Raw genomic sequence first — 69,588 nt, forward strand, 5'->3', positions numbered from 1 at the left:
TTTCACAACATAAACCTAGGATTGTGGTACTGTGTATTGATTTTCTTTGACTTAACAATTAACGTTTATTTAATTCTTACTGGAAGCCATATGGTCTATGGAAGTGTTCTGCAAAGCATGTCTCATTGACTAGGAGGAGGTTTTCATATTTCATACTATAATTTCTCAGAGATTCACAAAGGCCCTGAGAAGTCCTGCAAAGAAACCTCTCTACCTCAGTTAAATCCTGCATTCCAAATTTATTTCATCACAGAACTCCTTTTCAGGCAATACCTTTCAGCCTTCTGAGGAACTGTTTCTTACAAAGCGCTCCCTTTGGGAAATGATGGTTTCAGGGAGTAGTTACTGTGAAAACTGGTTAACTCCAGGACTGTCTTAAAGACTCTATTGTCTCTGTTACTACATTCTGTGGAAGCTAAGCTGGGTAGAACAAGGCTCTATTTGGCATTTTCTGATCCTACTCTTGGTGTTTAACAATAACACCCTAGGGGTTAAAGCTAGCATGATAAAAAGAAAGAAAAATATGCATATTGGTCTTCATGAGCCTACTTATTATCTCTGTTCCCTGGGAAAGGACCGCAGCTGGTCACAGTGGGAGAACGTCCTTGCAATTCTATTGCTATCTTTTGCCTGTTATGGAGATGACATTTTTTTCTGCTGCTATTACTCTTCCTGTTCAACCCCAGACCATCAGCTCTTCTGTAATGTTTTTTCCTTACATTGTGCAGAACCGCATATGTTTACTGAAAGCAGTCCTTTCTGTGTTCTGGATTATGTACAAAGGCTACAGTTCATCAGAGTATAACTAAATAACTGGCAATGGAAAAGGCCCACAAGGAGGAACAAATTTTATCAGGGAAAAAGGGTTCTAGTTATTAATATATAAGTTTTCCTTGTATTGCTATTTCTTATCAGTGTTTATTAGAGCATTTGAAAGGATAATGATGAAGTTCATCCTCATGTACATCAAAATCATTTGTTAGCTCTGAAAAAATAGATATAAGAAACTGGTCCCTATCTGGGACTTTCTGAATTGGAATCTCCAGGGAGCAGCTTAAGCATTTACACCCTGGCTTTTGTGATGTGGCCTTTCTGTTTTCATAAACCACTTTCCCATACGGCTCTGCCTATGTTCTTCTTCTGATTTTGATGTAAAATAATAAAGAATATTTTTAAAGAAAATAAATCAATTTCAAAATCACTTCCAAAACCCTAACACATTTTTTTTTTCCTTGTCTGGCTCTAGTTGCTGTTTATGTAGAGAAATTTGTGAATTCTGAATTTGTCACTTAGCATTTTGTTTAAAAATGTTTCCAGGCTTTCATGTAGTGATAATAATTGTCACTTTAGGAATCATAACATTCCAACAAGTACTTATTTGTGTTGTAATTTAGCTAACCATTTCCTCACTACTGGACATTTAAGCTGTTTATTTTTGGCTGCTCTAGAGAAAATGGCAATGAAGAACTTGGTGTGTATGCACTTTGCTTTTCTTTTGAATCAGTTCCCTTGGGATAATTTTCTTGAAATCTGGTTATTGGGTCAAAGGATATGAACGTTTTTTTATGACTTTTGTTAATGATTACTAAATTGCTTTCCAAAAGGTTGAAGAAATTCACAAAGTCATGCCCCAACTCCACAGCTTAATTGCTGAGGTTTTCAGGGAGTGGCAAGCAGTACTAGAAGTCTGTTGGGTGTTCCCATAACAGGTAGAAGAAATTGTTCTGTTACCAGCCCTGTTACCTCACTTCTCCCTTCTCCAGCAGATCTTCTCAACCCCGGAATCAAACTGGGGTCTCCTGCACTGCAGGTGGATTCTTTACCAACTGAGCTATCAAGGAGTGGGTAAACGTATCTATAGTTCTCTGCCTCTTCTCCCACCCAGAGGTGGAGCCGACTGACGCTTCCCTTGGACCCTGGAACCTGGACTATCGTGTTAACTTCTGTTGACCAGTAGAATATAGCACAGTGATGCTGCCTAGGTCTGGATGTTGGTCTTAAGATGCCTGGCAGGCTCAGCTTTCATCCTCTCGGAACCCCAAGCCACTACACAGCTTCGTTGCTGGAGAGTACATGGAGGGAGAGGGAAATCCCTGGCCAGTCCGGCTGTCCCAGCCATAGCAGTTGAGGCACCAGACAAAGGTGACGCCATCGTGAATTCTCCAACCTCAGTCAAGTCACCCAGCCAACATCTGGAGCTGATAATCAAGGGTTGTTTTAAGCCATTTGTTTGGGGGGTGAACTGAAGTAACACATTTTATTTTGGTGAATGTCAAATGCAGAGGCATGCCAGTGATACATTCGAGCTTCCTTAACCCTGTTCCAAGCAGAATGAAACTCACTGACATTCACCGCCTCTCATCCCACCTCTGTACTGACCTCTGTCACAGAACTGACGCCGCTGTGCCCTCTTTATGTCCATTTGCATCTGCTTTCCCCACCACATTGTGGGTATTCACCTTGGTAACCACAACACTTTTCAGTAGGCCTGGCACAAAATAGTTGTCAATAGGGACTTCCCTGGTGGTCTAGTGGTTGAGAATTGCAAGATAGGGGGCCCAGGTTCAATCCCCAGTCGGGGAACTAAAATCCCATATGTCATGGGGCAGCTAAGCCTGGGCTCTGCAACCACTGAACCCTGGCACTCTGGACCCTGTGCACCACAACGAAAGCCCCCACATGACACAATGAAGCTCCTGAGTGCCACAACTAAGACATGATGTAGCCAGGTAAACACATACTAAAAAGTAGTTGTTAGTACTTATTTGCTTTGTGAATCTTGACTTGCTCTTGATTGAGTGATAAAAGCACTTGAAATGCAATGAGCTTTTGTTCCTGGGCTCAGCACTGTGCAAAGTATTTTATGTTGAATATCTCATTTAGCGGTCACAACAATCCCATAAAGTAGGTCTTATTATGATCTTCATTTTGCAGGCGAGGAAACAGAGGCTAGGCAAAGTTACTTGAGGCAACAAGTGTACTTGTGCTGATCAAGGCAATGCTTTAGGCTTTGGCAGCAAGAAGATGAACAAAGTCACTTCCGTAGGGTGGCCAAAACCTACTGACATCTGGTTGGATGACTGTGTCATAGTGGACAGCACTCTCTCTGAGAGGGCTGCCTTCCAACTGCAGGAATGTCATGGAGGCTTGTGCAGGGCAAGTTCTGCACAAGGGGATCCAGCCCAAGGTCCAGGCTGTGCTCACCATGGTGCCTGGCATAGAGCTGTCTATCTGGGGGAAGGGACACTTGTTGCTTAATCTGTACAGTGTCACTGGGTGGGTTAGTGGCAGTCCTGGGTAAAATGTGCTAGTCTACAGGAAACTGGAATGCCTGATCAAACAGAAGATAGAGATGACTAAGAAACATGCCAGGTTTTAGAATGGATAGAGCGAGGAGACGGTTCCAGAGAAACAGCCGAGTATGTGGAGCCTGGGGGCAATGGAAAATCTGGGTGTGGTATCTGAGCTGCCATATTGCTATGTGCGGTTCACCATCACTTTGGCTAAATGTCTCATCCCCAGGAAGTTCCTATCTCTCTGCCATTGTTTGAGACTTCCAGACCTTGCTGTTTCAGTCCATCCCAGCTGCAATGGTGCACAGTAAGTTATGCAAACTAGCAAAAATATTTCATAAAGATTACAAACCTTGCCAGAGAGGGCTTACCACAATTTTTCTTAGAGGGTCCAAGCAATTCAATGTCCATACAGCACCCAGCATGTAGGGCCTCATGGATCCCGACAGTTGACCCAAAAGAGATGCCTCTCATGGAATAAAATGAGACAGGTAACAGTCTCTGATTGCTCCTCTATACGCACGAGTGGAGCTAGAGCTGAAGGACAGAAACTGGTTTGGAGTAGAACTTCACCCTGTCTGAAATAGCTTGCAGAGTTCCTCACGCTCCACTTCAAAACTGGAAAAAACTGGGAAGAGTGGAGAGGGCTCTGGGAAATGGCTAACAATACCCCTGTCAGACACCTACTGCATAGAACCAGAATTAAGATCTTCAAAATGTAGCTGGAAAATTCCCCAGAACGATGTAGCGGTGATGGTGTCTGAGGCTGGCTAGTACTAATTTGAGGCCCTTTCATCATAGCCACTTGGATAAGGCCTCTGCCTTGTGAAGACGTGGCACATGGGTCCAGACAGGCTGAAGGGGACAGCCCCCTTTTATCACCTGCTGAATGACATCACATTCTCTTGTACCACCTGGCATCTATGGGTTCAAGAAAGAAGGGCACTATATCAGTTTCCTAAGGCTGCTGTAACAAAGTACCACCAACTGGGCAGCTTAAAAGAATGGAAATGTATTGTCTCACAGTCCAGGGGGGATTAAGTCCCAAACCAAGATGGTAGCAGGGCTCTGTTCTCTCTGAAGCCTGCAGGGGAATCCTTCCTTGGCTATTACCTGCTCCTGGTGGTTTGTGGGCCATCTTTGGCATTTGTTGGCTTACAGATGCATAAATCCAATCCACCGTCATCACAGGATATTCTCCGTTTCCCTGTCTTCACAAGGCCGTCTTATAAAGACACCAATCATTTTGCATTAGGGGTCCAATCTACTCCAATACCACCTCAGCTCAACTGATTATATCTGCAGCGGCTCTATTTCCAAATAAAGTCACATTCCGAGGTACTGGGGGTTAGGACTTCATCACTGGGGAGGACTTCATCATAGCAGACACGTTCCTGCATAAAACTGCTTTCTGGACTCCTAAATCTGCTTCTAGTATCGTGAACTGGTTAATCCATGGGTTCCGAGTCAGATTTCTCAGGTTAAAAATTTTGTGTCTCATACAGATGGCCAATAAACGCATGAAAAAATGCTCAACGTCACTCATTATTAGAGAAATGCAAATCAAAACTACAATGAGGTATCATGTCACTCTGGTCAGAATGGCCGTCATCAAAATGTCTACAAACAATAAATGCTGGAGAGGATGTGGAGGAAAGGGGACACTCTTGCACCGTTGGTGGGAATGTAGATTGATACAGCCACTATAGAAGACAGTTTGGAGATTCCTTAAAAAACTAGGAATAAAACTACCATATAACCCAACAATCCCACTACTACCCTGAGAAAACCGTAGTTCAAAAAGACACAGGTACCCCGAAGTTCACTGAAGCACTATTTACAATATCCAGGTCATGGAAGCAAGCTAGATGTCCATCAACGGAGGAATGGATAAAGAAGGTGTGGTGCATGGTGCATATACACAATGAAATATCATTCAGCCATAAAAAAGAATGAGTTTGAGGCAGTTCCAGTAAGGTAGATGAACCTAGAGGCTGTTATGTAGAATGAAGTAAGTCAGAGAGAGAAACACACATATCATATATAAACACACATATACACAGAACCTAGAAAAATGGTACTGATGAGCCTGTTTGCGGGGCAGGGGTACAGATGCAGACCTAGAGGACAGACTTGGGTACTTAGCAGGGGACGGAGTGGGCGGGATGAATTGAGTGAGTTGCACTGAAACAAATATATCACCATATGTAAAACAAGTAGCTAGTGGAAAGCTGCTGTGTGACACAGGAAGCTCAACCTGGTGCTCTGCGTCAACCTAGAGGGGTGAGAAGGGGTGGGGGATGGCAGGAAGTTTCCAGAGAGAGGGGACACAGGTATATACTTCTGACTGATTCACTGTTGTATGGCAGAAACCAATACAACATTGTAAAGAAATGACCCTCCAGTTAAAAAACAAACAAACAAAAAAACACTGTCTCTACTTCTGTGCGAATGAGGATGGGGGAGGTTAGAATAAGGTGCTGTGCACAGTGCTGGGCATTAGGTGCTCATTGAAGTATCAGCCATCAGTGTTTTTACCCGCCACATCTTTCCACTGACTTCTCTGGAAGGAAATAATTTATTCTTTCCTGCAGACACACACGGTCCAGGGCAGAATCAAATGCTCTGTAGTTATGGGAACAGGGAGCAGAATGGAGAGTCAGAGAGGTTAGTTTCATTCGTTCATTCAGTTAGGCTGAAGGAGGAAAGCCACTCCTTCACTGTATTACTCGGAAAGGAGACAGTTCATGTTTGTTAACACTGAAAAAGTTCTCTCTGTAGACGCTTCCAGTAGGAAAGGCAAGCATTTCTTTTATTCCCCTGGAGAAGGAAATGGTAACCCACTCCAGTATTCTTGCCATGGACGAAGAAGCCTGCAGTTCACGGGGTCACAAAGAGTCAGGCACAACTGAGCGACTTCACTTTCACTTTCATATTTGTTAGCACTGAATAAGTTCTCTCTGTAGACGCTTCCAGTAGGAAAGGCAGGCATTTCTCAAATAAATGCCCTTGACGTTGGAGAGGTTGCCGGGAAAAGACAATTGACTAATGTTTAACAAGAGTCTCACAAGATGCTGGTTTCGGTTTTTGGTTGTTTGCTTGGCAGAGCTGAGCTGCATGTGGGACTTAAGTTCCTAACCAGAGCCTGAACCCATGCCCCTGCATTGGAAGTGCGGAGTCTTAGACAAGTCTCAGCCACTGGACTGCTTTTGATGAAAGCATGTCTGAGGATGCTTTGATGAAATTCCCCATGGTTAGGTATCAAGCCCTCACTCAGTTTTAGGACAGGCTTAGAAACTTCACAACAAAGACCCAGAACTGAAAGCTGAGTCAAACAAAAAACATTCATGAAAGTGTACGAGATGTAGAAAATCAGAGGGCCACTTTTATAATTTACAGTGACAAAAATCTGTCTGTTGGACCAGAACTTTCCATCGGTCCAACCACAGCTTCTCTCCTTAGACTTAATGGGCCCAAAAGGAAATGAATGATTCTCTGCTGCCATCTGGGTCAGTTGCACCCACTTCACACCCATAATCCAGGCGAGAGGAAGCCTGGCTCCCTCTTCTTTACCGTCCATGACACGAGCCAGCCTTGTCGCTACCACTTCTGAAATCTACCTTGGGTCCAAAGCGTCTCTCTTCTGGTTCACTGCCATGGCTCTTGCCTCGGGCCACATCATTTTTCATCTGAACCTCTGTACCAGCCTCCCAACTACTCTCACTTTTTCTGTGCCAGTCTTCTTCTAGTCCATCGGGCCCCAACTTTTTTGGCACCCAGGGCTGTTTTCGTGGAAGAGTGCTTTGCCACAAACTGGTGGGGTCGGGCGGCCATGGTTCCAGGATGATTCAAGTGCGTTACATTTATTGTGCACTTTATTTCTAATCTAATGCCACCGCTGATCCGAAAGGAGGTACCTCTGCAGCCTGGAGGTTGGGGACCCCCTGCTCTAGCCAGTCCTTTCCGCAACTCCCATTTCAAAGCAGAAATGATAGTGTCACTCTCTACTTCATCCTCTTTATGGCTTCCCATTCACTCACTAAACATTTTTACTGAGTGCCCTCTCTGTGCTCTACTTGCAACAATGCCTCCATTCAGGAAAAGAAATAGTATGTAGATTGTGGTAAATGCCGTGAAGAAAAATAAAGAAGGTGCGAAGGGACAGGGAATTGCGTGTGTGTGTTTACAGTTATTAAACAGGGTCTCCAAGGAAGGATTCACTGAGACTTGGTAGGAGGTGAAAGAGGTGAGAGAGTTGAATTCTGCAGAATATTCCAGTGGGAGGGAACAACTAGTGCAAAGGCACTGGGGTGGAATAGAAGCATGCCCGGGAGCTGAACAGAGTAAAACAAAATCAAAGCTTTACTATGGTTTATAAACCGACCCAGTTCCCTCACCCCCCAAAAAGACCCTTCCCTTGAGAGTCCTCCAAACTTTTCCAGCACTATCCCCACCTCACTGCAGTCCATTCACACCAATCTAGCTCGTCAGACACTGTTTCCTGCCACACAGGCAATGTAGCTGCCTCTGCAGGAATACTTCCCAATCCAACTCTTAAATCCAATTTGCTAGATGCGCTCCTTCTCATCAGGCAGGTTTCAGTTTAAATTTCACCTCAGGCCTTTCTGAACCACAGAAATTAAAATAGGTCTCTTCTTATTACTTCTTTCCTAATTGTTTCTCTCTTGTCCCTAATAACATCATACAATTGGGATTCATATTTACATATATATATGAATTTAGACTTACAACTCAATAGGCAAACGTTATCTCATCATTTAAATCTGCATTTGAAAACTAGGGAGGATTAAGCATGTTCATAAGTAATAGTTCTTAACATGATCTTTTTTCACTTCCTGTCCCCACCTCCCTGGCCAGCGGGAACCCGACCCTGTCCACCTGTACGGGGCGGGGGGGGGGGGGGGGGGGTTGGGGGGGAGCAATTTATTTTCCTAAGTTTCCTCTTGGCAATAATTATTCCAAATCCCAACCGTCTTTAGAGCAAAGTGTGTCACTTCGACATCACGAAATTGTGAAAAGGGGCAAGAGTGACATTTGAGTTGTGACAGGCACTCCCATTATGCAATTACCGTGCAATTATTAAATATCACCAAATCACGTACAATGCCACGATGAATCACACAATACATCTATTTAAGTGAAGGCGAGGGAAGCGCTGCCCATCAGCGGCCCCTCTGCCTGTTCCAGGGGCCTCCCGAGGCAGGCAGACGGTCTCCCCAGCCCCGGAGACCGCCCGCGGCCGAGGCGGGCGAAGGCGCGCAGAGCTCGGAGCTTCACCGACGGAAACGCGCGAGCAGCGTCCCAGAGCATCCAGCGCGGCCTGTCTCCCGAGCCCCACCGCGACGACCGCTCATCTCGCGAGAGCACGGGCAGCGCCCGGCGGCGGCGGCGGGCGGCGGGCGGCGGCGGCGCGCTCTAGACCGCGCCCCCTCTGGCGCGGCCGGGAGCGGCGCGCACGCGCAGGGGCGGCGGGCCGGCGGCGGGGCACGAGGGCGGGGGGCGGGGCCTGCGTCGCGCCGCGGGCACGTCGCCGCGCGTCCTCGGTATTTAACGTGTCTGTGTTCCCCCGGCGCGGCGCGCACGTGGGGGAGCGGCCGCGGCGCTGCGCTGAGGGGCCGCGCGGTAGAGGCGGGGGCCGGGGGCCGGGGGGCGGCGGCGGCGGCGGCGCGAGGACTCTGCGCCCTGACGGGGGCCGAGGAGCGGTGAGTGGGGGCCGCCGGTGGAACGGGGAGCACCTGCGGGGGCCCCGGGGGCGGCGCCGTCGGGGCGGCGCTCCGGCGCCCGGGCCGTCGCCGCCTGTCAGGCAGGCCCTCTCCTTCCCGCCGCCCGCGCGCCCCGCCGGGCCCCTCCTGACGCGCCTCCGGTGACCGCCGCGGCCGCCCTCGGCAGCCTCGCGGGCCCCCCGCGCGCGTCCCCGTCCCCGGGGGGCGGGAATCGCGGGCACGGCGCTCCGAACGCCGCGCCGCGGCTTAACTTTCCGCGAGCTGCGGCTCTCGCCCTCCCGGGGCGCGGACGCCCGTGCGTCCCACCCAAGGTCGCCCGGCCTCGCGCGCGTTTCCCTTTCACAGGTGGCGTGCGCCCGGCCTGCGCCGGGAGAGGCGGCGGCGGCGGGCAGGGCCAGGTGCTCCCAAGGGCGCGGGAGTGTCCGAAGGCCCGCGGGCGCCCTTCCCCCGCCTCCTCCGGGGTTGCAGCTGAGCTGGCCACTTCAGAGAGCTCCCCCAACTTCTGGGCTCCCCCGTCGTGCCCCGGGTTTCGCCGCACCGAGGCCCCGCGGTGGCACACCCGAGCGGGCAGCCCAGCCCCTGGGAGCGGCACGCGGCAAACTCGGGGCACGGGGCCTCGGTCTGCGGGACCGCGAGGCTGAGCTCGGAGATCGGCTGTGCTTGGAACCCTGTTACGGGAGGAGGAAGGTTTAGGGTCCCGGTATCGAAGGCTTGGTGCCTCTCGCGAGGACAGCCTCTCCCAGCCCCTTTATAGGGTGTCCGGGGAGGCGGAGGCGTGCCGTCCCGGGCTCCCGCTGACCTCGCGCCCCAGGGCGCCTGGCTCCCGCGCCCCGCTCGGCCCGGCGGGAGTACGCTGGTTTCGGGGTCACAGGTCCCAGTGTGCGTGGGCAGGCTTTGGTCTGGATGCCTCGGGGGCGAGCTTTCACCAGCTCTCCTGTTTTGTGCCACCTTGGGTACGTTCGCTCCTATTTCCCACGCGCGGAGGAGGCCCAGAGAAGGACAGGAGCTGTTGGTGGCAGGGGGTGCCCAGTCGACTGGCTGGGAAGACCGCGCGTTTCGCGGTCCCCCTTTCCCGCGGAGATGACGAGGTTGGCGGGCGCCTTCTTGCCCCCTCGTCCTCAGCTAACACCAGCCCGGTGTACATAACTCCAGGTGTCAGAGGAGGCCTCTCAAGCCGTGTCGGGTGTATGGGCAGAGCCCTGAGGTTGAACTAGCTGTCTTTCCCCTGGGGAAGTACAGGCTGTCTGGTGTTTAAATGTATCTCCTGTAGGTTAATCTGGGTTGCTGGATACTCGGTACAGTCATATCTGTTGGTTGGTTTGCTCTCCAATACCCCCACCTCCTTTGTCGAAATTATTGATCAAGAAACCCCATTCACAAAAAGCTGTCAATTCTGGGAACTAGTAACCTTACCTTGCTGCCATATTCTTGAAACTAAGTCCTTCCCAAATAATTTTCTTTTAAATTCTAGTTAGAAGTTTGAGCTCTTGGCACTCACTGCCCATCCCCTTTGCTCTTAAAGGTACAGAGCATCTTTGAAGTGCAGAGAGGGGAGCATGATGTGCCCGTCTGTCAAATTCCTCTGTTCTTGAAGTTCAAGGGATTCACCTGCTGATGATTTAAGACATTCTTAGCACTGGAGACAAGTGAAGTAGTCTTGGGGGAGCTTTTTTTTGACTTGTGTTGAACCTTTTCTCTTTAACTTCTGAACTTCCTTTATGGGTTCTGGGTGATAACTCCTGGGTGTGTGTTTAGTTGAAGAATGGCCTTGGGCTATAGTAGGTTCTCTGGATCCTACAGGTATGCAAATCTTTGAAGCCTTGGTGCCTGTCTGAATTAAATAGGCTCTGTTGTCACACGACTTTTCAGGCGATGGCCCCCTGAAGTTGCAGATAACTGACCCCCTCCCAGCCTGTGAGTGAGACTGGTCTGCTGTCTGGCTCTTTGTTTGACTATCTGTTCTTCCTTGACTATCTGTTTCTAGGAAGTACTTGGCCACTGCATGGTGTCAGTGAGGATGTCTGTTGAAAGTGGCTGCTCAGGTGCCAAGGAGATATGTCTCCATTATAAGGTTGCTCAGCGTTAATATTTTAAAGTAATTTATTCTACCTAGTAATGCAAATTATTCTTGGGCGTTGAACCCAGGCCAGGTCAAAATCATCATTTGTGGGTGTAGGCTAGTTTTAAGCTTTTCAGTCTTCTTTCATCCTCAAAACAAATTGAGATAATATTTGTGGGGCGCGGCACATGTACCCAGGGCACATGTTGGGTACTCACACATAATTTTTTTTCCCCTCCTTCTAAAGAGTCTCTGAGACTGACTTTGTTTCTCTTGAATCTGTTAAGTGACTTGAATATTAATAAAAGGTCTCTATTCCCCAACCTCTCACCTGGAAACTTGGTGGAAGGAGGAAAAATTGGCTTCCTACACATTGCCCGCCAGCCTCCTGGCTCAAGCCACGTGCCTGGTGAGCTGGTGCTTTCCAGCCCATTCTCCCCAAGTGCTTCCTTCCTGATCTTCCCTGTGAGTCTTGAATGAGGGGTCTTCTCTGCAGTGTGGACTGTTGTGCTCTGGTGGGGAAGTTTGGGTGTGAGTTAACGCCTTCACTCTGCTATCTAGGGAGTTTCTCTCCTCTGGGGAAGAGGTTGGTCCTTATGGGCCTCTTAGCCCCTTGAAATTGTCTCATACTATTTGAGTTGCTAATCTGTGTGGGATATATTTTAATCCCAGAGCTTCATTCCTAGGGCACGTCTTTTCATCTACATCCCTTTCTGGTGTAATGCCTCACACAGATTTCACCTTTGATTATTAACATCAAGTACCGATTGTGTGTGGCATTCTCACTGAGCAAACCAGCTGGCCCTCGTACCTAATTTTAAACTTGGGCAGTGCAGAAGAAGCACAGTGCTTTGGGTAGGACAGAGGGGCTGGAGAAGTCACTTGTGGAGACAGAAGCTAAAATTTAGGGGACGCCTTTTCCTTGATAGTTACTCTGTGAGGTGAGTTACAAGCAGGTGCCTCCCTAATCCTTTAATCCTCACATTTCTGAGTACAGTTGAGGAGGGTGAAGCTGGAGGTCTTTCGGGATTGTTTCAGTGGCAAATAGAAATACAAATTGAAGGATAGAGAAACTGACTAAATTTGGGTTTGGACTTACACTCGGTCCTCTGGAGGGCTTTTGTGAGGAGAACAAGGGGTCGTCAAGTCCATGGGGTTTTCACCTTTTCTGTCTGTTGCTTCCTAAGCAGATTCTTGCAGTAAAAAGAGTGTGTGTTACCGTTCAGCATTCTGAGGACTGCTTTTAGTCTTAAGGACCTTTCAAGATGTCCTTTTTCTCTCCTGTATGGTTCTACTAAGTGGTCTTTGTTCTGTTCAATTCTTGCCATCTGAATGTTTCTACAGCTCAGTTTGATAAGTTTGCAGAAGTTGATGCTAAAACTTGCCGTCCCCATCTGGCGGTACAGGTTGGCTGCCTCCGCTTAACTGGTCCTCACTGAGGCCCATGCACTTAGGAACAGAACAGGGCCCCAGGAAAGTTCTGGAAGTAAAGCTGAGCAGTGCTGAGGGCTTGTTTCATCCCTGAGGGTTTAGCTAACAGGAGTCTTGATTGGGGGTGGCAGGGTGGAGTGGAGGTTGAGGTCTCTACAGCTTTCAAGGCTGAAACCTGGCTGGAGTTCGGGCAGGTCTCCATTTCTGCAGCTGGGGAAATGAAGTTAGCATAAAATGCGTTCAGATTGTCCTTCTGGGAGCCCTGGAGTTAGCCTGCCCCTTATAGCTGCTGGGAGGCAGAGTTGCCTGCAGGGTGGGGTATGTTTGGGCCAGGGATGCCAGGATAGTACAAGCCAAAGACTAAAAAAATGTCAGTCCACTGTTTTAAGTGCATTTGAAGTTCACTTAGCTCTCAGGTGCTACTGTATTAAATGGTTTTATTTTTTACTGTATCTTTATTTTCCTGAATCCATCCTTAGGGCTGAGGGTGTAGAGCTGCCTTGTCCTATAGATAGCTACTAGTTATGGGTGGCTAGTTAAATTTAAGCTTTTCAGAGCATTAAGGGAAATTTAAGAATTGGCTCCTTGGTGACATTAGCCACATTTCACATGCTCACGTAGCTTCATGTGGCCCAGGGCTGCGGTACTGGACAGTGCAGGTCAGGAACGTTTTCATCATCACAGAAAGTTCTGTTGGACAGCACTGGTTTTAGTTCTTTGCCCAACTCTAAAAGCGTCATTGTCTCGTTTTGTAAAGCATCACATGTTTGGCCTTAGTCTTCTATATTCTGCAAACCCAACATCTTTGGTGACAAGTTATTTATCATCTCTCTCCATGGCATGTTCAGAAGCAGTTCTGGTCTGCCAGTTTGGAGGGCAGTGATCAATTATGAGACAGTTTGAGAGAGGCGTGTAGCAAGGGGTCTGGCGATGGGAGTGAGAAGCGAAGGGCGGGACGCTAAGCCTTTGGAAAGCCATCTTGGCTTGAGAGACTCTTCATCATCGTAAGGTCCTCGCTGCTCCTCCAAGGCCTGTGTCATTGGCCTTGGCCATCCTGTCAGCAGGACTGCTGTTTGGTCCTTCAGTCGCCTGGTGACTTTTGCAGGGTCCCAGCGTGGGCCCTTCTAAGCCAGGTTGCGCGTACCTTACAGACGAGTGTTATTTTCATTCTGTCCCTGCAGCCGTCTCAGCGGTGGGAAGCCTCTCTTTACCAAAGGCTTTGGGAGAGTTGGTTCCCAGTGGGGATCCCCAAGTCTTGGTGTGGGTCTGGCTCTGGGGAGTGGGGTTTGTTTCCATATGCCCCTCATCTAGTCCTGGGTGTGCTTAGTTTGAACCCTGCTAGACTGGCCTTTGGCATATAATGTGAACTCTTCTTGGAGCCTGACAGTAGAAGATTTATAAGGCATTTATTGAGCATCTGCTGTATACCTGATAACTTAGAAGGGTTTTTGCACATTATTCCCTTTTTATTCTCTCTCATCCCTATGAAGTTAAGAATTTCTAGTTTTGTGTATGTGGAAGCCAAGGCCCTGAGAAAAGGAAGCTGATTCCAGAATACAGGGCTGGGCTGGGTCAGACCCTTTCAGACGCTTTCTTATTAACTGCCCTGTCGTTACCCTTCCATCCTCATCCAGAAAGTGAAACCAGGCTTTTAAAATGTAAATTTATTTATCCCACAAACTGAGTCAGACTGTTAGATCATTCCAGTCTCATTCAGCCCTAGGAGGGAGGTATTTGTATCTCATTTCTTTCAGTGTTATTTTATGGGAAACGGGAGTTAAGAATCTTTGACGCCCTTGTATTTCCAGTGTTTTTATCATCAGAATTATGCAACCATCCAGTGCCTTCAAGCTGTACAATAATGGCAGTGACTAAGAGGAGACAGCCTCCTAAGCAAGGTGGCCCTGCCTTAGGGCCTGGAAAACTGCTCTGAAGACTCTATGGCTTAGTGCAGTCACCTGGCTGAAAAGGCCGTCGTGAAGCCACTCAGTCCTTGGCTAATAATAGTGTGGTCTGTCAGACCTCGCACAGGGTCACGGGACGGTCCCCTGGCCCTCAGCAGGCTGCAGCCCAGAGCAGCTTGGTCCCTGTTGGAGGAGGCCGCCCAGCCCTCTGCCCCAGGCCGCCCCCATCACTTCCCTCCAGCCTTGGCTTGGAGGACAGGTTTCCACCCCCATCCCCCACCCTGTGGATTTCCACCCCACTCACCTCCCCCTTCCTGTCTCTCCAAAGAGAAAGGAGTGGCTGCCCAGAGCTGCATGGGCTGGGCCTGAGCATAGCCTCCTCGCTTTGTCCTTTGGCTTTGGTGCGGCCGCCTGGCCAGGCATGTGCTGTCGTGCTATTTTTAGCAGGCAGTTCCTTTAGGAGGGCCAAGTGCATGCGGCTCCAGTGTGTGGGGCAGGTCCTAGCGCCAAAGCCGCCGCCTCTTAATCAGGGAGGAGGGAGAAGAAAGCCCCCTAGAGACCGGGGCGGGGGGGGGGGCTGTGGGGGTGGGGGGGCCGCTCCTGAGGTCCCCGGGGCTGCCGCTCCTATCGGGACCTGTGGCAGGGGCCCAGCCCCGACTCCTGGGCAGGCAGACATGTGACCGAGGCAGCCCTCCGAGCGGACGCTTGTAGGTCAGGACTGCCATCCTGGGGAAGGATGACCCAGTGCCTGGGTTCTGTTTCCATGGGAAGTCACCCAGCTTGAGGACTGGCCACTAAAGAACCGCAGCCTGGAAGAACCTGGCATCCTCTGGCTTAAGCCAAAAGAAAACCACGAGAGAAGGGAAACTCATGCCGTCCACGGGGAGTTCTTCCTGGGGAGTCACTGAGGCCCAAAAGAGAGGAAAAAGGGGGCTGACGGATACGTTTTGTCCCTCATCGCCCTCCTTCCTCACCCTGCTCCTCCCTCGTTCCTTCTCTCCTCTGACTCGGAGCTGCCGGCTCCAGCCCCTCTCCCTGTTTCTGATTAAGGAAGCTTCGGGCCATATAAGGTCCTCTGTTGCCTATGGTTTATGTTGGCTGGAGAGCAAGATTGTTTTCGCAAAGTCTGATTGAAAAAAGCGGCAAGGGCTTCTGTGGGGCTGCGTGTATGTGTGTGTCTGTCTGTGCCTGTGTCTGTCTGTCCGTCGCTGCCCTCTGTCCCCAACACCCCTCTGCAGAGGGGGTCTGGGCCCCCTTATTCTGACAGATTCGTTTGAAGGTGTGAAGGGCTGAGGGTAAGAGCTTAGCTCCAGTTCCCCAAGGGCAATGAGGGGTGTGCCCCCGGCGCTTCCTGGCAGATGAATTTGCTGAGGGAACCTCTTGTCACACCCTGCGCGTCCCTGCTGTGCTACCAGCCACAGAGGCGCTCTGTCCTGGAATGGATTCTGCAGTCCCGTGGCTCTTGGGGCGCCCTCTCTGGAGGGAGTTGGGTGAGCCTGTTCCCCCAGGACCTTAGCCTTTAGCTCGGCGTCTGCCCAGCGGTGCCAGAAAGGGCTCCTCGGGCAGCGGCCCGCAGTCCTGCCCTGCCCTCCGCTTCTGGCTGGCTCTTGAGTCAGCCAGGCTTGTGACTGCCGCAGGACTCTGGCCTGGCTTCTCCCCCTCCTTTCCCATCCTCTCAGGTCTTGGCAGAGCTACTCCTTGCCGGTCACGCTGCTGCCACTTCTGCAGAGACCTTCTCTGACCATGCTGTCTAGAGCTAAAGCTCCCCCTCTCCGGGGTAGGCTTTATCCGGCTTGCCTCAGCCCAGGCTCCTCGTTTAAACTGCTCAACACTTTTCTCAGCTCCTAGCTGGTTCCGTTCAGGATGCAGTTCAGTTCAGTCACTCAGTCGTGTCTGACTCTTTGCGACCCCATGGACTGCAGCACGCCAGGCCTCCCTGGCCATCACCAACTCCCTGAGTCCACCCAAACCCATGTCCATTGAGTCGGTGATGCCATCCAACCGTCTCATCCTCTGTCGTCCCCTTCTCCTCCTGCCCTCAATCTTTCTCAGCATCAGGGTCTTTTCAAATGAGTCAGCTCTTCGCATCAGATGGCCAAAGTATTGCAGTTTCAGCTTCAGCATCAGTTGTTGCAATGAATGTTCAGACTGATTTCCTTTAGGATGGACTGGTTGGATCTCCTTACAGTCCAAGGATTCTCAAGAGTCTTCTCCATCACCACAGTTCAAAAGCATCAATTCTTGAGCACTCAGCTTTCTTCACGGTCCAACTCTCACATCCATATGTGATCACTGGAAAAACCATAGCCTTGACTAGATGGACCTTTGTTGGCAAAGTCATGTCTGCTTTTTAATATGCTGTCTAGGTTGGTCGTAACTTTCCTTCCAGGGAGTAAGCGTCTTTTAATTTCGTGGCTGCAGTCACCATCTGCAGTGATTTTGGAGTTCAAAAAAAAACAAAGTCAGCCCCTGTTTCCCCATCTATTTCCCATGAAGTGATGGGACCAGATGCCAGGATCTTCGTTTTCTGAATGTTGAGCTTTAAGCCAACTTTTTCACTCTCCTCTTTCAGTTTCATCAAGAGGCTCTTTAGTTCTTCACTTTCTGCCATAAGGGTGGCATCATCTGCATATCTGAGGTTATTGATATTTCTGCTGGCAATCTTGATTCCAGCTTGTGCTTCTTCCAGCCCAGCGTTTCTCATGATGTGCTCTGCATAGAAGTTTCATAAGCAGGGTGATAGTAAGGATGCACAGGAGTGTGGTTAATCCATTGCACGGGGGATGCCCAGGCCTCGGCGCTCTGAACTTGTTGAGAGGCTGTGGGTTTCTTACACGCGTTCCCACATCTCTGCAGTGTTATCTTGTCACTTGAAATGTGACTCCCTACCCCTCCCTCCATCTTTGCTTCCTGAGGGCTCCCCCATCTGCAGTGGAACCTGGCTCCCTGTGGGTATTTAATCTTTGTTAAACTGCTGGCTCTGAGGGGTTCTGCTGCCTGAGGCTAGCTTGCCCTCAGTAAGCATGTTCTCTTTCTGATTGTTGCTGTGTGTCACGGGGCAGTTGGGGATTTCTTGAAGCGAGATTGCTATCAGTTAGTATTTGAAAATAAAGCAGTATAAGTTTGTACATAGATGGATTAGCGCTAATACATATTAATCACATAGGTAAAAGTTGTATGGTAATAGAACATCCATTGTAGTTAATACTTAGGAATGTATTAATTTTTTATCATAGGGTTACTTGTAGAAAGATTTGACTTGACTCTGCTGAGGTTTGAAAGAACAGCCCTTTGCCCAGCGTGCTCGCCCACCTGTCCTGACCCCTTCTGGAGGGGGCTGGCCTCCCTCCCGAGTACTTCTGCACAGCAGTCTCTGGGTCTTCTGGGAGTCGGGTCCAGACGTCTGCAGATCCAAACCCGCGCATGTTCACGGCCGTGTAGGCTCTGTCCTCGGGTTCTGCGTCCATGGGTAAGGAGGGCCGGCTCTGTTTCTAAGCAGTGTACTGTTTTCTTTTTTCCCTTCCTTCCTTTTAAAAAGTGTTGTCTGTTTTGTTTTTCTACTCTGGAAGATATGGACTTGGCCCATTCCTACCCATTTCCCCCCCTCATCGTCTCAGTAGAGGGGCAGCTCAGCATTTGGTCACGTTACAGGGTTGTGGTATTTATATTGCCGTGGCTGCCGAGTTCTTGCTTCTCCAAGTTTCCTCTCTGGTCGTCTCCCTTCCTCCTCTTCCCCTAGTTGATTTCCTGTGTTTCTGTAGGTTGCTGCTCTTTGAATCTCTCCAGCCTCTGGCTCTCCCCTGGGCCTTGGCCACTGCAGTCCGCTGGTGGGAAGCTCTCATGCACACCGCGTGCTCAGCATCCCCGGGCCCCTGCGTCCTGAAACCTCCTCCTCCCCTTCTCTTGTGTTGCTTCCTCCCCCTCCTTTCTGGTTTTACTCCCTTGTCTTGGTGAGGGCACGTGTGAAGTTGGGCAGCCATCCAGAAGCAAGCTGCTCTGAGCACAAGGACAAGCCCCTTTGAAGGCAGGAGTTGGGGCTGTGCGGCTGAAGGCGCAGGGTTGGTGGAAAGACGGCAGAGAAAGCCAGGCCCTCAGATCCCTTCTATCCGTCCACGCCTGCAAAAGACCGGCTTCACACTCGGAGTAGTTGAAATGAGAGGGGGTCCAGATTTGGGTACCGGGTAGTGGCGGGCATGAAAGTCTGCGTGCTGAACGGGCACCCCGCCCTGCTCGACTGTCTCAGTGCTGCTGTTCATGCTCGGGGCTTCCCTTACCCCGGGACAGTTAAGTCTGGGACATGTGGTGGCCAGATCCACCCCCCACCTCTCGAGCTGAACTTGTCAGTTGGCCAGTGGCAGTACCGGACCAACTGAGGAAGAGGTCACTGGGGGATTTTCCTCTGAAGAAACCGAAAGGCTTGGAAGAGGGCCGTGTTTCTGTCTGGTTCATGTCTGTGCCCCGCTGAACTTTGTACCTTGTTGGCACCAGTGAATTTTTTGTTGAGTAGAAATTACCTTATGTGTTTGGGTCATTTCTGAGTTGGTCCTGTCGCACTGCCTGCCGTTTGGGAAGTCAGTGTCTTAGCCCTCTGTGCGACTGTTGCCTCTCCTCAGCATCTTTTCTGCTCCCTCTTGCAGGCGTGTGCTGTCCTTCCTGGCTTTCGGGTGAGCTTGCTATCCACGCGCACCTGCATATCTTGGGGCAGTCTTGCGTTCTGCGGTCATGGGTGGGAGCTCCGCGTGCCTGGGGGCACTACCCTGGCACCTGATCTGTCACCGTCCTCAGAGATCTGTCAGAATTCACTGGTAAAGCAAGAAGGTTGCCAGAAGCCAGGGATGAGGGGCAGGATGGGTGTGACATCGTTGTTCAGGGATGCAGTGGGAAGGTTTTTGTAGGAGATGCTGATTTTATCACCTGAAGCTGAGAAACGCTAGATGGTTGTGGATTTAGTCAGAGGAGTGGGGGGATTTGGGGTGTTCCTTGCATGGGTTTCTGAAGTTTTGCAAACTGGAAGTTTAATTTTGAATTGAGCTGGAGAAGGAGGAGGAGGTCTTGATTTGAGACCATGTCCAGATGGGATGTTTTGCTTCTGACTTCTTACTGGAGCTCTGGTACCAGATCCCAAGTTTCTGCTTCAGCAGAAGAAGGCTTCCTTGAGCAGATCTTCTCACCCAGACATTACTGGGAGAAGGCTCCAGTCTCCTGGAGGGCAGCCGGGATGCGCCCTGTGACTTGTGGGACCGCGGGTCCCGCCAAGGTGGGCAGCGTGGTGGAGCTGGCCACGCTGGCTGCCTGCTGCTGCGCTGGACCATCACAATGGAGGGTGTGGAGGCAGCCTCTCTGTGAGCTAGTGTGGAATCTCTAGGGTGCCGACACGAGTCAGCCCAGCCAGGCCCCCTAAGGATGAAGGTAACAACCCTGTGAGCACGGGCTGGGCGAGACCAACCGCCTGAGGATGGCCGCGGCACTCTGATTGCGGGGCCTCAGTCATGCTGCTGAGGGTCCGCGGCCCAGCGCACCATCACCCCCCACCCTCAGGGGCAGGATCCCACTCTGCCCGGCAAGGTAGGCGCTGGCCCTTGTGTCTCCTTCAGGCCCTTGAGGACGCCCTCTGGCACCGCGTCTGTGCTCGGGATGCTAGGTCGCCACTCGCTGCACGTGGCTGTTTGGGTTTAAGCTGACATTAAATTTAAGGTTCAGTTCCTCTGTCACCCTGGTCCCATTTGCAGTGCTCAGGAGCCCCTTGTGACTAAGCGGCCTCCAGTCCCAGCCTGCGACTGCCCCTCGGGGGTGGCCCAGGCCTTTGCGTCTTGCCACCTGCTGCGCTTTGGCTGAGTCTCAGCTGCCACAACGTCTTCCTGCCTTCCTTGTCCTCCCAGCAGAGGCCACAGAGGTGTCCTCCCCCACCAGCTTTTCGGCTCTGGCTCCCGACTCTTTCTTCCCCTCTCTGCTGCCCCCTTCACCCCCCAGCGTGTGTTGGTTTAGAAGCTGTTTCTCTTGTTAGCCCCATTACAACCTAAGGAGATCCTGGCCTTCTTTGAGACAGCCTCCTGGGGGGAGTTCTCTTTGCTACTTCTGAAGTAGGCTCAGCTTGGTGCAGTTCTGTGTGTGAGAGACACCCAGAGTCTTCATCGGCATTGTGAGCTTCTGGTGACAGGAAGTTTTTATTTGCATGGTTTAAATGCATGTGCATAACCTCAGCCTGGTGAGTAATTGGGTAAGTGCGTCCTGTACAAATCCGGAGACACCCTGCAGTCCTATACAAAGACCTCTGTGTGTGACCTTCCCCCGGGGTGGAGGCTGGTGAGGGGGGCGGGACAGTGGGGGTGATGTTGGCCCAGCCAGCAGCCTGCTGCTCTGCGAAGGTGGCGGCAGCAAGTGCTGGGTCATGTGGCTGTTTCCTGTCCCTGGAGGGGCCCCTTAAGAGGAGACGCTCCTTAGGCAGGGTCTGATGTGCTGGGCACTCTAGAGATGGGGTGTCTGACGGCCCTGTCGGTGAGCACCCCGGGGCCGCAACACGCCGTGCTGGAATAAGGGAAGAAGCGCTCCGGTTTCCACTTGGAGAGTGTACGACAGTCCATTCAGAGCCCAGGAGCGGGTCCGGGCCCAAGCCCGCACTGGACGTGCCTCTCGGTGTTCCCTCGGCGCTCGCGTTTACGATCAGTTCCCCCGCCCCACCCCATCGTGAATCACATGCCCCTCTTTTTCTAACAATAACCGCAGCCAAGTTGACTTAGTTACTGGGACCAACACTTGTTTTCTTGTTTAATAAATCTGGAAATTTGCCTTCTTATTTAGCAGAAGGCTCTAGACTGCAGTGACTGGACTGGTCATCAGGCTTGGGGGTGAGACCAGTATTTCTCCAGGGGTAAGCTCTTCTGTGGAGAAGGAAATGGCAACCCACTCCAGTATTCTTGCCTACAGAAACCTGTGGACGGAGGAGTCTGGTGGGCTGCTGTCCATAGGGTCACACAGAGTCAGACACGACTGAAGCGATTTAGCATGCATGCATGCATTGGAGAAGGAAATGACAACCCACTCCAGTATTCTTGCCTGGAGAATCCCAGGGACAGAGGAGCTGGTGGGCTGCCGGCTATGGGGTCGCACGGGGTCGGACACCACTGAAGCGACTTAGCAGCAGCAGCAAGCTCTTGTGAGAAGCTGCAGGTGCCTCTGGGAGAAGGAAGAACTCTCTTTAGATCCTAGGGCTGCTGCTGCTGCTGCTGCTAAGTCGCTTCAGTCGTGTCTGACTCTGTGCGACGCCATAGACAGCAACCCACCAGGCTCCGCCTTCCCTGGGATTCTCCAGGCAAGAACACTGGAGTGGCTTGCCGTTTCTTTCTCCAGTGCATGAAAGTAAAAAGTGAAAGTGAAGGCGCTCAGTCGTGTCCAACTCCTAGCGACCCCACGGAGCACAGCCTACCAGGCTCCTCCATCCACAGGCTTGTCCAGGCAGGAGTACTGGAGTGGGGTGCCACTGCCTTCTCCGCAGATCCTGGGGAGTCCAAGTGAATGCTGCAGTCTTGGGCTGTGGCACGTGCCCGCCTTGGGCTCTGTGTGACCACTGGGAAGCCAGCCAGCCTGCATCTATTCCCTAGCAAATGGACCTGCTAAAAATAAACAGGCAGCTATTCAGTTCCACCAGATTCAAAATAGCCAGGCCGTCCTCCCCACCAATGTTAAGGTCCCTTCTGCATTCTTCTGCGAGGCTGTTTCCAAGGGGAGGCAGTGTCCTTGGCCTCCCGGATAGGAGGCCCTAGGGGAGGAACCTGCCTTCCCAGTGAGTGAGTGTGAAGGCCGCTAGACCTACGGTGCTAAATGCCACTCGTATCCTCAAAGGTTGAGGTTAAAACAGCAAGTCACACATGCACAGAGCCAGGGCCCAGAGAAGGAAGGTAGGGGTGGGCCGGCGGAGGCTGCGGAGTGTGTCTGTATCTGTGTGTGTGTGTGTCCGTGTGCAGGTGGCCAGTGTTCAGGAGAGGCTGGCGCTTCCTACACCAGCTGTCCAGGCCTGTCAGGCCTTGTGAAGCAGGGAAAATCGGCACCTCACTGATTCACAAGTCCATCCAAGTGACATTAGCTCAGGTAGGGCCCTTCCAGACTGAAGAGCCAAGGAAGTGAGGGACAGTTCTTGACTGGTGGGAAGTGGGGCTCCCTGTGAGGTGCCCCCAGGCCGCCGTGCCCTTGGTGAGACCCACGCGCCTCCTGAGCGCGCCGCCTTTGGGTGGAGTGGCCGCTGGCCCAGGGGCTGCTGGCCTGGTCCCAGTGCCCTAGCTGCTCTGCGCCCCGCTCCCGTCTGGGGGTCTGCTCGCTCTGAACTCAGGAGCCGGGAGCGGTTCCTGCGGGGGACGGGGCAGTGCAGGGCCAGGTGCTGCTGCTCACATGGAAGCCGTGGCTCCTCGGCTCGAGGGCCCGGGTGAGTGGTGGGCACTGGGGCTCCGCTGGGACATCCCGGGTCCTGTGGGGCGGGTGACATTGCTTCACGGGAGCAGCGTTTCCCGCCTTCTCTGAGTCCGGCTTGGCAACGTAGAAAGTGTTTCCTGAGCTGTCATTAACTGAGTGGCCTCTTGGGCTGGGTGGGGCTATAGGTGGTGACTCTGGCTGGGAGCTTGGGCCGCAGTGTGTGCGGACCCAGCTGGGCTGGAGGGTGAGGTGGGCAGGTGGCAGTGGTGTCCCTGAAGGACAGAGTGTCAGGCACGTGGCGCCTGTCGTGGCCCCAGTCTGCGCTAGGAAGGAGCAGAACGGGGAGGCGGCAGGGGAGGCCTGGCACGGGGCAGGTTGTGGTGTGCGTGTCCAGGGTGCAGGACTGAAGGCTCGACAGGGGTCTGTGTCTGACCTCTGCCTCATGGTAGCACAGATCTGATCCAGGAGTGGGGCGGGGCCTGCGGGAGAGCAGACCCCTGCCATCAGCTTTAGTTCCAAGGGAGTGGGGAGTGGGTTCTCCCAGCTGTTTTGAGAAGCAGTTTGTATCTTGGATAGCAGCTCCCCACTTACACCCTAATTTTCAAGACTGTAAAAGTTGGGCCCCTGGTATGTAAAGTGAGGAGACTGCCCACTCTGAGTTGTTAAGACGTAGGATTCTTTTTTTTTTTTTAAGACATAGGATTCTTTTTCTTCCTCTCCGTCCCAATCCATTTAATCTCCTGCCTAGGAGTAGAGAATGGCTAGAATACGATGGCAATCACAGCTATGAACTTGGGATTGCCAAATTAATGAAGAAGTAGAATATGAATTTGCTGATGAGAAGAAAACCTGGGTTCATACCCCAGCCCCAGAGTCCCACTTCTTGTTGCATGCGATCTGTTGGGTGGGACTTGATCTGATAACAGGCCAGGGACGGACTGCCTTATCCTGAGTACCCACTTCCCCCCAAACCTGTTTTCTTTCTTAAATTTCATTTTTAAAATTTATGTGAAAGACATTGAACACAAAGCAATTCTCCTTAATCTCTCACTTTTTTGGGGTGTGCGCAGGTTGTTAGGGAACAGTGATTCCCCAACTTGACTGCACATTGAAATCACCTGGGTTGATTAAAAAACAAAACCTGACGTCCAAGTCTCAGCCTGAGATTCTGATTTAATTGATCTGGGTGCCACCTTGGGGTTTTAAAGCTTCCCAAATGCTACCAACAGGGAGCCAAGTTGGAGAATCTCTGTTAAAGAAGTTTAAAATTCTCTTGCTGAAAGAAAGAAGACTGTCTCTACTTACAGATAAGGATAAATAAATAGACAAGTCTGGGAAGATTTGCAGGATGCAAGAGCAATGTACAAACCTCCCCCCTTCCACAACCAAGAGGCCTGATGTGGATCTTCCCCAGGTCTTCCTTGAGATTATGTGAACGTAATCACAAATGCACAGTGGTCTGCAGATTTTGTTTTCTGTATCATGGCAATTTTCCCATGTCAGTACATGAGATCAGCTTCCTTCTCCAAAACTGGTATATGCGTAGGTTCTGCAATATATTTAGCAGTCATTCCTCTGAGTATTGCTTCAAATGATACCCCAGTGAACGTTCTTTTTTATAACCTTTTATTTTATATTGGAGTATAGATGATTAACAAGCAATGTTGTAGTTTCAGTTGAACACCTGTGAAGAGTCTCCACCATTCATATACATGTATCCGTTCTCGCCCAAATGCCCCTCCCATCCAGGCTGCCATATAGCATTGAGCAGAATTCCATGTGCTATACAGTAGGTCCTTGTTGGTTGTCCATTTAAAATAGAGCAGTGTGTATGTGTCGATCCCAAACTCCCTAACTATCCCTTCCTCCCACCCTTCCCCCCCAACAACCCTGAGTTCCCAGTGAACATTCTTAATACATACAGACGTCTGCCTGTGTTTTTTTTTTAAGGAAAGATTCTGGGTGTGGGAATTGGGCATCATAGGGTAGGATCATTAAGTTTTGAGAGAAGTACAAACTTCTTTCCTTGTTCTGTACGATGCCTTGTTTGCACACACCCTTGGGTTCTGGATCTAATGTGGAGTAGACCCCAGTTCAGCCCCTTGAGGTATTTTGACCTTTAGGATGGTAATATGTATTCCAAACCAGGTAGTTGAGGATTAAGCAATGCTGGGGAAAGCATCTGGTGAGGTTGTGTTTGAAGCTGAAGCTCCAAGGTAGCATCTTTGAAGCTTTCTGCCTGAAGGGATTAATACAGTCTTCTGAGCCCCGGCCATTGCTTAGCTTTGCTTTTGTGTTTTCCAGTTCCATTGCTTCATCTTTGAATGTTAGCAAGAAGGCTTCTCTTTACAGACACGGGAGTTTCTGGAAGTGGCCGGTCCCCAGCCCCTTCACTTCGGAGCAGAACACTCTTTCCTGGAGCCCTTCCCCGGCTGCCGTGTGTGGGGGAGTCCTTGGTGGTCCTGTTAAATGGCAGCGTGTGATTCAGTGGGGCCGGGGTGGGCAGCAGGTTCTCAGGTGATGCTCAGTGCTTCTGGTCCATAGACTACACTTCGAGAAGCAAAGTTTCCAGGCCTGTTTTTGCAGTGGTTGAACTTTCTTTGCCTTGGCTGAACATTAAAACCACCTAGGAAACAAGAGCATGCTCTGGGATTTCCAGAGTGCACTGATGTAAATAAATTCAACTAGTTGTTGTTTAGTCACTAAGTTGTGTCTGTCTCTTTGTAACCCTGTGGACTGTAGCCTGCCAGGCTCCTTTGTCCTTGGGATTTCCCACACAGGAATACTGGAGTGGGTTGCCATTTCCTTCTGTTGGCGATCTTCCTATCCCAAGGATTGTGAGCCCACGTCTCCTGCTTTTCAGGTGGATTCTTAACTGCTGAGGCACGGTTCAGTTCAGTTCAGTCGCTCAGTCGTGTCCGACTGTGACCCCATGAATCGCAGCACGCCAGGCCTCCCTGTCCATCACCAACTCCTGGAGTTCACTCAGACTCACATCCATCAAGTCAGTGATGCCATCCAGCCATCTCATCCTGGTCGTCCCCTTCTCCTGCCCTCAATCCCTCCCAGCATCAGAGTCTTTTCCAATGAGTCAACTCTTTGCATGAGGTGGCCAAAGTACTGGAGTTTCAGCTTTAGCATCATTCCTTCCAAAGAAATCCCAGGGCTGATCTCCTTCAGAATGGACTGGTTGGATCTCCTTGCAGTCCAAGGGACTCTCAAGAGTCTTCTCCAACACCACAGTTCAAAAGCACCAATTCTTCGGCGCTCAGCCTTCTTCACAGTCCAACTCTCACATCCATACATGACCACAGGAGAAAACACAGCCTTGACTAGACGGACATTAGTCAGCAAAGTAATGTCTCTGCTTTTGAATAGGCTATCTAGGTTGGTCATAACTTTTCTTCCAAGGAGTAAGCGTCTTTTAATTTCATGGCTGCAGTCACCATCTGCAGTGATTTTGGAGCCCCCCAAAATGAAGTCTGACACTGTTTCCACTGTTTCCCCATCTATTTCCCATGAAGTGATGGGACTGGATGCCATGATCTTCGATTTCTGAATGTTGAGCTTTAAGCCAACTTTTTCGCTCTCCACTTTCACTTTCATCAAGAGGCTCTTTGGTTCCTCTTCACTTTCTGCCATAAGGGTGGTGTCATCTGCATATCTGAGGTTATTGATATTTCTCCTGGCAATTTTGATTCCAGCTTGTGTTTCTTCCAGCCCAGCGTTTCTCATGATGTACTCTGCATAGAAGTTAAATAACCAGGGTGACAGTATACAGCCTTGACGTACTCCTTTTCCTATTTGGAACCAGTCTGTTGTTCCATGTCCAGTTCTAACTGTTGCTTACTGACCTGCATACCGGTTTCTCAAGAGGCAGGTCAGGTGGTCTGGTATTCCCATCTCTCTCAGGGGAAGCCCCAATTAAACTAGTCCAAATTTAACAAAGAATTGTTAAAGCATTCACTTATATCCACAACAAAGCACAAACCACATTAAGGAATAATTCACCATAACAGTGGAGGATTTTTCGTTTTAAGGATTCTTGTCATTTTTGCAGACAAAATAAATTTTGCTGGTAGGGAGGCAATGCATGCAAGTGTGTATTGTAGAATACATTAGTCACGTACCTCTCATGAGAGCTAACCCTACTTTACCAGCATTTCATGTATGTCGCAACTGATCTTATACCAGCTATTCCTTACAGAGCGTGTCCCCATCTTACAGGTGGAGAAAGCTGAGTTTTTTTTCCTGTCTCTGGTCTACTGCCTTCTTCTGGGCTCCTATTCCTCTTTCTCAGACTAGGTATTCAGCTTCCTTTCATTTAACATGCTCCTGTAATAAGCTAGAAGCACAGTTTGGGAGTGTGTGTTCTTTGCAAACCAAAGCTGGTTCTCTGTTGACTGCAGAACAAAGCGCAGCCTCTGCAGTGGGTGCAGGCGCCGCATTGAGCCCTTGGAACAGCTTGACTCTCAAACGACTTGATTTCCACAGCCCTGTGTGTGGGGCTGGTCCCTCGCCTTGGGGCACCCCCCATCCCTTGAAAAATCCCACTCGTCCTTTGTTCTGACTTAATTGTGGCGTAACTACTGTTTCCTTGGCTGGTGATTTGGGGGATGCTTGCCAGGGACGTGTCCACATGGATTTCCATGGGTATTTAAAAGTGCTCCAATACCACCTGAATAGAAGTGTTCTGGGAGTTTAGAGAATGAAAACACTAAACACAGCTAGTCCCTTGGGGTGGGGGCGAACCTAGGGAGAATTGGGCATCAAGAAGTGATGCAGGAAAGGATTTGGTTTCAGGAGCTGGCTCAGTGTGTTTCAGGGGAGTGTGCCTGGATGAGCGGGCAGCAGGCCGGGGGCAGCGCCTCCACCACCACCCCCGCGTGGGTCACAGGCCGGGGTGCGCCCAGAGGGAAGGCCGCGCCTTCCGTGGGCCGGGGGCACAGCTGGCCTCCCTGGGCGGAGCCCCATCAGGAGCCCTCGCCATCTCTCACGGCTCCCCCTTGCTCTCCTCTCCCCACAGGTGTAACTGCTGCACGCCTCCAGGATGACGATCCAGTTCCGCTCACTCTTCCCCCTGGCCCTGCCTGGAGTGCTGGCGCTCCTCGGCTGGTGGTGGTTTTTGTCCCGTAAAAAAGAGCCCCTCGACAGCCACGACAGAGCAGCGGAGGCCGGTGCGGTGGCGCTGCGGGCCGGCCCTGCGGCCCAGGAGGCGCTCGCAGCAGAAGACGCGCGGCCTGGAGTAGCCAGCCCGCCGCCCGAGAGGGAGCTGTGCGGCAGCGGCAGGCCCTCGCCGGAGCCGCCGGCCCTGTTGCGGGCACACCCGGCATGCCGGAGGTCCGAGTCCTCGGGCAGCCTTCCCAGCCCCGTGGACACGAGACTCCGCCCGGGAGCGCGCAAGGAGGTGGAGCTCGCCCTTGCGGGCGACGAAGCCAAGGCTGTCCCTCTGGAGTGTCCCCTGCCAGCTCCCAAGGGCCTTCCGTTCCCCCACGAGGCAGTCGAGGTGTGTAAGCGAGAGGCCGTGCTGGGCCGGCCGGGGGGACGGGGCCTCCAGGGCCAGCCTGCAGCCCCCGTGGAAAAACCATGCATCGGAGAGAAGGCCCGGGAGACAGGGGGCGCCGAAGGCACCGGGGACGCGGTGCTGGGAGAGAACGTGCTGGAGGAAGGGCCGGCAGCCTGGGAGCCAGCCCCCGAGTTAGAGTTACAGAGTGGCCGGGCGGCCAGAGCGGGAGAGAAGGGCCCGGGCTGCCCGCTGGATGAGGCTGTGGCGGAGCCGGTGCCCGAGGAGACGCTGGCGCCGAGGGGCCAGGCGGGCCGAGCCTGGGATGGAGCCTTTCCCCAGGAGCAGGGCGGGGAGGAGACCTGGGACAGAAGCGAGAAGATAGAGCAGGCTGCCTTCCAGATCATCTCCAAAGTGATCCTGGGGGCCACCGAGGAGGCGCTGGCCACCGCCACGGGCAGGGTCGCGGGCCGCGCCTATCAGGCCTCAGCCGCCCAGCCCCGGGGGCCGAAGGAGGAGAGCTGTGCCCCCGCCAGCCAGAAAACCCCCCTGGGCCTGGAGGCCTCGGAGCCCACCCTGGCTGAGGCGGAGGCAGCTGTGAGTCGGGGGGACGCGGCCGTCCCCTCCGCAGAGCCTCCGGCAGGGGGCCTGCCAGCACCAAAGACCTACGTGAGCTGCCTGAGCAGCCCTCTGTCCAGCCCCACCAAGGACAGGAAGCCAAAGAACTCTGCACACCACATCTCCCTGGCCCCCTGCCCTCCGCCGGCCGCCCCCCTCCGCGAGTTGCTGGACAAGGCAGGCGGCCCCGGGGAAGAGGCCACCCGTGTCCCCTGCATGTCTGACGGCGGCCAGGCTGTCCCCGGAGGGGACAGTGCTGTCGCCTCCGGGCAGCACTCAGATTCTGCCAGCACCTCGGGGCTTGAAGACTGTTGTCCGGAGACTGCCCCCAGCCCCAGGGGCGAGGCCGCCACCCCACCGCTGCCTGAAAGTACTGTGCCCGTCAGCAATGGGGTGCTGAAGGGGGAGCTGTCGGACTTGGGGACCGAGGACGGATGGACTGTGGACGCGGAAGCAGACCATTCGGGAGGTAGGCGGGCCTGGGGTGTCCCCCTCATTCAGCTGGGAAAGGTGCTGGTCGGCCTCTGCTGCTTCTGTAGCCACGGTGCTCTTCCACACTGTGTCCCAGCGGCTTGCAGAAATCGGGGTACAGTGGAGAGCTGGTGGGCAACTGAGAAGCGAGTGCTGCCCTGAACCCCAAAGCCACGGGAGCTGTAACTTGGTTCCGCAGCCAGGGACCCTTCCCAGCCCTTCCGAAGGAACCAGCTCAAAGTTGGGGTCACCCAACTCAAGTATACTGATCTGTCTTTACGCACTAACTTCCTAATAGCTTTTTTAAAGACGGAGAGGCCCCTTCAGCTTTAATCCCGTTGAGTACCAAGAATGGGTGAGCTTTTTCAGTGGATTATTTCCTTTTAATAATGTGCTTGTTCCCATGTCTTTACCTGCTTTCCTTCTCCAGAAGCTCTTTCGGGGTTAGTGCCCAGAGATGGCCACAGCCTCGAATGCTTGCGGGAGGCTCACGCCTTCCTGCCTGTTGCTGTCACCTATTCCTTCGCAGAGAACCTCAGCCATTTCCTTTCTGTGCAGCTGCAGTTCCACCCCTGGGAAAGGGGCACTTTGGTAATGAAGTGTCCAATGGGTTTTTCGAGTGCTGACCCCAGCGTAGACAGTTAAGACCGCTCACTTACAGGTCAGCAGCTCCTGACCCTGGTTTTGCAGCTTCCCTAGGGTATTTGCACTTGTCTCACGGAAAGAGGCCGCGGGTTCCTCTGCGGGCCTCCAGCCTGCTTGTCCTGGAGATGTTCCCTGTCGTTTCAGCCCCAGGACGGTTGGGGCCCTTGCTGGGGATTTTAGTGCTCTCAGCATCTGCTGTGCTGCGCGTGTTGCCACCTGTAAGGTGCTGTCACTGATTGAGACACTGCTGTTTCGTGTGTACCTGTGATAGGAAGGTGCTGCCAGCCACCAGTGTAGAAAAGTCAGAGGCCATAAGATGCACCCGACTTCCGGGATGTTAAATTACTTTTAAAAAGTTACTCTAAAGCATCTTAAAATGGACGGAAATCTTTTGGAAATAGAGGAGGCCCTCAGCCTCGTCATGCGGACCCCAGTTTGGCAGTGGCGGCTGCTGGGATGAGTCTAGGCCGCAGAGGAGGGGTGGTGGGCGGGGGTGGGGCCTGGGCACAGCAGGTGGGGGCTGGTGGGAGTCGCAGTGTGGTCTGAGCCCCCTCTAAGTGTCATCAGGGTGGAGGCCTGTCCTGCTTGGTCGGTCAGCAGTTGGGGGCCGGGCACAAGCTGCGCCTGCATCGGCCAGGTTGGCTAAGCAGACTTCTCTCCAGAAGGGTGGTTTTCCCAGCGTGAAGCCCCTAGTGTCGAGCCCCTCGCCGTAGCTGGGAGGAGTGCCTGCTTCCTCTGTCCAGGCAGGGCCGGGGTCGCTTTGTAGGGGATTATGTCCAGGGCCTAGGGAAACCATGTGGAAGATAGCCTAGTTAGTAGCCTCTCAGGAATGACCTATTTCTGGCAGTCGAGTCTTCCATACTTCAGCCAGAGCCACTTTTCTGAAGCCGTCTGACCCGTGCCTGGGTTGTGGGCTCCCTGGCAGACCCTGAATGGGGGTGTCTTCTCAGAACTGAAGACCCACCGGGAGCCCTGAGAGCCTTCAGCAGTGCGTGAGTCAGGCCTCAGCAGAGGGAGGGGCCCTCCTCCTGTCGCCCTCTCTTCCCAGCCCTGACCGGGAAAAGGGCAAGTGGGGACTCTGTAGTTCTGCTCGGCTGAAGGCCCCCGCCTGAGTGCCCGGGCCTGGGACCTTGGTGCCCACGGGCCCTTCATCGGAGGGGCCGCTTGGTTGTGTGTGGACCAGCTATGACCAGTTGGGCTCCACCAGGACCTACACCAGGCACAGGCCACCGAGACCTTGGGGACCGGCTGGCCTGTCCCCTCCCCCGCCCCATGGACTCCCCTTGCTGAGCCAACATCAGTTTCTTCCCAGTTCACCACTTGTCTCTGCTCCAGCAGCTGTGCTGGGCGCGGCTGCCAGTTCAGCAAGTGGGGCTGTAAGTGACAGGCTAAAATTAGGTGTGTCTACACCCCCAGTCCGCCTTTCATTGGGGCTGTTCTGAGCCTTCTAGACTGCGAGCTGACAGTCACCTGCCAAGCCTGAGGAGGGGGCGTGGGGCGGGGGCCTCTTGGGAGTGCAAGTTTGGAAGTTGTACGTTATTAACTGCTCTGGGCCCGTGTCTGTGCGCGCTGCTTCCTCCCCTGCAGGTTCAGACGGGAACAGCATGGACTCGGTGGACAGCTGCTGTGGCCTCAGGAAGCCTGACAGTTTCCAGAATGCCCAGGCAGGCTCCAATCCCAAGAAGGTTGACCTGATCATCTGGGAGATCGAGGTGCCAAAGGTAAGGGCTGCGAGCACTAAGTGGCCCCGGGCCCTGGGTCAGCAGGCTTGGGAGAGGGGGCCAAGGGGGGGCACCTAAACCAGGAGAAGCCCCCAGGGAGCCGGAGGCTGAAGGTGTGGGAATGCTCTGCTTTGCCCAAGTCTGGAGAGCTCCTGCAGCGCGGAGTACCTTCAGCTGCCCTCGGGGGCGGCGTTCTCACACTCCCCGGCTCCTCCCCTCCTCTGGGCTCTTCTTGGTGTGCAGGGCTCAGATCAGTTTGGAGATGCTAGCAAAGTGAGGCTGAGGGCAGGGGCTGGCCAGGAGTCCCCTCAGCATGCTCTCCTCGCGCTCTCCAACGCAGACTGTATTTTATAATTGAGCACAGCATAAATCCGTATTTTAGAGAGCTTGAAGAATATAGCAGTGTAGGAAAAAAATAAAAATCAGCTTAATCCTACCCCCGAGAGTGACTAGGAAGACTTTTATTTCCTTCTCATCTTGCACCCTGTGGTTTTTAAACAAAACTAAGATTATGTTGCTTTAATTAATGCTTTTAAATATTTAACAACTTAATTTTCCTGTGTTATTCTTTGAAAATGGAATTTTAACTGCATGATTCATTGTGTGAATGTGAGTTTACTTCACCAGTCCCCCAATTCCTGGGTACTTAAGTGATTTCTAGCTTCTTGCTTTTCTAACTTACATCTTATTAGCTTGATCTTGACGTCTGTCTTAGGGGCTCAGAAACAATTGCCCAACTGCGTTCTCCTGGGCTCTTAGCCTCCTGCCGAGGTGGAGACTTGGCCTGGTGTGACCTTGAGGACAGGCAGGCTGCTTTGACCCACACGGCTGGCCCCCTTGGTTATGCCTTTCCCCCAGTGACCCTGAAGGCAGAGCTGCCCTCTTTTCTCTCCTTCAGGGCTTGAAGAGGGCACACCTCGGCAGCTTTGGGTGCAGAGTGACTATGTCCCTAGCAGCTCCACCGGGTGGAGTCACTGGGGATTGCTTCAGGGTTTGTCTTATATTGGGCTGAGTTTGGCTCCTCTGGCCTGCAGGGTACGTGTGCTCTGGAGTTGGCAGCAGGAGCCCAAGGGTTTTAGACCTTTGTTTTCGAACTGAGGCCATTCTTTGGACCTGAGCAGACTTGGAGAGGTAGAGGACTCAAAAATCCAACCTTGTGCTTAGAAACATCCCAGTGTCTAGGAGGAGAAAATGCTGCCTTTGCAGCCTCTAAGTGTGAGCCCCATTGCTGGGGAGGAAATGGAAACTGCCTGTTGCCTGGTGCAGCTGCTCAGTAGCTGTGTGCAAGGGAAAGGCGCTCAGTTGAGTCCGAGTCTATGCGACCCCATGGACTGTATCTCCATGGATTATACAGTCCATGGGATTCTCCAGGCCAGAATACTGGAGTGGGTAGCCTTTCCCTTCTCTGGGGGATCTTCCCATCCAGGGATTGAACCCAGGGCTCCCACTTTGCAGGCAGATTCTTTACCCGCTGGGCTACCAGGGAAGCCAGTAGCTGTGTGAGCCTGGCCAAATTAACTTAACCTCTCTGGGTCTGTTCCATCAACTGTAAAATGGTGATAAACAGATGCCGTTTGTTTTGCACTCGGAACAGTGCCTGGTGAGTGAGTGCCGAGAACACGTGTGAGCCTGACCTGGTGTGAAGCAGGGGCGGGTCTTGGGGCTGCTCGAGTTTGGCTTCTTGTTAGCCCGCTCACCTCTCTCCCGAAGCACCTGGTTGGTCGGCTGATCGGCAAGCAGGGGCGCTACGTGAGCTTCCTCAAGCAGACGTCTGGTGCCAAGATCCACGTCTCCACCCTGCCTTACACCCAGAGCACCGAGGTCTGCCACATCGAAGGTCAGTGGCAGCCGCTGCCTGGGCTTTCGACAGGTCTCTTACTGGGACATAAGTGGCTCGAAGCCTCTGGGCCCCACCTGCCCCCTTTTGAAGCCTAAGTCTCCGAATAGAAACCCTGCTCCTCACCCCAGGTGAAGGGAGTGGGCGAGTCTCCCTGTTAGCCTCACCACTTCTGGTATTTGAAGGAGGCTTGGGATCCCCCAGATCTTCTGGCGGGAAAGGGGTGGGCACTCGGGGACTGGCCAGGGCTCCTGGGCTGATGGTGGACAAAGGCCGGCCCTCCCCGTCAGCTAAGCTCCTGTTGCATTAGTGCAGTCATAAACAACAGAGGCCAAATGTGAAAGGGCGACAGGCTTCCAGCTTTAGATGTGTTTCACCCCAAGGCGAGGCTTGGCATTTTGGCACCTTAAAGGTGCACCCTGAACTCTGGGGAAAGTCCGGTGCGGTGCGGGGTGGGCCTGAGTTCAGTTTTGCTCTCTGTCTGAGCCCTGTGACTGTGATCTGGCCCCACATTCAGGCTCTCAGCATCATGTGGACAAGGCGCTGAACTTGATTGGCAAGAAGTTCAAAGAACTGAACCTCACCAACATTTACGCTCCCCCGCTGCCTTCGCTGGCACTGCCTTCTCTTCCAATGACTTCCTGGGTGAGCATGCCCCTTCCTCCAGGCCGGCCCTAGGTGGAAGCCCCCGAGGCCGTGGGCAAGGAAGGCCGGGGCACACTGCGGCCTGCCCTTTCACCTCTGGCCAGTGGTCAGCTCTGCTTTTAGTTCTCTGGGTTGGGCTGGGGGCCAGGGTGCTGTAGGAAGCCAGAGGCTTCTCGGTCCCTGCTTGGAAGGACCGTTCTCCCCACCTCTGCCACCTGGGCAGCCTGTTCTCTAGGCAGTTGCCTGGAAAGGACTACTCCCTCCTGACTGGCCATGTGCAGGCTGGCTTGGGACGCCTTTGAGCTGTGCCTTGTCCTGATAACCGTGAGACCTGGTTCAGGGACCCCTCCGGTGGAGTCGGGTCCGGCGGTGGCCCTGGTGAAGGAGGCCCTTCCCCTTGCATCCTCACGAGGGGCACCTGGGTCATAAAGGGAAAGAAGCCCCGCTCCCTCTGCACCCCCGGGAGCCCTCGCAGAGGAGCTGGCACTGTGGGGCCTGTGTGCTGGGGCTGTGGGGCCTCTGGGGCCTGTCACCCCATCCTGCTGTGCGCCTCCAGCCCTGGGAGCCTCGTCTCACTGGGAGCAGAACTGTAGGTTTCTGAAGGCTGAGAACACTGCATTTCACATGTAGGGTGGTTGTGCGCTCCAAGAAAACGTTTAGGATGCTGGCCTTTTCATCCTGTGTCTTTCCCCCTCCCAGTACCCTTGTGCTTTGGGGGAAGGGGTGGGTGTCCCTTCCTTTCTTGTGGATATCCGGGAGTAGGCTGACCCCCACTCCACGCTTCACTTCTGAATCCTCGGGGTTTCCTGTGAGGCTTGGCCCCAAGCCCGCGCTCTCTCTTTCAGGTAGTTGAGCGGTTGGTGAGGCCTCCTCTCCTTGGGCTCTGAGTGGCTGGAGCCATGACTGTTGGCCCGCGGGGCCGGGGGTCAGCGCGGAGCTCTCACCCGAAGCTCTTTCTGTGGCCACCTGGCTGGGAGGTGGCGTGGATCCCCTTCTGTGTCCACAGCACCTCGGTGTTGCCTTAGCTTGGAGAGAGGCCGACGGTCACGCTGGCGCTCCTGGGGTCAGCTGCCGTTCCAGGGAGCTGGTGGAGCGGCCCTCAGGCTTGACCATCTCTTACTCTTGTTCTCAGTGGCCACCCCATTCCTGTTTGCCTTCCCTGGGCCTTACAGAGTCTGGAGAAGAGGGGGACTGGGCAGAAGCTGTGCCCAGGCCCGTGGGCGGCCAGACGCTCCATCCACTGTGGACGCCTGGGGGCCTCCCTGCCCAGCTGAACTGAGGCCACCTCTTGTGGTTACGTGGGGTGTTGCAGGGCCAGGGCCACAGGGGAGCCAAACACTTTGAATGGCGTAAGAGAGCTTTCCTTGCACCTCTGTTGTCTAGGAGCCATGTTGCTTTGGTTTGCTCTGCCTTTTCCGAAGATGTGCCAATTCGGAGTCTTGCCCTGGGGCCTCAGAGTTTATCCCAGGTGTGAGAAGGGTTGCTGAGTGCACACGCCCCTCCCCTCTCTGCAGCTCATGCTTCCGGACGGCGTCACTGTGGAGGTCATCGTGGTCAACCAGGTCAACGCCGGGCACCTGTTTGTGCAGCAGCACACTCACCCCACCTTCCACGCGCTGCGTAGCCTGGACCAGCAGATGTATCTCTGCTACTCTCAGCCTGGCATCCCCACCTTGCCCACCCCGGTGGAGAGTAAGCGCTGCCCTCGGGGCTGGAGTGGGGCACCTGCACTCTGGCCAGGCTCAGGGAGAAGTTTGGGGGGTCTCCTCTTGTTCTGCCCATGGTTTTAACCAGCAGGAGGCTGTTCTGGGGCTCTTCCTGGGATTAGCATCCCTGAGTTCTTGGTGTCAGCCTGGGGTGCGTTGGGCTCCATTTCCTGGCTAGCTCAAGCTGATGTTTCCACAGGCTGATGGAGAGAAGGGGTCAGAATAGAGTTGGCACGAGGGTTCTGGTCTCAGCTCTGCTGCTTGCCTGTTGAGGGAGGTGGATGCCCATGGGGTCTGGGAATCGGGGTGGCTACTGTGTGTGTCAGACATGCACAGTGCCTACTGCGGACGCTGCTCTCATAGATGGTCCCAGTCTGGTGACGGCGGGTTGGGGCATTTCCAGTCAACGGGTGAGAAAACAAAGACTCTGGAGTCAGTGACTTGCCCAGGTGGCCCCTGCCCCGGAGCTCTGTTTCCTTCGTCGCCCTCATTAGCAGAGATCTAATGTCTCTAACCTGCCCCATCAGAGACTCCTGACCTGAAGCCCCCAGTGGGCTCTAAGACATAAGGAACACTTGAACTTTGGGGGGCATTTTATATTAAGGTTTTCCTTTTGGAGGAATAGTGTTAGGTTCCCTGATGTTGCTTCAACCCAGAAGTGAAGACAGAACTGGAGGCCAGGAGGCGACTGAGCTGTGCTGGAGCCTGCCCTTCAGGGTCAGAACACAGCATGGCCAGCCGTGCCACAGGCCCCGCCCTTGCCCCAGGCCGGGGTTGGTGGCGCTCAGGGGCACTTACTCCCTGGCCTGGTTGGCTGCCCCAAGCATTCCTGCTCTCAGCACCATCCTAAAGCGAAGGCCAGAAGTGGGCTTTGGGCTTGGGAGCCCTCGGTCTGGTCTGCGGTGGGCCAGAGCAGACCCTGGCAACTAGCCAGGGGTCTGCTGCACTGGAGGCTCTGGATTCTTTCTGGGACATTCCCTTCAGAGTAGAAGGCAGGTGCTGGTCCATTCCCTGAATACTGAAATTTACCTGGCTTAATATCAGGTAATCTGTGTCTGCCTTTGGCCTCAGAGAACATCTCAGAGAAAGAGGTTCGGGTGGGTACTTTCTGGTCTGGGGACGTTGGGGGCAGCAGAGATGCACGGCTGGCAGGCCTTGCCCTTGGTCCGTGCTGGGCCCGGGAGGGCCTGTGGCTGCCCTGCCCTGCGCTGGCTCTGGGCACACGCTCTCGTCTGCCCGCAGTAACGGTCATCTGTGCTGCCCCCGGCGTGGACGGGGCCTGGTGGCGAGCCCAGGTGGTGGCCGCCTACGAGGACACCAATGAGGTCGAGATTCGCTACGTCGACTATGGTGGCTACAAGAGGGTGAAAGTGGACGTGCTGCGGCAGATCCGGTGAGTCCAGTCGGTGTCTGCAGAGCGGGCGCCTGGGACGTGGGCGGGTTCTGCTGCTGCTGCCCACTCTGTTTGAAAGAGGATGATGCAAACGAATCCCGTCCTCGCCTCAGCGAGACAGAGCAGAGAGGCCCGTCCGGTGGAAGAAGTCCAGGTGTTGTTGGGCACAAGGGAGGCGGCTTCTCTTGGGGCGCTCAATGCAAGCAGCGCCTCCACGGCCAGGCCTGTGCAGGCGAGCCAGGAGCAGTGGCCTGTGCCTGTCATGTGCGCCTCTGTGTGGCTTCACTGGGTTTCGGGGTCACGGCGCTGAGCAGGAGGGGCGCGTCAGCCTGGGGTGAGGCAGCGTGGCGTCCAGGCTGAGCTTGGGCCTTGCTTGTCTTTCAGGTCTGACTTTGTGACCCTGCCGTTCCAGGGAGCAGAGGTGCTTCTGGACAGCGTGATGCCCCTGTCAGGTAACAGGTGGGGCCGCGGGCCTGGGCGGGGTGCAGCAGGTGTTGAAAGGAGGTCTTCTCTGTGAGACCCTTGTTCTCACCTTCCAGGCTTAAGCAGCGCAGGTTGCGGCCACTTTGTTTCCAATGGACTGGTCTGGGTGGAGGCCCGAGAACTTGCGTTTCTAACAAGTTCTCCCGTGGTGCTGGTCCCTGGACCCCCGCCTTCAGGCCCACTGCCCCGGCCTCCACCCGGGCCTCCGGCTTTGAGAGGCTTCCTGCAGAGACTGCTCCCTCCCTAGGTGCTCCCAGGCCTTGGCCCTGTGCCCCCGTCCTCCCTGCCTCTCACCCTGGGTGTGTCCTTGTTCGGGAGTGTTGATCCGACAAGGAGTGCTGTCCACGCACCCTGCCCGCCTGGGATCGCTGTGCAAAGTGCACTGTCTGGCCAGCTGCCGGGGTCTGAATTGCACCTGCCTCACTGTGGGAGCGGGCTGACTGTCAGCCACTGACCCGTGTCTGTCATGTTCTCACCTGTAACGTGGTCCTGATTCCATGAGGCAGCAGTGCATTCAGCCCCCGATTCAGTGTTGGTGGCAGCGACACTTCACTGGAGGCAGCATCTCTGTCCCCCGGGGGTGGCGTGCAGCAGGCACCCCGAGTGTACCCAGGGAGGCCTGGGGCTCTGCACTCGGCACGGGTGTGGCTCTGTCCCGGGAGGTCCTGCTGCGTGGCAGCGCCTGACGTCTGCTTGGAGAACACTTGTGAGCTGTGTGGCAAGTGCCGGGCCTCAGTGAGAGTCAAACGCTGCTTTTCCCTCTCCTCAGACGATGACCACTTCTCCCCCGAGGCAGACGCGGCTATGAGCGAGATGACGGGGAACACGGCGCTGCTGGCTCAGGTGTGTGGTGCAGGCAGGCTGGCGAGTCTGTCTCGGGGGAGCCCCTGCCCGGTGCCTCCAGCCTCTGTGAGCTCTCCCGGCTTCTTGGGAGCAGACCTTCAGTGCCTGCCTTCCCGTGGCCCATGCCCTGGGTCGGCCAGCAGTCTTGAAGGAGAGGGGCCTGGGGTAGCTTATTAACACCATGGGGGGTTTTGTTCTCTCAGGTGACGAGCTACAGCCCAACCGGCCTTCCTCTGATTCAGCTGTGGAGCGTGGTTGGAGATGAAGTAAGTCCTGGCCTCCTCTCCCCCGTCACGCCCAGAGACGCTCTTGGTGGGCACAGTTGGAGTGGGGATGCTGCTGTCATCTAGGGGGTGGCGGCTGGAGGTGCAGCTGACGATCCCCGCAGAGCTGTGGCGGCCCCGTAGCAGGACGTCCCGGGGCTCTATTGGACCTTGTCTCTTGGGGTTTTCCCCTCTGTCTCTTGGTACTAGAGCGTGGACAGCCTGCTCGCCCGCTGGCAGAGCCTGTCCATGAACCCCTGGCGGGCCCGGCCCGGTCATTCAGGCGCCGGGGGCAGGGCCTAGGCTGAGGGGGAACCGCGCCGGCCCGGTGCTGTGGCCGCACTCTCCAGGACCTTTCTCTCCTAGGTGGTATTGATAAACCGGTCGCTGGTGGAGCGAGGACTCGCTCAGTGGGTGGACAGCTGCTTCTCAAGCCTCTGACCCGCCCCACACCGCCTCTGGAGTCTGTTTTGCACTGTTGGAATTGGGCTTGGCACTCAAGGCAAAGACTTTACAGCAGAATTACAAACATTTGTCGTCTCCAGAGAGTCCTTTCATTCTGTACTGTAGTCACGTTGAGCTGTTTCCGTCTCTGAGACGAGGGAATTGTGGGTTCTTTTCAAAGCCATCAGATGGCGTGTTACAAGCCAGTCGGCTTAACCTGGTTCCAAGCTGTTTATAAAACAAACAAAAAAAAATGAAAGGAAAACTGCCTCAACTAGGTTGTCCTGCCCTCCACCCCCCGCCCCAACCCCGCCCCACCAATTCCCTTCCTCCCTTCTTCCTGCCTCTATTCTATTTCCTCCCAAACCCAAACCCCTATAAGCAGACAGGCCAAGGGATGTGTTCTTGCTTTTGGGGAAGGGATTCTTTTACCTTCGAGTCTTTATTTAGGGAGCAAGACATGAACTGACTGATGGGCATCAATCGCTTGTATAGCTTACAAATGAATTTATGATTGTTTAACCATTTTTTATGAACTCCATCTGGGTCTCTAAGAAGACAGCCTTTTTAATGCATCTGTAAATACAGAGCAATCGTACCTCTGGCCTTAGTCAGTGATAGAGGAGAGGGGAAACTTATCTTGCCAAGCCTAGTTGTAATTTGTAACCATTTTCTATTTGTGCAAACTCTGTAAATATGTTTAAAAAAATGTAATTATTTTGTACAAGATACACTGGAGAACAAAGGGAACTCGCGGGTTTTCCACATCCCGGGTCATCTGTGGCCGCTGCCTGTCCCAGCTCCCATCCCTTCCTGCATAACCGGACAGGGTGAGTGTATGGTATAGAATGTGACCCGGGGATTTTTTTTTTTTTTTTTCTGTACAAATTTGTTAAAAAAAAAAACCAAAAAAAAAAAACCTCATTGGATTACCCTGCAGTGGTGTGTGTTGATTCTTTTTTAGACTGAGTTCAGGCAGCATTGTGCAATTTAAGTAACTTAAACATACAAACATAGACATCTCAAATTGTATACACCGTAGCTTCCGTTTCTTCCCCTGGTGAACACAGTTGGGGAGTCGTGGGGTGGTTGTGAGCGTGGTGGGCCCTAGGGGGCCACTTAAACTAGGAGACTCATGGCTTTCTGAAGACAGTTTAGCCAGAAATTTCCGTCTGGCTTTTTCCTCCCCTTTGCTCCACAAGGTGGCGGCCAGCCTTCCCCTGGCTTCCTCCTGTGATAGTCTCAGACAGCCAGGCTTGAGGAGAAAATACTGGTTGCCCAAATTCTTTGTGCATTCTTAATAAATCTGTGAAGTGATTTAAGAGCAGAACCAAGTCTTGATCGAAAGGCCTCTCCTCTTAAACATAGGCTCCGGGCCTTGAGCCCTGGCCTCTGGGCCTGCCCACCCCTCCAGGGTCTCTGGAGTGCTGAGAGAGCCCCAGGCACAGAAGGCATTTTTCCCAGAGCTGCAGCCTCTCTCCCTGGCTTTGGGTACCAAGTGGGTAAAATACAGGCTTCAGTTTCCATGATCAGATACTGGTGGTGGTGGTGGTTTGGTTGCTAAGTCGTGTCCGACTCTTTGTGACCTCATGGACTGCAGCATACCAGGCTTCCCTGTCTTCACTCTCTCCTGGACTTTGCTCAAACTCAAGTCCGTTGAGTCAGTGATGCCATCCAGCCATCTCATCCTCTGTTGGCCCTTTCTCCTCCTGCCCTCAATCTTTCCCAGCATCAGGGTTTTTCCCATGAGTCGGCTTTTTGCATCAGGTGGCCAAGGTATTGGAGCTTCAGCATCAGTCCTTCCAGTGAATATTTAGGGTTGATCTCCTTTAGGATGGACTGGTTCGATCTCCTTGCAATCCAAAGGACTCTCAAGAATCTTCTCCAGCACCACAGTTCCAAAGCAGCAATTCTTTGGGGCTCAGCTTTATGGTCCAACTCGTGTCTGTACACTACTACTGGAAAAACCGTAGCTTTGACGATACGCACATTTGTTGGCAAAGTGACGTCTGTGCTTTTTAATTCGCTGTCTAGGTTTGTTATAACTTTTCTTCCAAGGAGCAAGTGTCTTAGTTTCATGGCTGCAGTCACCATCCACAGTGATTTTGGAGCCCAAGAAAAAATCTGCCACTGTTTGGTATCAGCCTCATAAGGCAATGAAATGGAAATATCCCTGCTGGAATGGAGCTTGGCCCTCAGCGAGCTCTCGTGCGGTCTTAACCGCCAACTGCCCTCAGTCCCAGCCATAAGTGGGTTGTGACTTTAGTCAAGTTGGGTTATACACAGGGCTAAGCTTTTTCTTTACAGCTTGCATCAGTGGAACGGAAAGTGGTGTGTGGCAGCCTTTAGGCTAGTCTGAAGAGGTCTCTCACCGCTGGGGGTGCAGGCGTGGCTTCTCTCTTGGGGAGCAGTGAGGGATTTTGACAGCCGGAACCCATGATTCTGTGCAGGGCAGAGGGCAGGGGAGGTGACGGAGTGGAGGCCAAACCAGAGCGGTCTGGCTGAGACAGGCTTCCTCTGGGAAGGCTCTTGGGCTGACAAGTGATGGGGTCAGGACCAAGGGCCCAGGCTCATGGTCAGGAGGTTGTGCTTGGTGTCTCAGGGCTGGAATATTGGAGAAAACATAAGTTACTGAGGAGCCTGTACGCTTTGGATAGATGCCGTTTAGGTTGCCATGGGCCTTGGATTAATTTCCAGACTTCTGAAAAAGTTACTTTTGACCATTTTGCTGCTGCTCATGTTGCTTTTGCCGAGGAGCGGATTTCCGGGTTCATGGAGGTCCTTATTCTGCCAGGCCAGATGGCATCCCTCTGGTTGTTGGTGTGTTCTTGGAATTACCCGAGGGAGCCTGGTGGGCTGCCGTCTGTGGGGTCGCATAGAGTCGAACACGACTGAAGTGAGTTAGCAGCAGCAGCTTAAGTGTAAACTTGAACTCTTAAATGGGAGAAGCTGGGGCTGGAGATCTCCCCCAGGGATGATCTGCCCCGGGTGTGGGCGAGGTGGATGGCTGAGCATGGGAGCGGAGAGCCAGCCTGCTCTCGCTGCAGGTGCTTGTGTGGGCTGTGGCCCCTCTCTGGTCCTTGGGGCGCTGCTGTGGGAGAAAGAACTGGACCTAGTATGGTGTCGGTGTCTGCTCTGGGGTTACTGCTGCACCACTGTAGGCTGAAGGTCAAGGTTGAGCTGGAGTTGTGGAGAACTTTCTGTCAGATACCATGCTGCTTTACAGGAATCCTTGGTCCTCAAAAGGCTCAGTGGTGAAGAATCTGCCTGCCAATGCAGGAGACACAGGTTCCATCCCTGTCTTAGAAAGATTCCCTGGAGGAAAAAATGGCAACCCACTCCAGTGTTCTTACCTAGAAAATCCCACGGACAGAGGAGCCTGGTGGGCTACAGTCCGTGGGGTCGCAAAAAAGGTGGCTAAACATCACTTGGTCCTCATGCCCACCTCTGGGGTGAGCGAGGGCTGACCCCAGAGATAGACGGTGGGGACTGTGGTTTGTGGGTGGAGCGGACGTGAGGCTGAAAGCCAGGTTCTCGACCACAGCTCCTCTCTGACAGTGTGAGAATGATCATTCCCCCTCCTGTGTCCCCAGACACCACAGTGGCTCACTGACCAGCCTCTTAGGAGAGTTTCAGAACTGAGAATTGGAAAAACACAGACGGGAGAGATCCATCATTTTGCCTCTTAGAAAAATTAAAATTTATGTAAACAAACCCAGGAGAAACTCACGGCACCTAGGCCAGACAGGTGATCTAAAAGGCCAGACAGGTGCTCTAAAAGGAAAACAGTCTCTGTGGGCATTAAAGAACGCGGACAGAAAATTGAAAACCCAGACCCGTTTCTAGACCAGCTTTGTCCAGAGACATGGAATGAGACACGTGTATAGTTTGAAATTTTCTAGGCGTCTCAAAAAGGAAAGAGCAGATGAAATTAATAATGGTTTATTTAACCTATTTCAGCGTGTAATGGGTGTTGGGCATACTGAGACATTTGGGTGGTTTTCTATGAAGTCTGGAGTCCCATGTGTGTATTTGCACTCAGAGCAGCTCGGGTGCTCCACAGTCACGGGGGGCTGGAGGCTGCTGGTCTGGGCAGCTCAGGACTGGACTGTCGCCTTCATCACTCTCACTCCAGTGCTGACAGCCTCGTGGGTATATTCTCACTCAGAAAATTCTGGGTTCTTTGGTGCATTTATTTCTCCAGATAAACTCTAGAATGATTTTTTTGGGGGGGAAGGGGACTGTGGAAAATGTTGTGCCACCCCTGAAAATAATGATGCTTTATTGTTGGTTTGGTATAAAATTTTATGTGATCTATTAAATTCAGCTTGTAAATTCAATCTGTTTCCCTTTTTTGCTGTCTCCCTCCACCCCCTCCCCCAGTTTTTTCCTTTTTTGCCTGTACTATCCATTTCTAAGAGAAGTACATTAAAGGATTTTGTATGTATTGGCATCGTGTTTTCCTGTCTTTCCTCGACTGCTTTCCTTTTTGGTGAAATCTGGAAAGTCAGTAGGTGGATTTCACTTGTTGAGTGTGATCACTGTTGTAACATTATTAGGTGTTTAGTTCATTTTCCTGTTGCTTTCTGATTGGCTCTTTTTTTTTTTTTTTTTTTGCTTTCATCATTTGCTTGGTCAAAAATTTTCGGCTCGTCAGTGCCCTCTTTCTAGATTCCATATATATGGGTTGATATACAACGTTTGTTTTTCACTTTCTGACTTCACTGTAATAGGCTGTAGGTTCATCCACCTCATTGGTACACACACGCAGGCACCTTAGCGTTAACAGGAGGCAAGAACCTGTTACAAGGGAGCAAAGGTAGTCTCTTCATTAAGTGATGCTGGGAAAACTGGACAGCTACCTGTGAAAGACTGAAATTAGAACACTTCCTAACACCACACACACAGAGAAAATGGGTTAAAGACCTAAATGGAGGATCAGAAATAATCAAACTGTGAGGAAAACGGGCAGAACACTCTTTCTTATGTACCTGTTCCTGAGTAATTTTGATTCACTTTTAAAGTTATCTTGGGTTGTGCTGGCTCTTTGCTGTGGGGAGTGGGCTCTCTAGCTGCAGCGTGGGGGCTCGCCTTTTCTGCGATGCCCAGGCTCCAGGGTGCGCGGGCCTCAGCAGTTGCCGCACGGGTGCAGGTGCCCAGGCTTGTGGGATCCTCCCGGACCAGGCATGGAACCTGTCTGCCCTGCGTGGGCAGATGGATTCTTGTCCACTGGGCCACCGGGGAAGTGCTTTTGATTCACTTGTGTGTTTTCAGAACACATATGACTCGTTGGCCATTGGAATCTCTCTTTTTGTCCTGAGGTCAGCCTTAGTGTCTCTACTGGAGCAGATGCCTGCCAAAAAAACTGCCCTCCCTCCCCCTCCACAAAGTAGGATCGCACATTCTGACACCAGGTGCTGGTAGCGAAGGGCGGGTCGAGGTACCCTCAGTCCCAAGGCTGAGGCTTCAGGAGGCAGCGTGTGCCCCGTTGGCCCCCAGCATCCGCTGAGTTCCGGGTGGAGACTAGCCTGCCTGCCTGGGGGCCCACGGGAAGATGGTGAGGAACGGAGCTGCAGTCACCCGCAGAGGGAGTGTGGGGTATCCCAAGTGGGTCTGTCGTGAGTCATGAGGTCTGGGGGCTACGTGTGGCTTATCCTGATCAATGGTGTCGTTCTGGCCCCAGACTTTCCTCTGAGGACACTGAACTCTGGCCGTGGCCTTGGGGGCAAGTGCCTTACTCCCTAGCCCCCGTCTGTGAAAGAGTGAATTAGGTGCGCACAGAGGTGTCTGCCAGGTTTGACTTTACACTGATCTCTAAGGGCCTTCCTGGCGATTCCTCTTAGGGGCCTAACTTATTTTGTATTTTTACAAAGCGCATTATCTAGGAGAGATCTTGGCTGTTTGTTGCTTGCAATAGGCCCAGCTAACAGGTGGGGACAGACGGCCCCCTCCTGTCTCGACCTGGGGTGGCTATCTTGTCTTTCCTGGCCTCTGGCTTGGTGATGGACAGAAGCTCTGCCTGCTCCCACTGGTCTCTTCTCTCCATTGAGCGCCTGCTGTATGCCAAGCGTTCTGCTGTGCTATGCTTAGTCGCTCTTTGCGAGCCTTCCAGGCTACTCTGCCCTTGGGGATTCTCCAGGCAAGAATACTGGAGTGGGTTGCCATGCCCTCCTCCAGGGGATCTTCCCACCCTAGGGATTGAAGCCAGGTCTCCCACACTGTGGGCAGATTCTTTATCTGTTGAATCACAAGGGAAGCCCAAGAATACTGGAGTGGGTAGCCTGTCCCTTCTCCAGGGGATCTTCCTGACCCAGGAATCGAACCGGGGTCTCTTGAGTTGCAGGCAGATTCTTTACCAGCTGAGCTGCCACATAAGCCCAAGTATCCTGCCAGGAGGCTGCAAAGATGGGGCACATTCTGGCTCTTTGGAGGCACCTCTACCTGGGGAGGCGGGCTTGGTGGAGCCACCCTCCCGCACTTTCTATGGGATCCTGACAACTGCTGGTGAGGTGGGCACCAGGGGCTGAGAATCAGCAGAGCTGGACTGGAAGTCAGGCCTTCCAGACTCCAGGCTGATCTTTTCTCTGCATGTGGTGCCTCAGCTTCCCTTTTTGAAGCCAACTCGCCTGTGCCCAGCAGGAGGCGGCCTCCACCGGGCTTTGCTGAAGGAAGGGGAGGCCAAGGGAGGTGGGCAGCGGGCCGGGGGGAGAAGCTGGGCGTGCTGCTGAAACGGAGTTGGCCCGCGGGACTGGCTCCCAGGCACGAGGAACGAAGCTGGTAAAAGTGAGAGCAGAGGAGGCCTCACGATAGGCAGTCTGCAAGTACGTCCTATGTGCAAGTCTTGTCTGTTTTTTGTTCTTTAATAGGTGATGAACACAATACACGATTCCAAAGAAAAATGGAGAGAAGAGGGCACGGCCACCTCCTTTCCTGTCCCCCAGACACACGTCTCCTCTTCGGGGGACTGTTAGGAGGTTCCCTTGTTCCTGCTCAGCACATGTGAGCGATAGGGCGATGCAAACCGCGGTCACAGGGCAGGCCTGAGTCTGAACGGTGTTATCTGCACAGAGCAGCAGCTGTGTGTATACTGTCTAGGGCTGCTTTGCTGCTGCAGCCACGCAGCTGAGCACCTTGGATAGAGGCCACCCCGCAAAGCCCCCAATACCCAGTCCTTTATAGAAAAAGTTGGCTGGCTGCCCCCCACTGTAAACATTTGTGCATTGTCCCCCCACCCAAAATTTAAGTTACTATGTCCTGCCTCTTTCAACTAGAAACTCCTTTGTTGAGAATTCCAGAGCCTCAGTTTCCTTGGGATGGTGTCTTGGCGGCGGCCCCTGCTGGAGGTCTTGTTCCTGAGCAGGTGACCAGGCCGGAGCCTGGGGTGGAGCAGGCAGCAAAGACTGGGCCACCCCTCAACGCGCTGGCAGCACCTGAAGGGACGCTCAGGCCCCCCACTGACCCACGTCTTCCTCTTAATAAGACTCCCGGTGATTCGTGTGTACAGCAGGGTCTGAGAAACACTGATCCAAGGGTTGTCAGTCATGTCCAATCTTGGCTGTGTATTTGGAATCGCCTCAAAAACCACCTATGCCTGGGACCCATTCTCAGAGATGCACATTTTTAAAAATTGTTTATTTGGCTGCGCTGGGTCTTGGTTGAGTCACACGGAATTTTTCCACGCGGTGCACGGAGCCTCTCCAGTTGTGGCTTGCAGGTTTCGTTGCTCTGCAGCATATTAGAGCTTTGTTCCTTGACCAGGGATCGAACCCTCGTCCCCTGCATTGCAAGGTGGATTCTCAACCACTGGACCACCGGGCAGTCCCCAGAGATGCAGGTTTAATTGATCTCAACAGCCTGGGCATTTATTTTATATATATTTAATATTAAATATATTTTAAAAAATATATATATATATAATCTTCCCTGGTGGCTCAGCTGGTAAAGAACCTGCCTGCAATGCAGGAGACATATGTTCGATCCCTGGAGACGGGAATGGCAATCCACTCCGGTCTTCTTGCCTGGGACATCCCTTGGCCAAAGGAGCCTGGCAGGCCACAGTCCATGGGGTCGCAAAGAGCTGGATGTGACTGAGCGACTAACGCTTCCACGGCTTTCACTCTCCGTAGTGATAGATGCACGATACACAGACGCGCATATATGAATGATGGCCTTTGCGGCTTTCACTCTCCGTAGTGATAGATGCACGATACACAGACGCGCATATATGAATGATGGCCTTTGCGGCTTTCACTCTCCGTAGTGATAGATGCACGATACACAGACGCGCATATATGAATGATGGCCTTTGCGGCTTTCACTCTCCGTAGTGATAGATGCACGATACACAGACGCGCATATATGAATGATGGCCTTTGCGGCTTTCACTCTCCGTAGTGATAGATGCACGATACACAGACGCGCATATATGAATGATGGCCTTTGCGGCTTTCACTCTCCGTAGTGATAGATGCACGATACACAGACGCGCATATATGAATGATGGCCTTTGCGGCTTTCACTCTCCGTAGTGATAGATGCACGATACACAGACGCGCATATATGAATGATGGCCTTTGCGGCTTTCACTCTCCGTAGTGATAGATGCACGATACACAGACGCGCATATATGAATGATGGCCTTTGCGGCTTTCACTCTCCGTAGTAATAGATGCACGATACACAGACGCACATATATGAATGATGGCCTTTGCGGCTTTCACTCTCCGTAGTAATAGATGCACGATACACAGACGCACATATATAAATGATGGCCTTTGCGGCTTTCACTCTCCGTAGTAATAGATGCACGATACACAAACGCACATATATAAATGATGGCCTTTGCGGCCTTTGCAGTATAACGTATACACTATATTTGTCTATAGAGTGCACAGATCTTGAGTAGAGAATGCGGACGTTTTTTGCATAATCACACCTAGGGTAGCCATTATCCAGTGAAGAAAGAGGAACGCTTCCCGGGCTTCTCTCGCAGCGTTTTCTGGTTGGGACCCCCTTCCGAGTAATCATCATTCTTCTGTCACCCTAGGGTTAGTTTCACCTGTTGTGGAGGGGTCACGCAGGAGGTGCGTGAGGTCGCGGTGCTGTGTGAGAGGTGACGTGCCTCGGTGGTGCCTTGCTGTGCGAACTCCTCCCCGTGAACACGCTGCAGCTCTCTGATCCAGCCTTTGGACGACTGTTATTCCAGTTTCCACGTTCAGGCTGTAACGAATTGAAGTGCTGGGATTCCTTCTTGTGTTTTTAGTGGCCACGTGTATCCATTTCTCTTGAGCCCGCACCTGGGAGGGTGCTTGCTGGGCCATGGGGGAGGACCAGGTTTAACTTCAGTAGTTACTTGTAGGCTGCTGCTGCTAAGTCGCTTCAGCCGTGTCCGACTCTGCGACCCCACAGACGGCAGACCATGAGGCTCCCCCATCCCTGGGATTCTCCAGGCGAGAACACTGGAGTGGGTGCTCAGCAGGTGACTCTGATGTCCTGCTGTTGATTCCCAGTCACCTTCCAGTAAATTCCTCATCCACCTCTGTTTCTTGCCACCTGTAAGCCCTGTCTACCAGACGCTGGGCAGTTCCCACCCAACCCCTGAATCCCCTTCAGTGTTTAAATCTCTCCCCATCACCCCTATCGACGGGATTCTGTCCAGCCTCACTCGGGTATCTCCCCTGCCAGGAGCCTAGCTCAGACTCTTGACCCAGTTCTTCCTCCTGGGCCCCCCAGGCGTGGACACAGTAGCAGTCGACCCCAGGGATGTGGTATCTGTCGATTCCCAGCACCCTCCCTGTCTTGAGAGCCCTAACACTGGGTTGACAAGAGCGTGAGCAGGCATAAAGCCTGTAAAGCGCTTTGCACAGGCACTGGTGGACAGTACTCAATAAATGATGCCCAAATGCGGATAACAGAACATTTCTGTCCTCACTCCAAGTTCTGATGGACACTATGACGTCGAGAGCCTCACGATCTGATGGGGCAGCCTCTGACCACAGGCAAAGAGCTCTTGAAAAGTGACTTGTCCGAACTGAGGTGTGTTGTAAAACATATACTTTGTGAGAAAAATGATTACATGTTGAAATAATATTCTGGATGTAGTGGGTTAAAGAAAATATACATCCTGTACTTTTTTTTCTTAAAATTTTTTTTTTTTTTGGTTTTTCTTTTTAAGTTGGATAATTGCTTGATTTGTTCTTCCTAAACATTTTTATGTTCTTTGTTTTTGGCTGCGCTGGGTCTCTGCTGCTGTGTGCGGGCTCTCGTTGCGGTGAGCAGGGGCTGCTCTCTGACTGCAGAGCACGGCCTTCTCACTGCGGTGGCTTCTCTCGCTGTGGAGCCCAGGCTCCAGGGTGCGCAGGCTCGGTAGCCGTGGCGAACTGGTTTCATTGCTCAACAGCATGTACAATCTTCCCAGACCAAGGATCGAACCCGCGTTCCCTGCATGTCAAAGCGGCTTCTTAACAGCTGACCACCGCGGAAGTCCTGGTGTTTTAAAATTTTTAATCAATTTTTTTTCTTTTTGTCTTTCTCTTCTTTCTTTTTTTGTGTTTGTAAATGGCTGATGGGTACGTGAAGGTGGCTCACGTGATCACAGGTTCCTGTTGGACCGTGCTGGGGAGAAGCACATCGTTACAGCAGGTCACTTTTTCATACAGTCTTTCTCAGATTAGGGGCTCATGTCTTTTGCTTCAGCGTTTATCTGGAGTGACTCTTAAAAATGCAATGTGCGGGGCTCTAACCAGAAACTCTTATTGAGAGTGAGACTGGGAATCTGCATTTTCCACAACCTCCTCAGCTAATTCCTGCCCTCTTATATATGAGATCCACTTCTCCTAGAACTTGGGGCATTCAATATTCCTCTTTAACAGGTGTGCTCCCGTGCTTCAGATTGTGAAAAGATGGAACTCTTATTTCCTACTTTGACTTGGCTGCCAGGAAGTGCTGAGGACTGCTTTGTGTTAGATTAAATCAGCAATTAATTCCTGTGTAACCCAGGTGGCTGTTTTGCTGTCTGCCAGTATGTCGGAACTGTCATGCCTTAGGTTGGAAGCATCTGGGGGGCACACACCAAAGTTTGTATTGTTGAGATTCTGGCTGCAGAAGACTTGTCTTCCTGTTGCTTTTCTGCCTGTTGTTGTTTGGAGGATGAAAAGAATCACTGAACTTCAATAAGAAGTTTACCTAAAGAAAAAAAAAAAGGAAGAAAGAAAGAAGAGTTAACCACGGGAAATGCACTCCACACAAGTCAACAGTTTCTTGAGTCGTTTACAAGGGTCTGCAATCCATCCTGCGCAGATTGCTGCCACTGTGGTCTCAGGCCACTAGATGGCACCATAGCACCAGTTTCTGGAAGTGTTACCTCCCTCCAGCTTCCTCTCCCAACTGATTGCCTCTGAACAGTGGTTCTTCAAGTAAAGTCTCAATCTCAGAATTTATTAGAAATGCAAATTCTCAGGTTCTACCCCAGATCCAAATGGCATCCCACTCCAGTATTCTTGCCTGGAGAATCCCATGGACGGAGGAGCTTGGTAGGCTACAGTCCACGGGTCGCAAAGAGTTGGACACGACTGAGCGACTTCACTTTTCTTTCATTTTCACCCCAGATCCACTGAGTCAGAATCTACTTTAACGTACCATCCAGGTAGCTCTGCTGCACGCTAACGTTTGAGAATCACTGTCCTAAAATCTACCTTGGGGTTCAGTTCAATTCAGTTCAGTCGCTCAGTCATGTCCGACTCTTTGCAACCCAATGGACTGTAGCACACCAGGCCTCCCTGTCCATCACCAACTCCTGGAGCTTACTCAAACTCATGTCCATTGAGTCGGTGACACCACCCAACCATCTCATCCTCTGTCGTCCCCAGAGGGTCTTTTCCAGTGAGTCAGCTCCTCGCATCAGGGGGCCAGAGTATTGGGGTTTCAGCTTCAGCATCAGTCCTTCCAATGAATATTCAGGACTGATTTCCTTTAGGATGGACCGATTGGATCTCCTTGCAGTCCAAGGGACTCTCAAGAGTCTTCTCCAGCACCACAGTTCAAAAGCATCCATTCTTTGGCACTCAGCCTTCTTCACAGTCCGACTCTCACATCCATACATGACCACTGGAAAAACCATAGCTTTGACTAGACGGACCTTTGTCAGCAAGGTAATGTCTCTGCTTTTTAATATGCTGTCTAGTTCAGTCATAACTTTTCTTCCAAGGAGCAAGTGCCTTTTAATTTCATGGCTGCAGTCACCATCTGCAGTGATTTCCGAGCCCCCAGAATAAAGTCTGACACTGTTTCTGCTGTTTCCCCATCTATTTGCCATGAAGTGATGGGACCAGAGGCCATGATCTTCGTTTTCTGAATGTTGAGCTTTAAGCCAACTTTTTCACTCTCCACTTTCACTTTCATCAAGAGGCTTTTGAGTTCCTCTTCACTTTCTGCTATAAGGGTGGCGTCATCTGCATATCTGAGGTTTTTGATATTTCTCCCGGCAATCTTGATTCCAGCTTGTGCTTAATCCAGTCCAGCATTTCTCATGATGTACTCTGCATAGAAGTTAAATAAGCAGGGTGACAGGATACAGCCTTGATGTACCCCTTCCCCGAATTTGGAACCAGTCTGTTGTTCCGTGTCCAGTTCTAACTGTTGCTACTTGACCTGCATGCAGATTTCTCAGGGGACAGGTCAGATGGCCTGGTATTCCCATCTCTTTAAGAATGTTCCACAGTTTGTTGTGATACACACAAAAGCTTGGGCGTAGTCATAAAGCAGAAGTTTTTCCGGAATTTTCTTGCTTTTTTGATGATCCAGTGGATGTTGGTAATTTGATCTCTGGTTCCTCTGCCTTTACTGAATCCAACTTGAACATCTGGAAGTTCACGGTTCATGTACTATTGAAGCCTGGCTTGGAGAATTTTGAGCATTACTTTGCTAGCATGTGAGATGAGTGCAATTGTGCAGTAGTTTGAACATTCTTTGGCGTTGCCTTTCTTTGGGATTGGAATGAAAAATGGACCTTTTCCAGTCCTGTGGCCACTGCTGAGTTTTCCAAATTTGCTGCCATATTGTGTGCAGCACTTTCACAGCATCATCTTTTAGGATTTGAAGTAGTTCAACTGGAATTCAAATCCCTCCACTAGCTTTGTTCGTAGTGATGCTTCCTAAGGCCCACTTGACTTCACACTCCAGGATGTCTGTCTCTAGGTGGGTGATCACACCATCGTCGTTATCTGGGACATGAAGATCTTTTTTGTACAGTTCTTCTGTGTATTCTTGGCACTTCTTCTTAATATCTTCTGCTTCTGTTAGGTCCATACCATTTCTGTCCTTTATCGAGCCCATCTTTGCATGAAATGTTCCCTTGGTATCTCTAATTTTCTTGAAGAGATCTCTAGTCTTTCCCATTCTGTTGTTTTCCTCTGTTTCTTGGCATTGATTGCTGAGGAAGGCTTTCTTATCTCTCCTTGTTATTCTTTGGAACTCTGCATTCAAATGAGTGTATCTTTCCTTTTCTCCTTTGCCTTTTGCATCTTTTCTTTTCTCAGCTATTTGTAAGGCCTCCTCAGACACCCATTTTTCCTTTTCGCATTTCTTTTTCTTGGGGATGGTCTTGATCACTGCCTCCTGTACAGTGTCACAAAACTCCGTCCATAGTTCTTCAGGCACTCTGTCCATCAGATATAATCCCTTGAATCTATTTGTCGCTTCTACTGTATATTTGCAAGGGGTTTGACTTAGGTTATACCTGAATGGTCTAGTGGTTTTCCCCACTTTCTTCAATTTAAGTCTGAATTTGGCAATAAGGAGTTCATGATCTGAGCCATAGTCAGCTCCCGGTCACGCTGAAGAAGCTGAAGTTGAACAGTTCTATGAAGACCTACAAGACCTCCTAGAACCCACACCCAAACAAGATGTCCTTTTCATCACAGGGGACTGGAATGCAGAAGTAGGAAGTCAAGAGACACCTGGAGTAACAGGCAAATTTGGCTGTGGAGTTCAAACGAAGCAGGTCAAAGGCTAACAGGGTTTTGCCAACAGAACGCACTGGTCATAGCAAACACCCTCTTCCAACAACACAAGAGACGACTCTACACACTAGCAAAGTTCTGGTCAAAATTCTCCAAGCCAGGCTTCAACAGTACGTGAACCTTGGGGTAGTTTGAGTGAATGAAGGTAAGTGGAAGTGGCTAGAGGCCTTGCTGGAGAAAAGTGAGGTGAGTTGAGGGAGTGGGGAGGCTGGGAAGGGAGACAGTGAAGGTCAGTGGTGCAGGGACAGGTCCACACTGTCCATATTTGGATAGGGCTGGTCCAAATAGGGGAGCAGTTAGGGAAAAGGGAATGGGTGGCGATTTTATATCTTTCTTTTCAGGTTAGGCATGTCAGATGGTATCAGCTGGATGGGGGTAGAAAGGGAGTCACTAGGGAACCCCCACCTTAGATGAAAGGTCCTGAGCAGCGAAAAGAAGCGCAGGCTGCTCAGCCTAGGTCTCCATTATGGATGGCTATTTGTTTCTGCCCATTCTGAAATTTCACCAAAGCAGCCACTGTTAATGAATTAAAATCTTGCAACCCTCTCGAGATGATGCATGAAGATGGATGCTCAGAAATCAAAAAGAACCTTGAGACGAGGGGGAAAGATCACTAGTATATTAAAATCGTGTCTCTATCAAGCCTATCAGTATCCTAAGGGGAGGCCAGTGCCAGAATTAATTCATATCTTCTTTTCTTTTTTTGAACGCAGACAAAAATTCCTCTCGCAGGTGGTTCCTGCTCTTTCAAAGGAGCAATGCATCATGCAAATAATTTTTTTTCAGCTGTGACGTGTACAGTTTAGTTTGATTTATTTTTGATGTCAGAAACAAAATGGAAAGTTGGCGCTTTAAAAACGAGCGTGGCTGGCTGAATAAATAAATAATCTGCTCTTGGCCAGAACCTGCCGGTGCCTTCTTAATTGCCCATTGATTCTTTAATTCTCTGCACTTTAACATCTGCGGAAATTAAGAGGCCACAGAGCATGGAGATGTCTTTTGTTAAACAAATGAAGGAAGCTGGGTTTTAGAAGGTGTAGTTCTTCCTGAGCTCTGACCTGGCATTTAAAGGCGGGAGGAGGAAAGCCAGGAGCCCTCCGGTGGTTTCTTCCGGAGCAGGCGGGCCTCGCTTGTTTCCAGCCATGAATATTTATGGTCCGTTTTCAGCCCTGAGAACACGGAGCGACTTAGTACCGGGACATCGTGCGTGCCTCCTGGGGTTTCCTGGGCACAGGGAGGAGGCCTGGCGAGGTCTCCCTCTGGAAGGTCAGGGATTGATGTTTTACCCTCACCCACTAACCTGAGCGGACAGGCCGCACGTCCCGGGGAGCCACCTCCATTTCTCGCAGGAAGGGAAACCTCCCCGGAAGATTTCTTTATCCTCATTTCCAGGCTGGATGGAGACACCAGCCATTCTCACCACCCTCAGAAGAGACCCTTGGTGTGTCCCCTAAAGGCTTCCAGAACCCCGTGGCCTCCAGAGCATCCGAGCTCACCACCACCCTTAACCTTCATCGTTTATTCCCAACTTTGTGGAAAGTGCGAGCGTTCTCTCTCCTCCATGCCTCTGCTAAGACAGTGTCTGTGGTGCTGCTTGTCTCTTCTCCTGACACGTGAGGTTCTCACTTCTAGGAAAGTACTTCTGAGTTCTTTCCATCCCCGGACTCCCAGCCTCCTACCCAGATGTGGAGTGGTGGCCTTCCCACCCCCGCTGGGCCACTGAGGCACTCGGAACACCCTTCTGCTGAGACATTGCCTCCTACTATTTGCGAGTCCCTAGGGAGCAGGGCCCATCTTCTATTTCTGCACCTGGTCTATGAGACGCCCCAGAACGTCATCGGCACTCAGAAGTGTTTGGTTGAATGAATGAATGTTGAAGTGCATCAGACCTCAAGTGGATACTATAGAAACTCAGTTAACAGAGGATGGAACCCTCCAAAGGGAATGCCATGGCTGTTTTCTAGCTTTTTTGGCTGAGACTGGCTAAAAGCTGCGTGACCTTAACTCCCTGGGCCTCAGTTTGCTCATCGGTGAATTAGGGTCAATAATAACAGCACCTTCTCAAATTGTGGGAGTTTAACATAGTTTCCGGCATCTAGGATGCGCTTGATATTTTGTTTATTATTTATACCCTTCAGCTGTTAAATGGTGTACAGGCAGCACCAGCTGAGTGATCCTCTGGAGAAGCCTCTCAGAAGACAACACCATCGTCAGCTGCTTCTGTGGGTTCTTACAGGGTGGGGTCCACCCCCTTTCCCTGGATCCAGGGGACCCATCATTCCCTTCCACACTCAAGACCCAGCTCCTGGTCCCCTCGCCACTCCCCCCTTGAGCCACCGTGGGATGCCTCCTGGGCCGTAATTATGGCTCCAGGGGGACCCCGCTTCCAGATGCCCTTTCCTTCTCAGCTGGGAAGCCCCCCATCCGGGCATACGTCCTCAGCTGGCTGCCTGCAGAAGCCTCCCCTTTCTCAGTCCCAATTCCCCTTTCCATCAGCATCTCCATTACATTCGAATTCTCGCCCTTCCACTTATCAAATCAGCATTGCACCTGCCTGTCTCTGCCACTGTCAACATCCCTGCCTGTGTGCTGCCTGCAGCCTGGGGCCCACCGCTCCCCCCTCTCCAGCAATTATGATTCCCTCCCCAGCTCACTTCGAAAGTCTTTGTTCTTCTCCCTGAACGTTCAAGTTAATTTCTACCGACTGTTTATTCAGCCTTTGTACTGGCGGGCTCCCTACTTACTCAGGAAGCGAAGCCCCTGGAGGGAGAGAGTGGGGGCGCTGCACAGCACTTTAGGACAGGAAGGAGACACTTCAGAGAGAAGGGAGTGAGGCAGGCACTGGGGGGGGGGGGGCCCAGACGCGGGCGAGGGGCCGGGAGATGGGCCCAGGCACTGCTTTTGGGGTTAGCACCCCAGTGGTGGATGAGGGTATAAGCGTGTGTGTGTATGCACGTGGATGCACACGCACGTGTGGTTACCAACCTGTGTGCATCTGCAAGAGGCTGCAAAGCATGGCTGTCCGTGGCCACAAGTGCCTCTCAGTTGCTCTTTTGTTCCACCCAGCGTTTGGAGTTTGGAAAGGGGTTCTGGGCAGGCAGCCTCACCCTGCTCTGGAGCAGAGACGAGGTGGTCCAACAGGGAGGGGCACAGAGGCGAATGGGAAGCCGTGATGGGCGAGGGCTGGGCAGGGTGGCCCAGGAGAAGCCTCGAGCAGGGCGGCCCGAGGAAGAGGAGGCCTTTTCAAGCTGCCTGCTGGGAGACGCTGCTGAGATGCTGCAGCCTTCACTGAAGACTCAGTTTGGGGAGCAGCAGCTTTGTATTTGAGGTTGCTTGGAGGGTAGCCGTGTGTGCAGAGAAGACATGTCTCATGTATGAACTAGTGCCGGGGTGCGGATTCAGCCACAGCCAGGGCTGGAAGCCTACAACTTCCAACAGCTGGGAATTTTGAGAAATCTTGGTGAGAGCTTGTGCGATGAGGGGGTTGAATCAATGTCACCCCTTAGGGAGCCTGGGATGCTCTCTACAAACACATGTGTACACATCAGAATATGTTAATATAGAAAATGAATAAATGCAGAATTTTATATAACATGTATGCACACTAAGTCGCTTCAGTCGTGTCTGACTCTGCTACCCCGTGGACTGTAGCCCTCCAGGCTCCTCTGTGGGATTCTCCAGGCAAGGATACTGGAGTGAGTCGCCATGCCCTCCTCCAGGGGATCTTCCCGACCCCGGGATCGAACCCGCATCTCTTACGTCTCCTGCTTTGGCAGGCGGGTTCTAGGCACACTAGTGCCGCTGGGAGGTCCTGTATAACATAGTCTGTATAAATTAAGACCTCTCTGGTGGCCCAGTCAAGAATCCGTCTGCAATGCAGGAGACCTGGATTCGATCCCTGGGTCTGGAAGATTCCCCTGGAGAAGGAAATGGCAACCCACTCCAGTATCCTTGCCTGGGAAATCCCATCAGCAGAAGATACTGGCAGGCTACAGTCTGTGAGGTTGCAAAGATTTGGACACAACCACCACCACCATGTATAAGTTATACACAGCATGTTAAATATAAATGTATAAACTCGTATACAATAAAATATAAAATACATAAAAATCAAATATATTTGTATAATACAAATACATCACAGTTATAGATATTGTAGTATATAATCATGTCTATAATTATACATGAAATACAGAACGTGCAATCATGTTTTAAATATGTATAAATGTGGATATATACATAAAATATAATAAAACCTTGGACCATGAAATAAAGTCACTCTTTTTGTTTTTCCCCTTCTTTCTCCAACTTTTACTTGGAGTGTTTACTCTGTTTACATTTCCCAACTCTGTGTATAATTGATGCATGATTGGTGTGCAGTAAGTTGCACATGTTTAAAGCACACAACTGGATAAATGTTAACATGTGGGCACACCTGCGAAGCCATTGCCAGCCAGGATAATGAACATGCCCATCACTCCCCAAATTTTCTTCAGCCCCTGTGTGACCCCTCTGCTTGCTCCCCACCTCCCTCCCATCCCCAGGCGATCAGCAGTCTGCTTTCACTGCAGATCAGCTTGTGTTTCCTGGGACTTTGTATAAACAGAACCGTACAGTGTGTGCTCATTTCTGCCTGGCTCCTCTCACTCAGCCCCCTTTGTGGAGACCGTGTTGGTGCCCGCGTCAGGGCCCCTTCCTTTTTATCGCTGAGATCCGCTGAACAGATGGACCACACTTTGTTTATTCAGTCATGTGCAGGAGGACACTTGGGTTTAATATTCACGTGAAAATATCTCTACCCCCCCACCCCACCATGCAATGAATTGTAGGAGGTTCCTCTTGCTTCCCAAGTTTCTCTTTACTTCTCAAGGGCCCGAAGAGGTGCAGAGTTCATTTCTCCAAGGTAAGTTCAGGGCCTCCCGCCAGCACGAGGGCGCCTGCCTGGGAGGTGCCCCGTGTCACTTCACCCCCATCAACTCCTCCCGGGGGCAGGCTGGCCATGGGAGGCTGCCTAACACCACTCCTTGCGTCTGCAGCTCCCCAGCCTCAGGGAGCCGGGCTCAGGAGAGGTGCCGGCGGCTGGCCTGGCATGGTGCCCAGGTCACTCCTCCTCTCCCTGCTCTCTCCATGCAGGGACATATCTGAGACTCCCCACTGTGTGTCGGGGTGTATTCTGGGCTGTACCCGGGAGTCACACGTGGTTACACTCGTGTGAAAGCTCACACTACGGGTGCTCAGCCCCTGCTGCTGACCTAGAGCCTCAGTGCGGCCCAAGAGTCTCTAGCTGTTGTTTCTGGAAGGCTCCGGGCCGCCCCTCACGGCCCATCCGGTCTCCTAAGTGGCTCCCCGCCCCCACCCTCCCTGCAGCCTCACGAGCGCGCTTGCTGTTTCTCAAGCACACAGGCGAGTTTCTGCCTCAGGGCCTTTGCACCTGCCATTCTCTCTGCTAGAACGTTCTCCCCCTGACATCTGCTCCTCCTTTACCTAAACTTTCACCCCCACAGCTTTTCATATCTCCTTTCCCACTTTTTTCCCTCTAGGCCTCACCATCTAACACGTCATGCACTTGGCTTCTCTCTCTCTTGTTTATCATTGTCTCCTGCACTAGATTCTAAGCTCTGGGAGGGCAATAATTTGTCTGCCTGATCCGTCGGTAGCCCTAGCTCCCAGACTGCCGGGCACGTAACAGGTGCTTAAATACTTGTTGAAAGAACGAACAAATAGGGGGATGCCTGGCTCATGTCCATTCCACTGGAGAACAGCATCCCAGTCCCTTCAGGACGAATAGCCTGAAGAGGCAATTTCAACCTAAAAAGGCTGTGAAGCTTCCACACTAAAGAGCTGGGGACTTGGCTCTTTTTAGCAAGTCCTGGTAGAGCCAACAGTGCCGGAACTCTGCCCCCTGGGGCTGCCAGGGTCGCGTCAACTCCATGGGTCAGCTCCTCCAGGTGTCTGCAAACTGTTTACAAAAACAGTGAAATCTGAATAAAATCTAGCTTTCACTTAATAGTAACACACCCAGGCTGGTTTCTTATTTCTGACAAATATGCACTGCAATGCATGATGGCAAATATTAGGAGAAAATGAAATTAATTGGATGCACATATTCAGGAACTCTTGGGACTATAAGTCCTCTGTGAATATAAAATTAGCAAAAGAAAAAGGTTATTTTAAAAAATTTTATTGCATTAGTAAATGTGAGTGAGTGTTAGTGGCTCAGCTGTGTCCAGCTCTTTGCAACCCCATGGACTGTAGTCCGCCAAACTCCTCTCCATGGGATTCTCCAGGCAAGAATACTGGAGTGGGTTGCCATGCCTTTCTCCAGGGGATCTTCCTGACCCAGGGATTAAAACTGGGTCTCCTGCATTGCAGGCAGATTCTTTACCATTTGAGCCACCAGGGAAGCATTAGTAAATTAAATTCATAAAAAATACAAATTTGAAATTATGGGCGACCATTATCTTCTACAATAGGGAACTTATTGCTATCTGTTGCTTTGGTTACACAGCACTGGAAAAAAACCTCGACTTCCTCAGTGGAGCAGTTGAAAAACGGCAACAGATTTAACAGCTGCCGCCCTGCGGTCTCAGGATGTACTGGGCTGAAAGGAGGAAGGTGGGGATCTCACTCTGAGGTCTGTGAAGCCAGCAGCCTGCGAGGGGTTAATATTTTGTACAAAGCACATTGGAGTGTGCGTGTTGTTTCCTTCAGTTTCAAAACAGTTTAAAATCTCTTTGAAAGGTGACATTTGCATCTAAATTTGTAGAGCCCACCTGAAGCCTCTCTAGGGCTTTGCCAAAAGCACACTTTGAAAACCACAGGTCTAATCACAAGTTCCCATTTTGCAGAATAAACTGAGGCCTGGAGAGAAAGGACTAAGGTCTTACAACAAGTCCAAGGCCCATCCAGGTTTTCCTTTCTCCAGCCATGAGGTTTATTCCTGTGGATGGATGTGACCGGATTATTCTTTCTAACTGCTGGATAGAAAGTCTTTGTATGCTTCAGCTTACATTTTTCTCTTGATGTCATTGACTCTATTTCCATTTTTTCAAAGCTCCAGTGAAACATCTTAAGCATAGTTCCTCATTCACACGTCTAGAGCTTCTCTGTGTGTGTTAGTTGCTCAGTTGTGTCCGACTCTTTGCACTCCCATGGACTACAGCCTGCCAGGCTCCTCTGTCCAGGGAATTCTCCAGGCAAGAATACCAAAGTGGGTTGCTGTTTCCTCCTCCAGGGCATCTTCCCAACCCAGGGATCGAACCCGAGTCTCCTGCATTGCAGGCAGATTCTTCACTATCTGAGCCACCAGGGATAGAGCTTCTTTCTGTAGGACTCAATTTCTAAATTGCAGGATATACATACTCTCAATTTCACCAGAAAACACCAGATCATTCTCTAAGTGCTTGTAAGAATCACACCTCGGGACTTCCCTGGCCATCCAGTGGTTGAGACTCTATGCTTCCAGTGTAGAGGGTCTGGGTTCAATCTCTGATCAGAGAACTAGGATCCCATATGCTGCAGAGCCAAAAACGAAACAAAGCAAAAAAAAAAAACCAAAACAAAAATCTATGCCTGTTGTGATAGTTGTACAATTCTGTAAATACACCCAAAATCACAGAATTGTGCAAATGAAGCAAGTGAACTTGCTTGCTATGGTATGCAAATTGTAACTCAAAAATTTAAGGAGAGAAGAATTACATGCCTCCAGAGCAGAGCACACCCCCTGACTCCCCCTCCACCTGTATCGGAGTTGTCAGGAAAGAAGGGAGCAGAGCCCCCCAATCCTCTAGTGTGATACCCTTCCCTCTTGAAACCTTGATGGTCCCAGGGCTGAGCTCTTGCCCTAAGCCGGTCCCCACCTGCTGGGTGGCCTTGGGTGAGTCAATTCCCAGCCCCCCAAACCAAGTCTGACTCTCATCTGTGATGTGGGGATGAAGGCCTAGCTCAGAGACTCATAATCTGAGTGTTTTCACTCAAAACTAAAACGTCACCACCTTCCCCATAAAAACAGACATACTTACGGATTTCCATGATTGAGAAAATATGCCACCATCCTAGGCTACTCTGAGCTCATGAATGATTTACAATGAATTTGTATTTCATTAACACGGCAACGTGCATTACATTTTGAAATGGTCATAAAGGTATCTGTGATCAACTTGTTTCTTCATCACCATGTTTTATACGCACCTGCACCCCTGCGCCAGCATCCTCAGTCACCTCTCCATCCACGGCCGGAAACTGCTGGACTAGAGACGTCAGTGACGGGGAAGCTGGCCTCATCTCTTCAGAAAGGACCTGAATCCTGCTTTTGCCGTCTGCCACGTTGCCTAGCTTCCTGGGGCCCTAGTTTATACTCACGTGTGCATGCGTGCACAGGGCACTATTCTGAGCACACGTCATGTACTAAATTACACGCGGAAAGCAGTCTCTGACCCCGTGACCTCTAAAGGCTAGTTCTTCTTATTATTGCAATTAATCCTCCCAACAACCCTGCAAGGGAGTTATCATTCATTCATTTATTTGGAGATTTATATCTCATTTATTTGTTAGATATTTATGGAACGTGACCGTGTTCCAGGCTTTGATTAGGCACTGGAGAGACATCAGGGAACAAAAACAGTCGCAAATCTCTGCCTTGACGGAGCATACCATTATTCTGGTTTTACGCTTAGGGATGCGGGAGCACAGGGAGGTTAAATGCCTTTTCTGAGTAAGAGAGAAGGTAAAATCCCTTCACTTTCACCCGGGAACTGCTTCTCCTCGCACCCAGTCCGTCCATGTGATGCCTGCAGGAGCTGCTCTGGTCTCTCACGGTCCTGCTTATGGCCCCTGGACCAGGCAGAGGACAGGAGTTCAGGTCCGTGGGGTTTTGGACCTGGGATCAGAGAAACACAGAGTCAGCCCCTGGAAGCAATGAGAGAACATGGGGACGTTTTCTTCTGTGTGGAGAATGTCACTCTGGAGGGACCCGGAAGCAAGGCATGGAGAGGTGCCGGAGAGACAGACAGACACGCCGGTGTCATCTCTCCAGACTCAGCCATTCCTGAGACCTGGCCATATTCCTCTCTGGATTCCCGGACACCCCAGTACTCTTAGACCAAAATCTCCCTTTTGGCTTCAATTTGCACCCAAAGTGCTCCTAGTTAGTTAGCAGACCGGGAGTGGCCAGGGCCTGGAGAGAAGGTGCTCCAAGCCTCTGTGAGTGCCTGCCACACCCTAGCCTTGCCTTTTGGCATCTGGAGCTGAGACTGTCCTGTTCTTAGATAACTTTGCAATCGATTCTCTACCTCCGGAGCATGTGGCTGCCACCTAACTCTTAATAAATCAGACAGGCGCTTTCTGCATGGAAAAGGGCCTCAGCCATACATCATTTTTGTTTTCCTCTTGGGGAGAACAGCCATGCTACAGCAATAACCTGCCACGTATATGTCTCAAAGCCCTATTTATATAGCCATATGGATAAATATATATAAATAGGACTGTGGAATAATAGATTAAGGGATCTGCTCATCCATAGAAGACTTATGGGGCTTTCAGGACCTAATGGCGGCCTGATTCAGTAAGAAAAATGGGTCTTCAGCAGGATGTGGCCAAGAATTAGATGAGCTCGTAACCTGATGGAGAGCCCGCCCAGGAGATGGGGAGGAGGGGAGGACCGGACGAGGACACAGAAGCTCTGGCAGGACGGACTGCAGGGGCTGGGCCGCGCAGGGCTGCAGAGAGCCACGGGCCCTGAGCTGTCTTCCCAGCTCAGCCCCGAGTTTGCTCTATGACCTTGGGCAGGTCACTTGCCTTCTCTGAGCCTTGGTTCCTCCTTCCAGTGGTTCCCAGCCTTTGTGGCACCACGGGCCAGTTTCCTGGAAGATAGTTTTTCCACAGATGACTGAAGGGGGTGGGGAGTGGTTTGGGGATGACTCAAGCACATCACATTTACTGTGCACTTCATTTCTATTATTATGACATCAGGAATTACATCCCAGAAGTTGGCAAGCCCTGCTCTAAGTCCTGTTTTTCCCGCTCTGACATTAAAATGCCTCTGAGCTGCAAGGTTGCTGCCCTCGGAGGTTGGGCCGACCTCAGGAAGGTGGAGGTGTTCTCCCCGGCCTTGAAGCATCACTGGTGCATCCCCTGAAGCTGTATTTCTCAGTAGAGACCTGCAGCCACAGGACCAGACGCCCTGGGGCCATCTAAATGGCAATAACAACAGCTGACACTGCTATATGTCATTTAGTTGCAAAGTCGTGGCCGACTCTTTTGCAGCCCTTCGGACTGTAGCCCACCAAGCTCCTCTGTCCATGCATTTCCCGAGCAAGAATACTCAAGAGGGTTGGCATTTCCTTCTCCAGGGGCTCTTCCTGACCCAGGGATTGAACCCGCATCTCCTGCATTGGCAGGTGGATTCTTCGCCACTGAGCCACCTGGGAAGCCCGACGCAGCTACTACAGACTCATTAGTCTGCAAGACTGTGTCTGGGTGCTCTATGCTTGTGCTCAGCAGCAAACATTTATTGAGTACTTACTATGCTAGGCACTGTTCCGTACATATATTACCATGCTCACAAGAACCCGGGAGACAGGGGTCATAATCTCCTCCATTTAGAGACGAGGAAGCAGAAACACAGGGAGCTCCAGTGCCTGTCCCAGGCCCAGCAGCTGGGAAGTGATGGTGTGAAGACACCCCCTGGGGTCTGACTCCAGCATCTGCATTCCCAGTTTCTGCCGGCTGTGTCCCTCATACAAGCGGAGAAGCAGAGGCTGCAAGACGTTAATGAATGTGTGAACAGCCGGGCTCCTTGGAGTTCTCAGACCCATCAGTTCCATAGGAGAGGTTAGGGAGAAAAAGTTATTTCTCCCCACTCCTCGTCTTTCTTTCAATTTTCCCAAGTCAGTCATTTTTTTTAAAACAAAAGTCTATTTACAGAAGCGACATATAGGACCCAAGATAACCACATGTCCGCCATGCTTCAGCGAACCTCCAAATCAGAGATGGGCTGGATAACGTGTACCTGGAGCTATCGGCTTTTTCAAGATTTCAGGCTTTTTTTTTTTTTTTTCCTGTTCCCTTTGCAGGTTGAAGCCAGGCTTTTGTGACTTGATGAGGACACATTTCTCCTGGGGTGTAATAAGGCAGCCAGAGTTAGACCTAACGCCAAAGAGAGAACATTTGCTATTTTGGAAGAGTTAATCCTAAAGCTTCTTTCTTTGGCTCCTGCCTTTAGAAAAGGCATTTCTAAGGCAGGTCCGGGCAAGACTGCACCCACAATAATCCGCCCTCAACCATCTTAAGGCTAATCAGGAAACTTTACTGAGCACTTGTAACGTGCCAGGCCGGGTGCTGGTCGCGGATTTAACTCTCCTGACACCTTCTCTGGGGTTGTTTAAACTGTTACCCTCATGTTGCAGCCAAGGAGCTGAGGCACAGAGGTTCATAGCTCAGCTGAGATGCCTTAGCCAGCATGGGGCTGAGCTGGGACTGGAGCCCAGACTGGCACCCCAGGGCACCCTCCTGCCCCGCAGGGCCACCGCGCAGGCACTTGGGCAGAGCCTGCCCCCTCCCTGCTGCCCGTCTCCAGCTGTGTGCTGGAAGTCCACAGACCTCTCCCGCCACCTTCACCTGTCCTAGGTCTGCATCCAGCACAGACCTCCCAGAGGTTCCCAGGGGCCCTTTCTTTAAGCTGCGGTTTATTACCCAATGATGACATGTCAAAATGGCTTGTAAACTTTGTAGTGTATTTCAAATGTAAACATGTTTAAAGTTAAGCCCATTAGCACAAAAAATAATATAAAGCAATTTAAAAGTGCTTTTCCAAGACAGTTACTGGATTTATTTGTTCACAGCTCACACAGACAGTAGAATCTGGTAAAGGAATATAAGCATTCTTTTGTTTTTATTGGAATATAACACAAATAGCAAAGTATTTGTGAAGTACACAATCTGAGGGATACTACTTGATGGCGTGCACACACACACACACACACACACACACGTATATATGTTTCCCCAGTGGCTCAGCAGTCAAGAATCAGCAGAAGACACAGGAGACGCCAGTTCAATCCCTGGGTCAGGAAGAGCATGGCTACCCACTCCAGTCTTCTTGCCTGGAAAATCCCATGGACACAGGAGCTTGGTGGGGAGCAGTCCATGGGGCTCACAAAAGAGTCAGACACGACTGAAGTGACGGCGTGAGCACGACACACCCCTGTCACCCTGCCAGATCAGGATGTTTACAGCACCTAGAGGGTCCTCTGTGCCCTACCCCCCAAGAGATAACCACCATTATGACTGCTATCACCATTGACTGGTTTTGCCTATTCTTGAATTTCATATAAATTGAGTAATGCAAAGTACATTGTCCAGAGTCTGGCTTCTTTCACTGAACATAATGTGTGCGACCATCCACGTCTTTCTGTGTAGCAGTGGTTTATTCTTATTGTTAGCGTTCCGATTGTATGAAAGTGCACAATTTACCTACCCATTCTCTTGTTGATGGGCATCTGGGTTATTTCCGTTTTGGAACTATTACAAATAAGCTATTATGAGCACTTACTGTACGTTGAATGTTTGTTTCCCCCAAAGATTCGATGCTAGAACTGAACCCCCAACATCGTGATGTCTGGAAGTGGGGCCTTTGGAAGGTGATTATGCTGTGGGATTAGTGACCCTATAAAAGAGACCCCAGAGTCCCCTTGCCCCTTCCGCCACGTGAGGGTAGAGCAAGAAGATGGCTGATCACGAACCAGGAGACAGGTCCTCACCAGACACCGTGTCTGCAGAACTGTGAGGAATAAATTTCTGCTGTTTCCTCAGGGTGTATGCCCAAAAGTGGGATCGCTGGGTCATATGGTAGTTTTATTCCTAGTGTTTTAAGGAATCTCTATACTGTTCTCCTTAGAGGTTCTACCGATTTATATTCCCACCAACAGTGCAGTAGGGTTTCCTTTTCTCTGTATTCTCTCCCTCATTTATTATTTGAAGTTTTTGTGGGTTTTTTTTTTTTTTGATGATGGCCATTCTGATTGGTGTGAGCTGATGTCTCATTGTAGTTTTGATCTGCATTTCTCTAATAATGAGCAATGAAGGGATGGAGACGCAGAAGCAGAGGAGTAGAGAACGGCGCGGCAGGGGAAGGAGAAGGCGGGAAGGATCGAGAGCGTGGCCGGGCCGCGTAAGCGCTGCAGCGTGCAGAGCCGAGAGCTACAGGGAGGCTGCTCTGTGGCGCCGGAGCCCGGCCCGGTGCTCTGCGATGGCCTAGAGGGCTGCGGTGGGAGGCGAGAAGGAGGCTCAAGAGGGAGGGAATATATATGGAGTTAATTATGACGGACTCCCTTCGTTGTGCGGCAGAAGCCAACACATCATTGTAAAGCAATCACCTTCCAATTAAAAAAAAATTCTGTTGTTCATGAGCCGCCTAGTCTGTGGCCTGATCAGACTAAGGTGACGTTCTTGCCCGCCTTTTGGTGGCCCTCTGCACTCGTTTCCCGGGGACAGGGTGTGCGCGCGTTCAGCGTCATCTCTGCACTCGTTTCCCGTGGACAGGGTGTGCGCGCGTTCAGCGTCATCTCTGCACTCGTTTCCCGGGGACAGGGTGTGCGCGCGTTCAGCGTCATCTCTGCACTCGTTTCCCGGGGACAGGGTGTGCGCGTGTTCAGTGTTATACGGCGCTATCATTCTGACAGCCGCGCGAGCATGGAAGCGACATTTAGAGATGGAGGGTGGATGCCACGTCTTGGGTCGCGTCAGTGTCAGGATCTGAACTGAACATTTTGGAGAGATGTCCAAGTTTACACAGGACTTCCTTGAGGCCTGGGCCTCAAGGTGCCCCCACTGGGTCCCTATCTGTTAAGAAAACCCCACTGAGGCACTGCTTTGTTTTAGGGATTGCTTGTGTTATGATTCTCCTGAGAACCAGAGTTGAACGGATGTTGCTCTATATTTGTCACAGGTCTCAGCTCCCATGAGGCACCCCTGGCTGCTCTCTGCCCACGGGAGGCAGAGGGAAGCAGGCAGTGTAATTCAGTCTGAGCCCGAAGGCCTGAGACCCAGGAACACTGATGTCTCAGGGCAGGAGAAGATGGGTGTCTTGACTCAGGCAAAGAGAGCACGTCCACCCTTTCTCTGCCTTTTTGCCCCACTAGTGCCCTCAGTAGATTGGAGGGTCCCCACCTCCATTGTGGAGAGTGATCTCCTTTACTCTTGTCTACTGATTCAAATGCTAATCTTTTCCAAGACACACCAAGACGTGATGTGGTTTTTAAAAATATTTAGTTACTTATTTACTTATGATTGTACAGTGGAGGTAACGAATAGATTCAAGGGATTAAATCTGGTAGACAGAGTGCCTGAAGAACTGTGGACAGAGGTTTGTAGCGTTGTACAGGAGGAGGTGACCAAGACCATCCCCAAGAAAAAGAAATGCAAGAAGGCAAAGTAGTTGTCTGTGGAGGCCTTACAAATAGCTGAGAAAAGATGAAAAGGGAAAGGCAAAAGAGAAAGGGAAAGATACACCCAACTGAATTCAGAGTTCTAGAGAATAGCAAGGAGAGATAAGAAAGACTTCAGTGAACAATGCAAAGAAATAGAGGAAAACAGTAGAATGGAAAAGGCTAGAGATGTCTTTAAGGAAATTGGAGATACCAAGGGAAATTTTCATATAAAGATGGACACAGTAAAGGACAGAAATAACAAGGACCTAACAGATGCAGAAGAGATTAAGAAGAGCTGGCAAAAATACACAGAAGAACTGTACAAAAAGGGTCTTAATAACCCGGATAACCACGATGATGTGGTTACTTATCTAAAGCCAGACATCTTGGAGTGTGAAGTTGTGGGCCTTAGGAAGCATTACTACAAACAAGGCTAGTGGGAGTGATGGAATTCCAGTTGAGCTATTTCAAGTCCTAAAAGATGATGCTGTTAAAGTGCTGCACTCAACATGCCAGCAAATTTGGAAAACTCAGCAGTGGCCACAGTTCTGGAAAAGATCAGTTCATTCCACTCCCAAAGAAAGGCAATGCCAAGGAATGTTCAAACTACCACATAGGTGTGCTCTTTTCACATGCTAGCACAGTCATGCTCAAAATCCTTCAAGCTAGATTTCAACAGTCCATGAAACAAGGACTTCCAGAGGTATAAGCTGAGTTTGGCTATCTGATGCAAAGAACTGACTCGTTGGAAAAGACCCTGATGTTGGGAAAGATTGAAGGCAGAAGGAGGAGGGGACAACAGAGGATGAGATGGTTGGATGGCATTACCAACTCGATGGACATGAGTTTGAGTAAGCTCCGGGAGTTGGTGATGGACAGGGAAGCCTGGTGTGCTGCAGTCCAGGGGGTCACAAAGAGTCAGACATGATTGAGCGACTGAACTGAACTGACTGAAGCTGAGTTTAAAAAAGGCAGAGGAACCAGAGAACAAATTGCCAACATCCGCTGGGCCACAGAAAAAGCAAGGGAGTTCCAAAAATATCTACTTCTGCTTTATTGACTATGCTGGGGTCTTTGTGTGGATTATAACAACTGTGGGAAATTCTTAAAGAAATGGGAATACTAGGCCACCTTTCCTGTCTCCTGCAAAACCTGTATGCAGGTCAAGAAGCATCAGTTGAAACTTACATTGAACAAATGACTAGTTCAAAATTGGGAAAGGAATACGTCAAGGCTGTATATTGTCACCCTGCTTATTTAACTTATATGCAGAGTACCTCATGTTAAAAGCCAGGCTGGATGAAGCACAAGCTGGAATCAAGACTACCAGAAATATCAACAACCTCAGATATGCAGATGATACCACTTTAATGACAGAAAGCAAAGAGGAACTAAAGAGCCTCTCGATAAGGGTGAATGAGGAGAGTGAAAAAGCTGGCTTAAAAGTCAGCACTAAAAAATACTAATATCATGTCATCCAGGTCCATTGCTGCTGCTGCTGCTGCTGCTGCTAAGTCGCTTCAGCCGTGTCCAACTCTGTGCGACCCCATAGACAGCAGCCCACCAGGCTCCGCTGTCCCTGGGATTCTCCAGGCAAGAACACTGGAGTGGGTTGCCGTTTCCTTCTCCAATGCATGAAAGTGAAAAGTGAAGGTGAAGTTGCTCAGTCGTGTCCGACTCTTAGCGACCCCACGTACTGCAGCCTACCAGGCTCCTCTGTCCATGGGATTTTCCAGGC

The 69,588-nt window shown here is 51.6% G+C and overlaps 2 protein-coding genes across 2 annotated transcripts; one reads left to right on the forward strand and one right to left on the reverse strand.

Moving 5' to 3' along the window:
• Positions 1-8,664: 8,664 nt before the first annotated feature.
• On the reverse strand, positions 8,665-17,898 carry LOC128064767 (translation initiation factor IF-2-like). The gene is made up of 3 exons (XM_052657701.1): positions 17,744-17,898; positions 9,489-9,705; positions 8,665-9,438 (listed from the first exon to the last, which is right to left on the reverse strand). Exons 1-3 carry the CDS (start codon positions 17,896-17,898, stop codon positions 8,665-8,667), a joined length of 1,146 nt encoding a protein of 381 aa, XP_052513661.1.
• On the forward strand, positions 8,956-40,338 carry AKAP1 (A-kinase anchoring protein 1). The gene is made up of 11 exons (XM_052658760.1): positions 8,956-9,016; positions 27,861-29,424; positions 31,659-31,792; positions 33,503-33,629; positions 34,147-34,274; positions 35,789-35,966; positions 37,223-37,373; positions 37,758-37,825; positions 38,626-38,699; positions 38,903-38,965; positions 39,329-40,338. Exons 2-11 carry the CDS (start codon positions 27,885-27,887, stop codon positions 39,401-39,403), a joined length of 2,538 nt encoding a protein of 845 aa, XP_052514720.1. The 5' UTR covers positions 8,956-9,016; positions 27,861-27,884; the 3' UTR covers positions 39,404-40,338.
• The last annotated feature ends 29,250 nt before the right edge of the window (positions 40,339-69,588 follow it).

Source organism: Budorcas taxicolor, chromosome 19 (assembly GCF_023091745.1).
Source record: "Budorcas taxicolor isolate Tak-1 chromosome 19, Takin1.1, whole genome shotgun sequence".
Lineage (NCBI taxonomy): Eukaryota > Metazoa > Chordata > Mammalia > Artiodactyla > Bovidae > Budorcas > Budorcas taxicolor.

Excerpts from the sequence above, each read along its gene's own strand:
- LOC128064767 (XM_052657701.1), bottom strand. The coding sequence starts at position 17,898 with ATGGACGCAGAACCCGAGGACAGAGCCTACACGGCCGTGAACATGCGC. Across the intron at positions 9,706-17,743 it reads TCCAGAAGGGGTCAGGACAG|GGTTCCAAGCACAGCCGATC; the intron begins GTGGGCGAGCAC and ends CTCCCGTAACAG. Across the intron at positions 9,439-9,488 it reads CAGCTGCAACCCCGGAGGAG|CACCTGGCCCTGCCCGCCGC; the intron begins GCGGGGGAAGGG and ends CGCCCTTGGGAG.
- AKAP1 (XM_052658760.1), top strand. The coding sequence starts at position 27,885 with ATGACGATCCAGTTCCGCTCACTCTTCCCCCTGGCCCTGCCTGGAGTG. Across the intron at positions 37,374-37,757 it reads GACGTGCTGCGGCAGATCCG|GTCTGACTTTGTGACCCTGC; the intron begins GTGAGTCCAGTC and ends CTTGTCTTTCAG. Across the intron at positions 38,700-38,902 it reads ACACGGCGCTGCTGGCTCAG|GTGACGAGCTACAGCCCAAC; the intron begins GTGTGTGGTGCA and ends TTGTTCTCTCAG.